The sequence below is a fragment of the Musa acuminata genome, chromosome BXJ2-4, assembly GCF_036884655.1.
Source record: "Musa acuminata AAA Group cultivar baxijiao chromosome BXJ2-4, Cavendish_Baxijiao_AAA, whole genome shotgun sequence".
NCBI lineage: Eukaryota > Viridiplantae > Streptophyta > Magnoliopsida > Zingiberales > Musaceae > Musa > Musa acuminata.
This window is the reverse complement of record NC_088341.1, coordinates 5,463,705-5,525,707: the sequence shown is the minus strand read 5'-3', so window position 1 is coordinate 5,525,707 and position 62,003 is coordinate 5,463,705. Positions and strand designations below refer to the sequence as shown.

The 62,003-nt window shown below is 38.2% G+C and overlaps 7 protein-coding genes and 1 long non-coding RNA gene across 17 annotated transcripts in view; 5 read left to right on the top strand and 3 right to left on the bottom strand.

Annotated features, from left to right (window-relative positions):
- The first annotated feature begins 1,600 nt into the window (after positions 1-1,600).
- On the top strand, positions 1,601-9,775 carry LOC135582412 (uncharacterized). Of its 4 annotated transcripts, none has more exons than XM_065103160.1 (8): positions 1,601-1,825; positions 5,651-5,803; positions 6,299-6,358; positions 6,473-6,544; positions 6,703-6,792; positions 7,319-8,709; positions 9,089-9,241; positions 9,317-9,775. In XM_065103160.1, the coding sequence occupies exons 6-8, from the start codon at positions 8,065-8,067 to the stop codon at positions 9,572-9,574; spliced, it is 1,056 nt and encodes a 351-aa protein (XP_064959232.1). In that variant the 5' UTR covers positions 1,601-1,825; positions 5,651-5,803; positions 6,299-6,358; positions 6,473-6,544; positions 6,703-6,792; positions 7,319-8,064; the 3' UTR covers positions 9,575-9,775. The 4 variants fall into 4 exon arrangements, with proteins under 4 accessions (XP_064959232.1, XP_064959234.1, XP_064959231.1 ...); XM_065103159.1 differs by lacking the exon at positions 1,601-1,825 and adding an exon at positions 1,861-2,766; XM_065103162.1 differs by lacking the exons at positions 9,089-9,241; positions 9,317-9,775 and having other exon boundaries at positions 1,616-1,825; positions 7,319-7,569.
- Positions 9,776-9,923: 148 nt separating this feature from the next.
- LOC108951175 (late embryogenesis abundant protein D-34-like) lies at positions 9,924-11,483 on the top strand. Its single transcript, XM_065103163.1, has one exon. It carries the CDS (start codon positions 10,626-10,628, stop codon positions 11,112-11,114), a length of 489 nt encoding a protein of 162 aa, XP_064959235.1. The 5' UTR covers positions 9,924-10,625; the 3' UTR covers positions 11,115-11,483.
- Positions 11,484-18,445: 6,962 nt separating this feature from the next.
- LOC103980870 (transcription repressor OFP12-like) lies at positions 18,446-19,397 on the top strand. Its single transcript, XM_009397395.3, has one exon. The coding sequence runs from the start codon at positions 18,481-18,483 to the stop codon at positions 19,123-19,125; it is 645 nt and encodes a 214-aa protein (XP_009395670.2). The 5' UTR covers positions 18,446-18,480; the 3' UTR covers positions 19,126-19,397.
- A 6,082-nt stretch (positions 19,398-25,479) lies between these two features.
- LOC135609667 (myosin-12-like) lies at positions 25,480-35,639 on the top strand. 2 transcript variants are annotated; one of them, XM_065103158.1, is made up of 40 exons: positions 25,480-25,643; positions 25,723-25,851; positions 26,561-26,704; positions 26,804-26,949; positions 27,032-27,188; positions 27,310-27,368; positions 27,464-27,623; positions 27,785-27,934; positions 28,015-28,151; positions 28,241-28,387; positions 28,613-28,714; positions 28,816-28,873; positions 28,954-29,055; positions 29,154-29,191; positions 29,425-29,551; positions 29,648-29,818; positions 29,900-30,031; positions 30,136-30,242; positions 30,344-30,404; positions 30,516-30,693; positions 30,770-30,975; positions 31,069-31,188; positions 31,306-31,404; positions 31,488-31,703; positions 31,886-32,025; positions 32,133-32,234; positions 32,340-32,454; positions 32,527-32,574; positions 32,672-32,737; positions 33,082-33,252; positions 33,349-33,504; positions 33,806-34,012; positions 34,099-34,245; positions 34,342-34,412; positions 34,541-34,640; positions 34,763-34,819; positions 34,899-34,955; positions 35,033-35,113; positions 35,284-35,366; positions 35,507-35,639. In XM_065103158.1, the coding sequence occupies exons 1-40, from the start codon at positions 25,641-25,643 to the stop codon at positions 35,637-35,639; spliced, it is 4,683 nt and encodes a 1,560-aa protein (XP_064959230.1). In that variant the 5' UTR covers positions 25,480-25,640. The 2 variants fall into 2 exon arrangements, with proteins under 2 accessions (XP_064959230.1, XP_064959229.1); XM_065103157.1 differs by having other exon boundaries at positions 30,335-30,404.
- On the bottom strand, positions 26,418-35,655 carry LOC135609668 (uncharacterized). Of its 4 annotated transcripts, none has more exons than XR_010485835.1 (7): positions 35,512-35,655; positions 34,539-34,679; positions 32,287-32,395; positions 29,657-30,413; positions 29,131-29,227; positions 27,029-27,245; positions 26,418-26,953 (listed from the first exon to the last, which is right to left on the bottom strand). It is a non-coding gene; the product is annotated as an uncharacterized LOC135609668 (long non-coding RNA). The 4 variants fall into 4 exon arrangements; XR_010485837.1 differs by lacking the exon at positions 34,539-34,679 and having other exon boundaries at positions 26,418-26,719; positions 26,810-26,953; positions 35,512-35,650; XR_010485834.1 differs by having other exon boundaries at positions 34,539-34,676; positions 35,512-35,648.
- A 958-nt stretch (positions 35,656-36,613) lies between these two features.
- LOC135609665 (probable NAD(P)H dehydrogenase (quinone) FQR1-like 2) lies at positions 36,614-39,880 on the bottom strand. Of its 2 annotated transcripts, none has more exons than XM_065103155.1 (4): positions 39,723-39,880; positions 39,461-39,625; positions 38,655-39,367; positions 36,614-37,099 (listed from the first exon to the last, which is right to left on the bottom strand). In XM_065103155.1, the coding sequence occupies exons 3-4, from the start codon at positions 39,194-39,196 to the stop codon at positions 36,874-36,876; spliced, it is 768 nt and encodes a 255-aa protein (XP_064959227.1). In that variant the 5' UTR covers positions 39,197-39,367; positions 39,461-39,625; positions 39,723-39,880; the 3' UTR covers positions 36,614-36,873. The 2 variants fall into 2 exon arrangements, with proteins under 2 accessions (XP_064959227.1, XP_064959228.1); XM_065103156.1 differs by having other exon boundaries at positions 38,655-39,352.
- A 4,045-nt stretch (positions 39,881-43,925) lies between these two features.
- On the bottom strand, positions 43,926-45,587 carry LOC103980865 (phosphoserine aminotransferase 2, chloroplastic). Its single transcript, XM_009397388.3, has one exon. The coding sequence runs from the start codon at positions 45,476-45,478 to the stop codon at positions 44,213-44,215; it is 1,266 nt and encodes a 421-aa protein (XP_009395663.2). The 5' UTR covers positions 45,479-45,587; the 3' UTR covers positions 43,926-44,212.
- Positions 45,588-50,693: 5,106 nt separating this feature from the next.
- LOC135609664 (DExH-box ATP-dependent RNA helicase DExH3-like) overlaps positions 50,694-62,003 on the top strand; it is a 13,528-nt gene continuing 2,218 nt past the window's right edge. The window contains exons 1-16 of one of the 2 annotated variants that reach the window (XM_065103153.1): positions 50,694-51,050; positions 51,436-51,587; positions 51,684-51,771; positions 51,859-52,095; positions 52,765-52,860; positions 53,889-54,077; positions 54,192-54,351; positions 54,460-54,590; positions 55,404-55,574; positions 55,647-55,919; positions 57,465-57,659; positions 58,991-59,194; positions 60,403-60,472; positions 60,624-60,772; positions 61,165-61,473; positions 61,569-61,628. In XM_065103153.1, the coding sequence (XP_064959225.1) occupies positions 50,814-51,050; positions 51,436-51,587; positions 51,684-51,771; positions 51,859-52,095; positions 52,765-52,860; positions 53,889-54,077; positions 54,192-54,351; positions 54,460-54,590; positions 55,404-55,574; positions 55,647-55,919; positions 57,465-57,659; positions 58,991-59,194; positions 60,403-60,472; positions 60,624-60,772; positions 61,165-61,473; positions 61,569-61,628 (2,721 nt within the window). In that variant the 5' untranslated portion in view covers positions 50,694-50,813. The remainder of the gene's footprint in view (positions 51,051-51,435; positions 51,588-51,683; positions 51,772-51,858; positions 52,096-52,764; positions 52,861-53,888; positions 54,078-54,191; positions 54,352-54,459; positions 54,591-55,403; positions 55,575-55,646; positions 55,920-57,464; positions 57,660-58,990; positions 59,195-60,402; positions 60,473-60,623; positions 60,773-61,164; positions 61,474-61,568; positions 61,629-62,003) is intronic. The other variant, XM_065103154.1, reaches the window with a different exon arrangement.

The following is a 62,003-nucleotide window of genomic DNA, read 5'->3' as shown; positions in this document are numbered from 1 at the left end:
TCCGTTCACTGCCATCCCGAAAGGAAGCTTCGAGGTAAAAAGCATGGGTAGTAATGCACGCATCACAAATTGCCCTTCCCTGCTCGCTTTTCCCCCAGAAAAAAACTAGTGATGGTCCGGCCAATATCGATCATCTCGGTGACCCATGCCATCAGCATGTAGGAACATGCTGTCCATCGGCCTTTGATCAAGTTAAAAGCATTCCTTAACAGATAAAAACGAGAGAAGGAAATGAAAAAAAAAGTTGATTTGTTTTAAGACCACGAAAGACAGAAAAATAAGAAGAAATATGAGTTGTTATGACTTAACATATAAAGAGGAAACTATGTACTATCATCTCGTGATGGAGAGGAGAAGGAAGTATTACGGTGCTATCTGCGATTTCTTGGGGGAGGAGAAAGAGGCGGGAGAACAATGACAATATTATCTCCGACTTCTGCAGCTTACTATGGGGGAGCAGAAGGAAGAAGAGAAAGAGAGATAGCATAAGATGAGATAAAAGGTGAGAAAATAATCGCAAGAGGAGGGAAAACAATGATGATGTTATCTCCAGCTTCTGCGGTTTCATGCGGGGTCACTGAGAGATGAGATGAGAAAGAAGAGATAATCGCTCTCCCTTCTCTTCCCTCAACAAGAAGTCGTAGATGGCGTCGTCGCCACTTACTCTCCTCTTCCTTCTCTTACCTCGTAGGATGATAGTGACAAAAGGATGATAGTCACAACGATGCTATCTCTCGTGACACCATTATGCTCGTCCTCTTCCTTTTCTTCCATTGCTTTCCATCGTTATTATCTTTCCTCTTCCTCCTTACATTCTTGAGATTTATCATTACCATCATCAAATTGTCATTATTATTGCTTCAACCTCGATTATCACTATTCGAATTGACATCAACAAAATCAATCACCATCACAATAGCCACACACGACTCCCAATAATACTATAATCCACCAACGTCACAACAATTGACTAAAAAACCTTAGAGCATAACAAAAAAATATAATTGAGACATTAAAATTATATTTTTGCTCATCATTTTTGTATCATTTCTATACATGTTGTATCTTCAATCGGTAAAACTGATAACATTAAAGTAAACAGGATTAAATATTTCACTTTCATATTTAGAGTAATCTTAATATAAATTTTTTAAGTTTAAGAATTGTGATACTAAAGGAGTCTAAGTACATGAGATAATATATAATTATGCTATTATAACTTGACCTTTTGTTGACTATAGTTATAGGTCTGGATCGAGAGTTACGAAATCTGATTTCGTTCTCATCGAATAGACTCCATAGAAAATTAGAAATTAGGCTATGAATTCATCTGTTTTTCCCCTCATCGAGTTAGTAGTTACCATGGTGTTAACCACTGAAAAATGAATTTGTAGTCGTTCTTCTATAACAAAAAGATCACGCAATTGAACATTGAAAGAGAATTCGAAGAGGGGAATCAAAGACTGTTCCAGCAAAGCTTCCTGTCAGGCTTTTTGGCTTCACGAGCCAAGAGAGATTCTTTTGGCGTCGTGTCTCAGGTCAACGCATACTTTTGCTGTCACATGCCCACGCCACCGCACAACCGAGCTAGAAAAGCCCAGCTTTGGTGATCGCCTACAGAGGCTTCTAAGCCACTCCTCGCGCCGCCCCGCGCGTATGGCGACCCACCTGTTTCTCGCATTTCCTTCCTTCTGCTCTCCGCGGTGGTCGCCTCTTACGGCCGGAAAGGCCCAGTCTTTACAGATTACGGGAGCCAACGACACCTGCCGTCGTCATTGCAAGGATTCGTCTTCGATGTGGCCTTTGCTGCTATTAGTTCCTGCTGGTATGCATCTCTACAATTTGAGCGATCAAGAAAAATGATTTTGATTTTCTAGCATTCTTCTTATCCCGATGTGTTCGGTGCTCTCTCGCTTTCTCCATATAACTTGCTTTCGATCACTGCGAATTTGGTGCTCCCTCAGTCTAAGGTACAGCTCATGTATTTCTCCAAAATGAGGAGAAAAAGACAAACCAAAGGCAAGCTAGAGGGCCTATTGGTTGGGCTAAGGCCCGAAGACCGAGTCACCGTGTCTGTTCTCAAGGCGATAAAACCCAACTTTGTCACACCATTAATAAGCGCATATTTATAAAGGAAGGATATGAAGGATATAATTTTAATTAATTAAAGATATTTATTTATTTATTTACCTTGAATCAAAAAAGATTTATGTAGTCGATGAACATTACGAGTTGTTGTCGTTCGATAGAAAATAATTATCGGATCATATGGAGACGACAACAATTGCTCGTAATACACCAGTCATGGAGGGGGTGCGTTTGTAAATTAAGGTGTTTGCCCTCCTCGGTCGCACGCGGCCATGCGTCTGCATGCTGTCTTCGTGGTGGGGTGAAGGATTCGTCAGGTGCCCACCGTGCCGCCGTACCCTAATGTGATGCATCAAAACATGTCGATGGAACTCGTCCTCGGCTAGCGTACCTTTGCCCTCGGGTTTCCTCTCGGCCTCTCTGCCTCCCTCCTCCCTCCTTTGTAACCCATGGATACATCTGCCTTGGTTTATCTGATGTTCCCTCTAATCCTAACTGCAATCGTGTTCCCCAACGCTTGTTGCGGAGGGCATATCTCCGGAGAATTCTTTCCGTCGCCGACCTACTTTTGCTGCTCGCATCGCCGCTCTGATGGCACCTCGGCTTCCGAAGCCCAACCTCCGCAGCTCAAGGTTATCTCTGGCCTCACTAACGCAGCCGGCGATGATCATAGTGGCGGTAAGTGAGCCTCTTCCTAAGTCAATCTGTTGTTTGTGGTCGCAGTCTGGACAATTAAGAGCTATACTTTTGATTCTTTAGCAGTTTTTATCAGGGCATGTTCTGTTTCATTTGTGGTTTACATATTTTCTGTGAAGAGGCGTGTTGCCTCAGATTTTCATGAGAAGATATGGGGTGTATATCGAAGGAATTCTTGTCCTCTGGTCTGTTTGAATGGAGAAAGGGATGAAGGAAGTAGAAGAAGACAGATAAAAGGAAATACAAAAACAGAGAAGAAAGAGATAAAGGATAAGCGAAGGTCTGTTTTAGAGTAATGTTAACTGAGATCTTTAGGAAGTAGAAGAAGACGGACAAAAGGAAATACAAAAACAGAGAAGAAAGAGATAAGGGATAAGCGAAGGTCTGTTTTAGAGTAATGTTAACTGAGATCTTTGCCTGCACAGAATTCAAGTGTCATTTAAATTGCATTATTTGCCACACTTAGATATGTTTATAGTGGAAGAGTCACCATCTCTCAGAGCTGCATCCACAGGTTCAGTTCAAAAAGATGACATATCTCTGATGTTCCATTAAAGTAAAAAAAGTAAAGTGATTGTACCTTATCTTGTTAAAAAAAAATCAATTTTTTTCGTTTTATTTCTTTGATTAAAAGTAATTATTTCTTATCACATTACCTAGATAGAGTCCTTAGGTATGTGGAGACCCCTTGCTCCTCACAGTCCCACTTTCTCATGTCATGGATGAATGTAGGACATATCATGAATGGACATGACTTCCCATGCTCTCATTGATAGCCTCTGTTGCATTTTTCTTCTCTTTCTCTGTTTGTTAGGAATTGCAATCTTGTGTTTCCTACTTACTATTCATTTATGTATTTTATTTTGTTTTCTATTGATGGTGATGGATCGGCATCCACATCATACATCTTCATGTGCACAGAGACAGACAATCCCCGATTTTATCTTGGGATGGTGTTCTTGATCAAAAACGAGGAATACACCTTAGAACAATGAATTGCACCTTCAGATTCATTCTGATCCTTCTCTTACTTTTTCTTATATATTATTTTGTCAAAGACTTCAATCTGAAGATAGTTTGATTACTATTACCTTGACAATTTAAGGCATACTTCTAATTCTGATTAAGTATATGGATTTTGCCATTATTAAGATTTCCCCAATCATTAGTTTTGATATTCTGTATCTGTTGTTAGTCTTTGCTAATATTTCGTAAGCAAAAGCACAATGTGACAAATTTTCAGTCAAAATCATCTAGATAAATTTTATATCTTTAAATGTTCAAGAACAATGATGGAGCATTCACATTGTTCTGAGATAGACACATGCTTGTTCAGAAGAAAAATTTTGATGCAATAGTGTTACTTTGAACAGTATCTAAATCGTAAATTGCTTTTCATTTTGTAGTAACTAACATTCATTGATTTTTAAATCTAGACATAAGTTCTTTCATCGAATTTAAAAATAGTCTCCAACACCAGCTAATCTTAGTAGGAATTTCAAAACACCAGGGCAAAACCATACCATAGTCCAAATGCCACTCTATTGACTTAAATATTGCTTGTTAAGCATAACCTGCAACTCAAACTTGGAAATTTGTATGTTTCTAATGCCAAGGCCATCTTCAATCATGTTAATGGTGACATGATTTTCCTTACATTGTATTCACCTGATGCTAACTGTTGCAAAAAGTAATGAGTAATGACCTTTAAAACATCAAAGAAGAAAAGCATTAATCAAGAGCAAATAAGGGAAAAAGTAGTCACTAAGAAATGCCTATGGAAAATTAAAATTTAAGCATTATTTCTGTATTTTGTGGTTTCTAAATTTAAAAATTCATTTGCTGGTTACCACTCAACTATCAATTGGGAACATAGAAAAGCAGAGGGGTCTTCATTTTGAGATTGCATGCAGGTTTTCAATATCTTTCATTTTATTGCTTCTGATGGGGCTTAATTTTTTTTTATAAATGAATAATAATATAGTCCATACTAAGCAAATAACATCTTCTTTGCACAGAAATCATGGATATAAATCAGTTGTCAAAATTAAAAGAAAAACATTGGAATGTTTAAACTAATGCTCTCATTTCAGAATAGAGAAATCATAATGTTTCAGAATTTTATGTTTATCATAATTTATATCCGTGCTTTTCACCAATGTCTTCTAAAAATATAACATAGAAAAGATTACTGTTAATACCAATTTCACTCATTGTATATGTTGAGTAATGGTCTTTTAATGGGGAAAAGCCTTCTTATTTTTTACCTTTTTACTTAGTTGAACAATCTAAGGTTTCCTTTTATATTAATTTTCCAAACTGAATGGCAAATGTGTATTCCAGGTTTTGATAAGTGACATGGTTGCTTATTCCTTTCCTTCCTGATAGAAGGTTGTCTGAATTTGATTACTTTAAGTATAATGAGATAATTAAGAATAAAATTAAATAAAATTAAAATACTATTTGGAAGAATATTAAGAAGTTGAATTTCAAGTTAAGTGAAAGTTAAATTTATCTAGTTTGAATCTTTATCCTCTAATTTTGATTTCTTAATTACATAGATTTCAATTGACTTCATGATTTCATTAATGTCATACAGTTAAGGAAAGTGTACCAATGAATACAATTTGATAAGGAAAGACAAAGAAAAAGGAATCACAATACAGAGAGAAATATATGGGAAAACTCTGCTTTTGAAAATAACCCTAAATGAGATCTTTACCCATACAAAATTTGAGATTGCCATTTAAATTTCATCAAATATACCAACTAACCTTGTTGCTACTTACCATCTTCTGTTATTTCAAATGAAAATTTAACCTAAACTAAACAAAACAGCATATGACAATTCATCTCTGCTATGTAGGTTACACTGGTCAGACCCCTTCGGCACTGCAGTACTTATGCTGCCACAAGCTGCGAGGCATTAATTGCTGCCTCAGCACTGAGGTTGGAGAAGTCCAATCTCAGCTTATGGTCGCTTCTGGGATTGCCGACACCAATATCAGTCATCCCTACTGTAACCAATCCATCCCTAATCTTACCATTTATTTGGTGTTGCTTCAGTTATGAACTACATTTTCCAATATGTTCTTTTTTAGAAACTGTTTCATGCTTCAACTAGATGTGTGATGATATTTGGTTCTGATAACTAAATGTGGTTTTTGTCTATATTCCTAAAGAAAGTTAGCTAAGCTGTAAATTGTTTGTAATACCCCATAAAAAACAAGCGACTTGTTCTATCAATTTATACCATTTTAGGTTCTCATTAGTCATTACACTTGTTTTCCTGGACCATTGAGAATCTTCTATTGATATTACCAGCACATTTGTAAATGCCTATTCATACATGTCTAGAATGGCAAGGTTACCAAGAAAGCTCTCAAATTTGCATCCACAAGTTGAATTTAAAAGGAATATATGTCTCTGATGTTCCTTTAAAGTGAAAAAAGGAAGTGGTGAATTTATGTAAATACCTAATAATACATGTCTTGCTCTGTATATATGTCTGGAGTGGCAAGGTCACCAGGAGGAGATCTCAATTTTGCAGCCACGAGTTCACTCCAAAAGGAAGGTATGCATCTGATGTTCCTTTGAAATGCAAAAAAATGAAGTGGTGACCTTCAATGCTTTATCGATCTTACCAGCATATTTATAAATACCTAACGGTACATGTCATGTTATGTAGACATGTCTCGAATGGCAAGGTTACCAAGAAGCGCTCTCGAATTTGCAACCAGAAGTTTGGTCGAAGGAAAAGGTATGTCTTCGAAGTTCTAAAAGGTGAAAACATAAAGTGGTGACTTTCCGAGCCTTCTACAATCATGTGGAAATGGTTAAGGCTTTTCACTTTGCTTCAAAAATGGAATATGTTAAAGAATATACTTGTATAATCATAGCCTTTTATTATGTCTTTAGCGGATGAATGTGCTGATTGCCGAGATGGTACAATAGACAATGAATCGGATGTCAAGACACCACCAGCTGACAACCATTCAAAGGACTCACGTAACTCCTAGTTTCCGTTTCTGCTGTCTTTCATTGGTTCTAATATTGGAACAGTAAATTTATTTCATCCATTGATTTCTTGTTAATGTCCCTTTTGCTATGCTATTGCCCAGTTACAATAAATATTTTGCTTTGATCAATGTTCTATCTCATAATCTCAATAAGCTGGTTTGCTTTCTAATAAGTAAAATGTGGCTGTTGATAGCATTTAAAAGATATATAATTCAAGTTATGATTCTATATTTATAGGCTTGTACCATACTAGTAAAGATTGTATCTACTATTGTCAAAATCTAGATCTACAATGTTCATTTGAGAGGAGGGCTTTAGCAAAGGTCAGGGACATATGATTGTCTAGATCTAGCTTCCTCGGTACATCCGGGGCACACAACACAGACTCTGCTTCTTGCTAACATAGATTTTATTTGTAGACAGTTAATTCATGTTTATCTATGCTACAAAATAAAGCCCAATGTACTCACCAGCTTGCACATCTTCTAATTAGCTCAATGTTGATGTTCTGCAGCGAGCTCTGGCGGAGAAGGGAGTCCACCGGCAGCATCTCCCGAAGGTGCATCTGGACCTGCAGCTCCGTAAATTGCAATCTCTCTCAGTGAACATACAATTACTTATAGCTAGTGTATTGAAATATAATGATATATTTGGAGATATTCAATATCTCCCACTTTTATAGGACATTCATACACTCCTGAAGTGAATTTTTAGACACTTGGAAAGCTTTCCTTTTAAGGAGAAATGTAGCCAAGGGTTTAAATATGATATAGAGGTCAGATATTAGAGGGCAAAAATGTTTGTCTGCAATGCATTCTTCTCTCACAGGTTTGAGATGATGGCATATGTACCGCCCTACGGTGACATGAAGGCATGGATTGGCTTAGAGAGAGCATCTTAAGATTTTCTAATAAAATCACATATATCTTCATGCAAAGTCGGTCTTTTTTTCTGTTAATTCTTTATATTTAAATTATACACCTTAAATCCAAAAAATTATATACTAATCTTAAATCCAAAAAATTCGCTTTCTTATACGACCAATTCCAGGTGACAGCTTCAATAGAAGATGTTGGCCGTTTGGTCACGTGACCACTTGTATAGCTACCAAGAAACCCTCGTGCTCGGTTACCGTTGGTGGAATTTAAATTTCAAATACTGCCACCGCGTCCTTCTCCCAATTAAAGAACTCAAGAAGAACAGCGCCCCTCTAGAGAAGAAGAAGAAGAAGAAGAAGAAGAGGAAAGAGCGAGGACACCGATGAAGGCTCTGGTGACGCTAACCCCGGAAACAGCATCGTCGAGGATCCGGCCGGCGGTCTCCGCTGCTCGAGACCGCTCGGAGAGACGCGGCAGCGACAGCAGCTACTTCCCCGGCTGCCGCAAGGACACCAACTGCCACTGCGACATCTGTCTCGCCAGCATCGACGCCACCCGCGACCTCATCCCTTCCGGAGGCTCAATCCTGACGTCCGTCACGAAGCTCTCCGTCTCCAGGCCAACGCCGTCACCGTTCGTTGCCGGGAGCCCTCCGACGTCGCCGGAGACAGGATCCACTGTTACCCCTCCTTCGACGCCGGTTATCGAGTCTTGGACAAGATCTAGGCCGGCAGCGAAGGCGGTCGCCGAGAAGGAGGAATCTTGGGGCCTCAGCTGCCGGGCGGTCAGGATTCTTGTTGGCTTGTTCTTGCTGTGGGCGGCCGACATGGGTTTATCAGCGGTAATTATGAAAGATTTCGGCTCTAAGCTCACGCCGGAGGTGGTATCTCGGGCTGGGGAGGAATGCCGAGTACTCAGAAATGATTTGAAGGGGACATTGCAGCTTTTGCAGCAGAGGATGGAGAAATTGGTAGGAGGAAGAGCTTCTAATTGCAGTTCTGTTGATTCTTTCTGGGAAATGAATCCGGTATTCTCTCATATTCTTGAATCTTGTTTTCTTCTATCTACTTTTACATCTCCTTCTTTCTTGGATATGAATCCCTTGCAAAAAATTCTTACTTTTCATAATTCAGAACTTTGTTCATTAAATTGTCCTCTAAATAATTCAACATACCATAATACTAAAGGATTTAGGTTCCTTTCTTGTGCTCTTTTGATTGAAGTGACAACGCTACACTATTGCAGACTTGTGAAGCTCTGATGGCAAATCACTACTCCAATAAAGCAATGTTACTGTTCTTTTGATGTTTAACATTAGAAGCCTGACGCAGCTCAACACATCCCATTGTTTCTCGTTTAACCTTATTATCGCTGGGTATGTTTTAGTAACAAGATTTTAGTTGCAGGGTGGCAATTTCTTCTTCCAATGGAGATGTGTGGTGTACAAATCAATAGCAGAGGAAGTGAATGTTTGGGGAAGCCCACTACGGACCGCAGGTCTGCTTTCAGCTGGAGCTTCTCCTCGATCACTGACGCTTTTATCGGGCAACATAATTGAGGTACCAAATAATTAGCTTCCCCAGTTTGAGCTTCTTCTTCTTTGTGTTCTGTAGCTAACGTGAATCTACAATCAGTGGTCCGATGGGAAGCTGGTATCCACCACAAGAACAAGCTACAACAGCTCATGGATTTATGAGAAGTGGAGGTCATCGGCAGTACGTCTGGATGCAAACACCTGGGTCTTGGAGTACCAGAGGAATCCTTTGCTTCAGAGACCAAGATTGATTCCAATAGCATGGGAGGTGCTGAGAGCGACAATCGTGAAGAACACGAAGCAGCTCTGGAAGCAGTCATTCTGGCGACCAGAGGAACAGTTGACGCCCCCAACCTAAGAAAATCCCGGTTTGATGCCAACATATCTTTGTTTGTTCTTATACTTGTCTCATCTGTAGTATTGTCATCTTGATTCTGGATTTGTTAGCATGTCGCGCTGACAATAGCCTGAAGCTTCAAAATGTATGAGTATGAGAAAGAACGTATTCATTTACAACCCATGGAAATCACCAAATTCAACGAGTGTCAACTCAGTATTTGATTATTTCCTGTTCGCTGTGCTCGTAAATGAGAAGTAAATAGATATTTCTGCATTGGAATGGTGAGGTCGATCGACAAGAACTCGTCAACTGTCGATGGATCAGAAGATTGGAACCTCTTCGCCGGAGTCCCAACGGCACGACACGTGTTTCTCCACTCCCAGAGCCTCGCCGGATCTCCTGTTCTAGTAGTCCTTACCCCTTTCCCAGAGCAACACGTAACAATGATCCGTCTTGTGTGCTGACCTCCTCCGTTCACTTGCCCTCTATATAAACAGACCACACACAGATGGACGAAAACCCTCACCGAGTTTGTAGCCTCTGATCTGTGTCCTGCAACATGAGCCAAGAACAACAAAGAAGGCCGGACGACCAACCCATAAGGTATGGCGACGTGTTTCCCGTTTCCGGGGAGCTCGCCGGCCAGGCCATCGCCCCCGGGGACGCGGCCATGATGCACGCCTCCGAGAACAAGGCCCGGGGGTGACCCCCAAGGGTGGCCCCGCCTCCGTCATGGAGTCCGCTGCCATGCGCAACAAGCAGCGTGGCCTCATCGGCCACACAACCAGTTCAGCCCCACCCCGGCCAACCAGGGCGTGTCCGTCACCCAGACCGAGATCCCTGGCTGCACCGGCCAACGCCTCGTGACCGAGTTTGTCGCCGGCCAAGTAGGTGCAGATCGCCGTATCTATCTGAAACTATTACAGAGACCATACCTGATCATGTTGGGCGATAGGCTGTGGGTCAGTATGTGGTCAACGCTGGAGCCGGAGATGGCCGCGCAGCAGGCGGCGGCCAAGGTGAGGAAAGGGGCCAAGGACTCGGTGGATTATCGACATGGACGGACAAGATGACCATCGGGGAGGCACTAGAGGCGGCAGCAAGGGCAGCGGGGGACAAACCGGTCGAGATGAGCGACGCCGCGGTGATCGAGGCGGCCGAGTCGGCCGCGACGGGGCTCAAGACTGTCTTGCGAGGCGGCATGGCAGCCGCCGGGCAGAGTGCTGCCATTCTCAACGCCCGTGCGTCTCGTGACGAAGACAAGACGAAGCTGCGCGACGTCCTGCAGGTAGCATCGATCGATCACCCTACCACATATGCGTGTTGTTCCTTGGTGTTGCAGGGACGACTGGCCGATGCTCGAGGCTCAACTTCAACAATATATATATATATATATATATATATATATATATATATATATATATATATATATATATGGAGGGGGAACGCCGAGCGGGTGGTGAGGGCGGAGATGCGGAACAACCCCGAGTTGCGCCGGTGCCCCGGCGGTGTAGCGGATTCCATCGCCGCCGTAGCGCGGTCCAATGAAGAGCCTTGATGCTTTGCGCTCCGTAGCTACTGCCTGCCTCCCTGCGATCTCATTCGTTGCCCAGCGAAATAAGATCATCGTTCTCCACCGAATGGTTTCTCTTATTAGCTGCTGCGACCATTGAAATCGATCAACCAATCGTAAATCTTGGAAATTTCTTTTCCTTCTTGCCGATAATAGGACTCATTTATCCGTCGCTGAATGCCCATTATTTGTCCGCCGCAATAAAAATTTGGGGTTACTGAATCAAATATGGAGTTCATTGGGCAAGCACGGGCCTTAAGTCTCATGAGCTGCGTTAGGGCCTCTTCTCATCGAGATCACACACTTGTCATCCTACTCCATGGCCAACATATGCAAGAACCAAACTTATGTCAACATGAGCCGAAGAGCAGAATATTCCTCGAAATATTTTGTATCTTTATAAATCTAATTTTAACCCTTATGAAAGATCTCGAATTGAATTGAGCATTAGACTGATAATGTCGAACGTGTGGGTGTCGATTGCATTTCTCCATGCAACCAATTGTTAGAATTATTATGAGGGATAAGATCTATATATAGTTCATAACCTTAAGTTGTTTTAAATGAGCCGCATATAGTTTGACTCTTTCATAACTTAGTCAGGTAAGACTAATCTCATTCGTTAATATCTTTATTTTATACATATTTGTTTCCTTTTTAAGTTGCAAGCTACGTTAACTAATTCTTTCATCACTTAATGCTAATCTAATACATTTCTCTTCTTTTAATTCAACTCGAATATTTTTTTTTAACACGGATATCATATCGAAAACTTCACTAAAAGGTAGTACCATTCAAATTATTTTATATAAAAAGAAATAATATAAGGGGATATATCAAGATTATTATTTATCATTGTTGAGTAAAAATTATCGTTGTCGTCATTGTCAGTACGACGTCGCTATGATCCACGTGCGTAAAGCCATTCAAAGTAGACAATACATTCTCCCTAAGTGTCACCTATACAAAATCAAAATCGTGAGAGGTTTCTCGAGCTTGTCTTTCCGATGTTTAAGTTAGTCCTGAGATCAATTTCTCCATATCTAAATTGTGCCTCTTATTTGAAGTTGAGAGTGTGTTTTTATTTCTGATCTTGAAGAGAGTATATTTCATAGGGTTTGCGAGGAGACAATTTGTAATCGACCTTAGTTGTTCTTTCTCGAGAATATTCTTATGAATATTTCAAAGATGAGACAATTTATAACCGATCCAAACTACCCCTTATATTTCTAGGAATATTTCTATGAATATTTCATAGGAAAGACAATTGATAACTAACACAAACTATTCATTGGAATCCTATCCTCTAGGTATCTTTCTCTCATGTGCCTTACATGATGCTTACGTAGCAAGTGATGATGGATTGATTATATATTCCTTATCAATGATTATTGTTTTCTGATTGATAAAATATAAGTCATGTATATGCATTAACATAACTTATTTGGACACCTAATATAGTTAGTAAACTCAAAATCAATTTGTATATAATATTCTTCTATATTTGCGATCTATTATCAACATACGCGATCTATTATCAATTACATATTAAAATATGTACTACGCATTCTGTTATAGGCATATTTATATGAGATTGGTCAGTCATATTGAGACCATAAATTTTTTGGACTTTGGGCCTATTCAACTCGCTTGTTTAATCATCTGTACTTATAACTATATTAAATTGGTTGATCCGATTCAATTACTCTTTTTTCATGTGTACTTATAACTATATTAAATTGGTTCTTTTTTGTCTTTCAAATGCATGCAATGGTTGGTATGGTTTAGTTCCAACTATTATTCTCATTTATTGTTGAGTTTATTTCAAGTTTTTGAGTTACAAAGATTTTAAAAAAAGAAAAATTCTTTTCATATCTATCTAATGTCTATCAAGAAAATGCAATACAAAGATTGAAATAGGATTAAAAAATTGTCCTCATCATAATCTTTATATACCTATCTAACATCTATTTTTGCTATGAGCTCATCTAGCTTATTTTCTTATTATAAGATAATCTCTAATTTAGTTGTTGATAATCATCCACTATTTTCTCTTTTTATCATAGTCGAGATGAATATATATGTGATTCTGATTATAGCTAAAAAAATATGATCATAAAGAAATTTAATCGACTACACCAATCGTATTTTGGTGAGACAAATTAAGCTAACATCGTCGTCCATATTGATTCTCATTATTATTAATCTTAATTTTTATATTGATTTATTTTAAGGAGATCTAATGGAAGATGAATCTTTTCTTTTGAGAAGACCTAAGGGAAGATGAATATTCCTATAGGTGTCTCTTTCCGGATATATCAATCGGTATCGGCTACCGAGGCCTTTTTGCTTCGTTGGAGTGTCCCTAAATCAAGCATTTCCTCTCTAAGAGCATTGTGAATGTTTAGTGTGGATCGTACGAATCTTAGCCATTTGTAGGCTATGTTATTAGATAAAATAACATAGAGTAGTAGACACAATCGTCCATCATCACGCACATTCGTACACCAAAAAAATATTTAATTATACTTTCATGTGCAACAATATGGCCCAAAGAGAGACAACGGTGATTAGAAAATGATTTCTTCCTTTTATATTCCCAGTCATTGTTAGATGGGAAACCCTATAGGATCTTAATAGTCATCTCAAGATTCCTCTTTTTAGTGACTCTTCTAGACATTGTTCCGAAAGGATGAACATGATATGTTATGATCCACATTACAAGCTTATATATATATATATATATATATATATATATATATATATATATATATATATATATATATATTCACTTATTGTCAAATGAATGAGACAAAGAAAAAGAAGTCGAATCAATAATGTCAAATTTATTAGGATTATATGTATTAAGAGAGGACTAATTATATATTACATATTCTACCTGGACCATATTAGTGTTATGATTTTTGTACTTAAAAAATTTATATTGAGATCCTCATAAATCTGAAAATGAAACAAATAACTCTATTTATCATAATGTCGTCAGTTGTATTAACAAAAAATAATACACATGACACTATATGATCGATACAAAAATGATGAGTAAACAAATAATTTTAATGTTTCTTTCATTTCCAATGACTTTATTAAAAAAAAGATAATTTCAACATCCCATATGTTGAACATGTGGTGTCATGTGTTGTGTTTTTCATTAATGCGGTCGATAATGGTAGGATAGATAATGTCTATTTATTTCACTTTTAAAACTATAGGAATCTCAATATAAATTTTTTAAATATATGGACCACAATGTTAATAGAATCTAAGTATAAGGAGTAATATGTAATTAACCTATTAAAATATTATATTATATTGATTAATTTACTGTTGCATTCCCATTTCCTATTGCTGTAATCAAATTAGACCATATGATGAATAACCATAGTAATGGTGATAAGTTAATTTGATATAAACAACTCGATGAGGTCTAACAAAGGAAGCCCGACCAAAAGCATAAAATCGCCTGCATCATCATCAGATATATAGGATTCGAATGAAATAAAAATGTAGTGTTGGGGATATCTATATACTGAAACAAATCTCTTGATCATGTTTGGGAATCGTGTTATTACAGTCTTGGCAAATCGATCAAGCTACCAGCTCCCATCATGCATGCATGAAGAAAACAACTCATATAGTACACGGAATACTACAAAATTGATTGGAATATTGTAGACTTCAATAGTAGTAGTCAATGGAGAAGGTAGATAATGGAGGACACTACACTCTATTTAATCTTACTTATCCTCACCACTTTCTCGTAGTTTTTCATCATTAACATATAATTGACATGATCAAATATTTGTTGTTAATAATAACTACTTATTTATGAAAATTTTATCATGAAAAAATATTTATTGTTATGACAGATCGTCACAAAATATATAGAATAGAGCATGACACAAAAATGATGAGCAGTTTGGTCAAATGACTCTCGTGATGATCAATGAATCATTCTATAAAAAATAAATCAACAACTTTACAAAGAAATTGTGGGTCTATTATTAGTAAGATTCAAATTCGAAAGTGATACCAAATTACCTCCACTAGAATTCAGGGATCCGTTTCCTGATCTCTTAATTTAAGGCGACGACTTCGGTGTTGGAGCTAAGTTTGGTCTGTCAAAACAAGTCAATCTGTACCCGTTTTTACTACTTGTAGAACAAAACAAAAAAGAAATGTACAATTTTGCTATGATTGTTGAATGCTTACCTAATGGATCCAAATTTATATACTGGTCATAGAGGATAAAGAAAAGAGTTATGTTCCTCTCATATTTGCAGCTCTTCGTCCAGTTCCTATCAATCCTCATCCCAATCCTGCAAGTTTGTCTTACATCTCAATCACCTGCCAACATGAGATGAACCCACCCACCATGACTGTGAGGTGATGGACTGTGCATCACCGCACCGGATCAAGAAGAAATCGATTTTACTGTTGGTTGTAATCAAGAGTTTTGTTAGGTATATTTTAATTATCTTTTTCTTGCAGAAATAAAAAGTCTTTCTTGCGAGTGTAAAGAATATAGAATTCTTTTGAACAGGACGCATATCTCTTCCATTCTAGGGTTCGTCATCAAGATGTGAAGAGAGGAGGGAGGGAGGGTGGAGAGAGGAGGTGTCGTTTCCGAACTCCATGTTTGGAAATGGGATCTGAACTGCGGATTCTGAGAGGGATCACAACGTCAGTGCATCATTAATGAACACAACGCAGCGCAACGTGACAATCATCGATAGCCACTGTTGAGGACTGTCGGTCAACCAACAAGCACACTCACTTGTCATTGTCTTCAACTAGCAGATCCCCGAGCGCCTCCTGCAACTAACATGCATGTAACGCTGCAAGCTCGTCCGCGCCTAACACACGTACCACGGCCTAAAACGACCCTTCAGAAAAGTAAGCGAGCAATCCTCCAAAGCCACACTGTCTCCCCTTGCAAATGAGACATGGCGGCAGCAGTAGTTAGACAGCGATAAGACGCGAGCAGCAGGGACCAGGCCAGTCAATACTTCACAGATGCCTTTTGATCCTTATCTGACTGCTCATTTTGTGAGGGAGTAGTGGACAGATGCATACAAGCTCCGAACTGCAGTCACGTACGTAGGAGCAATGGAGCATCAACTTTTGTGAGATGCTACTGCTGCTTCTCCCCCAACGCATACAGTCAAAACTCACGGAGGTTGTCTCTGAGATTACTGTCGCGGTGGGAGACAGAGACTGAGCTCGGTGTTGGCGGTTTGGCCGGTGGGGAGGCTTCTATAACCGACGACCTCTCACTCATTCACTCACCCACCCACCCACTGTTCCTTCTTTTGGAGGAGCTGGAATGGCGAGCTCACGAGCAGCCAAAGCAGGCGAATCTCTCGTCGTACGAAGCTGTGCATTAAGGAAATGGAGCTTCTGTAGAAACCGAAATGATGGTAACGTGGATCAAGTGATCCATCCAACCGCGAATCACGGATCTTGCTCATATTAGATCTGTATATATATTGCACCTTGCGTTTTCACTCTCTGCTACTACTTACTCCAAGCTCATAGGTAGCGTCAGTGTTGGCTTTTCCGGCTCTGATATTTTCTGTTGTCATCATTTTATCCTCTCGTAGGAAGATGTTAAGGTGTTCAGAAACAAAAATTGTCAGAACCTTTGTTGGGAGGAGGTGTTAAGGACGTGAAGGACAGATTCGATAGAGGATTTTTGGGCCAGCGGAGAATGAGCATAGATAGAGCTTAAAATGACGAGAGAATCGATGAGGAAACACACTACAGAAAAGTAAAAACATTTCGGTCCCAGAAACTGCGGTTCCCACTGGGCAAGGATCACGTTTCAGTAAGCTGCCATCAACCATATGAGCCACAGACTTGAAACCTTCCTTTAGACGTACATTTCCACCTCATGCATTACACTACTGTATGAGACGTTAAATTAGTCCATAATCTGTTGGTATTTCTTCGTTCGCATCATCTGATCGATGGATGTCTTCATCTTCCTGTTAAAAGAGTCATATATTAACCACAAAAATTGGATGTGCATGGAGAACTGGTGATTTTTGTGCTTGTGAATGTTTGCTTCAGCGAGAAAAACGTAGAACACTGAGACAAGGATCTATTGTTTTCAGAATTAAGATGTCAACGGTTTGACCGAATCCATCATCCATCAAGTCATGTATCTCGACCGTCAAATTATCATCCAACGGTCAGAAACTTGTTAACAATCCATGTTTTCATGTACTAGATGGAAAACACAGATCCCACCAAGAAAATAACTTTATCTAACAACAGATTCCATCCATCCTCAAGTCATATGAGGTTTGTGCTGTCCTCTAAAAGGCTAATTATCACGTTGAAGCTCACTTGGTGGTACGATGAATCCACTAAAATTAATTTGTCGGGCTTAACCGATGCATTATGATTACAACGTAGGAGTCCACTCATCGAGCATGTTTCTGAGGAAGAGAAACCTTCTAATTGCACAACTCAGTAACCAGGAAAAGGTAGGTCCGGTGTCAATCACGGTTTTCTTGCCTGTGTATATGATGGAATTTAATATTATGATTGATTTAAGAAAACAAAAAAATTGGTACAGTTGTAGAATCATAAATAGCTTTAATTAAATAAATATACCTTCATTACTGTAGACGGAGATGACTGCCCAACTCCCATCCCTCATTCCTTTAACAGTACCAAGATCCACTTGATGGGACTCTGAACTTGCATTTTGAGCTTCTCACAACATACGTGGATCCAAAATGCATCTATAATGGTTGTTTTTATGAGAATATATTGGTGGCTACGTGAAACTACATATAATTTCGTATAGGTTAATTTAGCTAAAATTACTATATAGTTAGATAATTTAGCTAAATATGGTGTGACACTGATGATGAAACAATCGTTTGGAAATCATACCTAACAAAATTGGAGAGAGATCATATCCTACCGAATTTTTACTTTCATAGCATGCGCTGCATCTGAAGCATCTCCATGAAACATGGCAGACATGAAGATGCCGACAATTAATGACTGGATGCAATCTTACTACACACTGCATATATGGCCTCCTCAGATTTGATCTCATCCCGTGCAAAATGTGCCACGAAATTATTCTCTCTCTCTCTCTCTCTGTATTCGTGTAACTCGTGGGACCGTAATCGAGAACTTTTCCTAAGGAACATGATCCGCCGCCCATTTTTTGCTGTAAGTGAATCCCATCCGTCCATCGAATTGGATCGTGTGTTATTTATCTCCGCGGTTCTATAAATATTACGGCGACTCCCACTTCGCTTTACATGGTTCGGTATTTGCTTACATTCCAGGGAGGACAGAGGAAGAAGAGATGTTTGGCGATAGCTTGTACAGTTGCTTCTCCGGCCACCGCCGCCCTTCCCATTCTGCCCCTCTCCCGATTTCCCTGGACGCCCGCGCCGCCGCCGCCACCACCTGCTGCTCATCCTCCTCCTCTTGTGCGTCCTCCGTTGCCTTCAAGAACTTTAATTCCCTGTATGACCCCGGGTCCGACACCGAGACCCTCGCGCTCACCCTCTCTTCCCCCGCCGCCGCCGCCGCCGCCGCCGGCTCCTCCTTCTCATCCTCTTGCGACGCCCCTGACGATGCCGACGCCGGTGGCTCCTGCCCCTCCGAGCGCGACCTCTCCACCGCCATCGCGTCGCGCCGCCTGCTGCCGGCTTCTCCCGGCCTGTCCAACTCCATCGTGGACTCCGCGGCGGTCACCGTAGGGGTGGGCGCGGGGGTGGCCGTGCCCACCTACTCGCCCGACCCGTACTGGGACTTCCGGCGGTCGATGGAGGAGATGGTGGCGGCGCTGGGCCTCGACGCCGGCGCCCACAGCGCCCACCTCCACGATCTCCTCCTCTGCTACCTCGCCCTCAACCGGAAGCACGCCCACAAGTACATCATCAGCGCCTTCGCCGACCTGCTCCTCACCCTCGCCTCCGCCAAAGGCGCCCCCGGCGACGCCTGACTTGGCGAAGCGGATCACGCGGTTTGCAGGCCGTTGTCTTGCGCTCATACCTCTAACGGCGACCTTTTTTTGTTTCTGTTTCCTGTTTCTGTATGTGTTATTTCGCTTATGTTTTCGTTTTTTATAGTATTCACTAATTTTGTGCATATTTTTGACATACAATTTTAAGATCACTACTGTCGATCATGCACGAAATTGACAGCTAATTCTGTAACATGATATTGTACTCCGTGATCCGATGTATTATTTGAGATGGACTTCCATTTTGCTCATCTCTTCTTTTGGGAGCTTAAAGAGTTCCGTGGAATCTTCTTCCAAGGAAGAAAAAGTTGATATGATTGGTGGGGTTAACGGGTGCGGTTGCATTCGTTGTAGTCAGACTGACAGATTAAATGGTGGACAAGAATGATAGATTGGGTGGGTTACGCGTGGACTCAACTGAGAAGGTAGTGGCGGTGGAGTTGAGTTGCGGTGGTGGTAGTGGTGGTGGTGGTGGTGGTGGTGGGCACAGCCAAAGACTGTGTTTAAGTCAATGGGACTAAGTGCACTGCAACCGATGATGATGCTGTGCAGCATATTCTGGCATAAGCAAAATAATAATAATAATAATAATAATAATAATAATAATAATAATAATAATAATAATAATAATAATACATATCAATTAAGTTTTGAAAAATATATTTCATGGAGATAAAGATTAAAAAATATATCTTAATAATTTATTATAAAATCTTAAGTTTGAATCTATCTTTGCCACTCATCTTTAATAATAATAATAATAATAATAATAATTTTTTGATATCCTCATCGAACTAAATGGTTAATACTATTATTTGTTGCAGGTTTTGTATTATTAAAGGACGGCTAATATTTCACATCTTTCGGCCATAAGAGTCTAAATATGTGGGAGAAAAATATAACTGCATTTATTCCAGCATCAATATAATATAATATACATTAGAACATATTTAAGCTCTTGGAATTGTGAATAACCATCACGATTCTTCCTACTGTAGTGTCATTTCAACCCACAAAATTAACGTGGCTGGATCCGTAGAGTCAACTTTACCCCATCAATTATAATATCTAATTTTCTAATATGAGTGATAAAAATATTTTACAATTCATTCGTCAAATATACATACACATGTTGTTACTTTACATAATTTTGATATATAATTTCGTTGACGGTATAATTATTCTTGATGTTTATTATAAGCTTAGTCCATCGCGTATTATAACATAAAAAAAGAACCCTAAATATATTCTTAACAACAGATTTTTTTTTTGACAAAGCAAAATATTCTTAACAATATATATTCTCTGACTAATGCTGTGTCTAGGAACATAATTATATTTTTAATATACAGTTGAAAAAAGGTTTTGAGTGAATGTCCAATTGTGAAATATTTTGAGTGCTGGGTAGATAATAGATGAAAATTATATTTTAAATATACATTGACATAAGTTTTGTTTGCTAAAATTATATCTCAAAAATCAATTGAATATTTTATGATAAATTTATTCTTTTTAATATTTATTCAAAAATAAATAAATAAATAATGTAATCGTATAAAATTTTCATATGGCCTAAATATACAATAAATAAAAACATATTCATATAAATAAATATAAAAAATAATTTTTAAAAATGATAAAATCATATAGTACTTTTAAATTTTAAAAAATTATATTAGCATCTCATAAATAGTAAAATACTAATACTACCTTCACATAGCATTCACATTTAAGTATTTCCAATACCTTAACATAGCAGTCACATTTGAGATGTGCATTAGGCCTTCTAGGCATATTTTGAGTGTGTTTCCAAACAAACCTATATTTGATTGAATCTTTTGAACTCATACTAACTTAAGTATTGAAAGAGTCTTATTAGATATGCACTCCCAATATGGTTTTTATATGATCTTAAATCAAATTCCTTATTTTTTCAATACCTCAATTTGAAACATATTGAAGTAGACATTAACAACTCCAAACCCCCCATGTCAGATAACCACAATATATTTTGATAATTTTAAAATTTTTGATAAAATCATAAGGTACTTTCAAAATTAAAAAAAAATATATTAGTATCCTATAAATAGTGAAATGTTACTACTATCTTAATATAGCATTAGCATTTGAGCACTTCCAATACAATATTTAGGCTAGATGTAATTTAAAAAAAATTATAAAAAATCAATTCACATTTGAGATGTGCATTGGACTTTATATACATATTTTAAATGTGTTCCCAAACATACTCATATTTAATTGAATCATCTGAACTCAAATTAACTTATTGAGATGTATTCCCAATATAATTTTTGTATGACCTCCAATCAAATTTCTTAATTTTTTTAGATTTCAATTTGAAACATAGACATAAGCGACTCCAAACCTCCCACGAATAAAAACAATATATTTAGCTATAAGGTTGCTAATCTTTCCTATATTACATGTTTAATTGGGATTAAAATAATGAGTTATATAATAATATTCTAAAATAATTAATGACAACGAATATGTGGGTTACACTTCATTCATTAATCAGGGATCGATTACTAAAAATGTTAAAAAACGTTTGGCATCACCACTGCCCAACACAGTTTCGAAACCTTCGACTACATGCGATTTCAGAAGACCAAATCCAGACCCTCCCGACAAAATCTAATGGGACGGCGGATGATTCACACTTGGAACAAGAGAAGCTAGTGGAGTTCATTCGGCCAATGGCAATCGAGTCAGAAAAGCATAGTGGAGCGATTTGTTCACGCCCGTAGATTGAGATTAATATTTTCCTATATTTACGATGTGATCTTTTTTGTTCACACGTAAGAGATGGAAGCAACGAGATAATTTGATTCCCTTTATCCAGTTGGAAGCATGTCTCGATTCAATGAGCATTGGAGGAAGTGTTTATTGGAGAAACAAAAAAAAAAGATCGAATTAGAAAATAAAATTACAGCAATTAAGAGTATAAATATCTATCTTATTATCTTTGAAAGAGTATCATCTTTTACATAACGTAAAGACTTCTACTAACTCTAATGGTTTCGAGTTTTTATTGTCTGACATGACCACTACTTGGCTTTGGGGACTTGTCCTGTTGTCCACTCGAAACATAAATGGAATAGACAAGAACAAATTAGTTTTTGCTCACGTCTTCCTGCAGATAGCCAACAAATGGGAGAATCCAGCCTGACATGTTGCAGCTTTTACTGCCTCCCTTTTCTGTCTCGGGTTAAATAGTTTAGTCACTGACCATCTTGCTAGTTTCTTTGCTGTGTAAATTCTCAGTAGACGGAAAGAACCCCACCGGTTTATCTCGACAAGGAAGCATGTGGTGGTGGAGTCCGTATTGCTGCTAAGCTTGAGAGATGGCTTTTTCTCGCTGTCTTTACTTTCCATGGTTATTCAGCGTTTGTTTCCTCACAGTAATTAAATATTCATCCTCTCCAATGTTTTCACGTCGAAGGTGTTTTTCTCCTGACAAGATCGGATAAAATGATTGCTGATGCAGAGGAGCAAAAAGGGATTATCGACTCGGTCCTTAACTAGTGGTGATGACAAGATCGAATAAGCATGACTGCAGCATCACATCCGTGGTGGATCCTACGAAGATAAAATGGTTCTTGACTCGGTCCTTGATTTCCATGGTGTTCACTCGAACTTGATTCTTCGCAAGAACAATATCATCATCTCAGGGTGGAGATGCAGCTAAATCCCAGGATTTAGAGGGCATACAGCGCCAGTCCTTCCATGGTCGACAACCGTGTGCTATTTCGCCTTCGGATCATGTCGGTGCACGCTCTCTCGTCCGCGCCACTGCTGCGAATCCAACTGATGGCTCACTGGTAATGACGGCATTACTGTGTTTCGGTGACCTGCCGATTGTCCCACAGCTTGTGGTAGTTGGACATGGGCCTTCCTGTGTTTAGTGGTAGTGTGATGGAGCCTTCCTCTTCACTCCATCCTCTCCTTTTTGTTGCCATTTCTACTCTCGGCTACTCTCCTCGGGATTGCATTTGCATTCCTAGTTCTTCTCTCTTCGATCTTGTTCGTGCTTCAAAACATGGAAACTATAGACAATAGATGCAGAACACTGAGAGTATGATTGAGCACTGAATTGGCCGTGGGTTGAATGATTCAACAGCTTATAAAATAGCAGCTATTGGGTCCAGCCTAGATTCCTAACTTGTATCAGACTTTTGGTTTGTGATCATGCCGTATCATGTCATCGTGACCCCATTACTTCTTTCAATGACCACCCTGCTTGCCTTGGGCAATACCTGAACCTGTTCTGGGGGAGCTCCTGCTAACTCCTTTGTTTATTACCTCATTTCTGGGGGGAAGAAAAGAGAAATTTTACCTTCTGCTTACATGTTTCATTCTTCCTGCTCTCCCTCATGTATCAGTAAGCATGTGTATATATATAAACACTGGATGCTAGAGAATAAATGGTTGGATTAGGAGAACATGCTCCTTTTGCCATGTAAGAGCAGGTCAAGCACTGCTTTTCTGACCCCTTTATGAAAAGGTAATGCTTTTCACAACTCTAATCCAAAAGCAACAATGAGTCTTTGTTGGCAGTGCATTACAATCTAAGACAACAAGGTAAGGATTCTAATGCCCTGTTTCTGGATGGGAGGCAACCATCATTTCACTTTAGCAATCTTTTCACCAGTTGCTATTGGCAGGGAATTCTTTAATGTGCTCAGAGGATTTCCAGTTAGTGTTGCTTACATAATGAATTGGCTTTATGGAAAGTAAAAGTGTTGCTTACATAAAATTTCTGAGTGCAAGAAAATCGACCCTTCTCCACATTCATTGTTCGAAGTCTTCAATGTGATAGTCCAAAATTGATAGTTGACCTAATTTTCCTATGAGCTGACTGGCCAAAGAAAGGAAAATATGCTGATCAAATTGGAAATAGAGATTTTATGTCGATTTCATGAGATCATCAGTTTTGGTTTAGAGTACTGATGAGATCTAGCTTGCTAGGTGGGGTTCCTCTGACTCAATTGTGGTGATACATTGGTTCCACAACAAGGACTAAACATCATTGGAAATTATTCTAGTTCATGTTAATTGCCAAAGCGTCCTAACACTACATTCACTAGATTTTGCTGTCCAATGAGACATAACATCTAATTTGAGAAAATATTCCTTTTTAGGGTTTCATGAAAGGTAAAGATTATAAATGAAAACTTTTGTGGCACTTCCACATGACACCATCCATAATCATGAAAATTTTATTTTAGGCTTTTGTTTAGTGTTTGAGCACATGCCGTGCACCCAACTCAAGGATGATCTGTATGCGGTCGCAATCTGATAAGCTCAGAATAGATGCAATCTTGAGTTTGCGTTGGTCACTTCTCCCGTTTCTGTTTACTATCTAAGTGATATCATCAGAAATGTTTCTAATTTCGCTATACATTGCCTATTGCTATTGCTCATAATAAAAAAGACTAGTCATGCTTAAGCTTGAATCTAATATATTGAATTGATGTACGATTAATGGAATTGAACCAATCATATTAAATAGAATTATCCAATATCATAACTATATGTAGGGAAAAAGTCCACCGATTCCATAATGTAGATATGAATTCCTCAAAACAACTCGAGAGAATCAATCACACAGCATCCAATTAGAGACCTCAAAATTACCAAACTGCAATAGAATATATTCATTCCTGGGGAAAGCTTGCAGCTTTAGAGTAGGCCCAAACTATTTATTTTATTTATTTTTCTTTTTATTTTGGGTGGGGTTAAGCTGGCGGGGAGCCAGCCAGCCACGCGGAGCCGGCGCCTTACGTAGCACGTGGGCGGGGGATGGGAGACGGTCCGATCCGACGGCCGTGATGTGAAGAGCAGAAAGGTTCGCCGGGGGCCACCACATGTCACAGCCCCAGAAAAGATCTCAGGGGCTAAAGAGGTGGGGCCACCTCATCCTTTAAATGTGGGAAACCTCTCCCTACCTGGAGGCAGATTTGCTCGGCTCGGCTCATAGCTGGCTTTAGTTGGGATCCAGTCTACTTGGATCTCGGATTTCCGTGGCCGTGGCTCACTGCGAATCCAGCAAGCAGCGGTGATAATCCAACCGCCGCCGACAACAAAATCTACTCACGCAACAGGGAATCCAAGTCCAAAACCTCCCACAGCGCGCGAAAACTAAGCCACGACTCCTGCCGCTGCGCCGCCATATCGATCCGCCACGTCAGCCTGCGTCCTGGCCTAGCTGATAGGTTGGCGCTCGACTGTCTCGTTCTCCCCTCAACTTTTCTTGATTTACGACCACATCACCACCCCCACCACCTTCGTTCCCTCCCTGCTTTCCTAACCCCGACCCTCCTCTCCCCCTCGACCATTGCAGTCTCTCCTCTCATTTCCCATTCTCGTTAAAGATATCACACAAGTCTCTCTCTCTCTTTCGCTCTCGTTCTCCTTTCTCTGACGTTAGCGTTTCGTGTTTGAATGATCGATACGTGTATCGGGCTTGAATTATGGTAAGTTGTGGATCATCGAACTCTGTTCTTGGATTGTCTTGGAGTCTGCATCGGCTGATTGCTTGGATCTTTCCGCCAGGGGACTCCGGTCAACATCATCGTCGGGTCTCACGTGTGGGTGGAGGATCCCCAGGCCGCTTGGATCGATGGAGAGGTCACGGCGATCAAAGGCGGCGACGCCACCATTACCACCGCTGATGGGAAAACTGTATGTTTGACGTTCAGTATAATCGGCTGATGGAAGTCCTTTGGTTTTTGGGTCTATGATGGATGTCACGTCGATCTTCTTCTAGTGCATCAGTTCTTCTTTCTCCAAGTCGTTCTTGATTCGTATGACAGAACTAATAATTCTTCAAAGAAAACATTTGAGTTTTACTTGGAATAGTTAATCTAATAAAGCAGAATGATTTCTCTGGCTCTGCTGTTCTTAATGATCAGCAACCAGCTTCCAGTAACATATCAAATCTGAAGAAACTAACGAGCACAAATGCCAGAATATACCTCGATGATGCCAGAACAATGTAGTGGTTCAAAGCTCACAATTGCGACTGATCTTGAACTTCCTTGATTCAAATTATTTTGTCTCACTGTTTGTGAACTGCGTTCTTTGATAAACGATTTTTCAAACTTCGAATTCATCTAGTTTATGATATATTGTGTTTGAAGAGGGGGATATTGTGGTGACTCTGGTGCTTAAGATCTTGCCAGATCACATAGTTTCTTCTGAATTAGTTGCATTTCCGAACAATTGTCACAGTGATGTTCGTTGTGCAATTCAGATACAAATAGCATCATATTCTGCATTTCATATCTGCTTGATGTGTACAAATTCTGATACCAAAATGTGATAGTTTGCTCCACCTTACAGTAATTCAACACTAATCAAAGACAACTATTGTTGTTGATCCTATGCACAGGATGTGGCTAGTCTGTCGAGCATATACCCCAAAGACACAGAGGCTCCTCCAGCTGGGGTGGATGATATGACCAAGTTAGCTTACCTCCATGAACCAGGAGTGCTTCACAACCTCGAGTCCCGCTATGCTCTGAATGAGATATATGTATGTTTCTTCCTCCTAATCAACCTCAAAGCAACATTGTCTCACTAGTTAGAGACAGAGGAACCTGGTACCGAAACAATTTACTAACTTTTTTGACAGACATACACTGGAAATATATTGATAGCTGTGAATCCATTTCGGAGGCTTCCACATCTGTATGATGTCCACATGATGGAACAGTACAAGGGAGCTGCCTTCGGTGAGCTAAGTCCGCATCTTTTCGCCATCGCAGATGCTTGCTACAGGTATCTGCAAGGAGTTTGAGTGCCATTGTCATAATTTACTTTGAAGTTTACTGATATGAAGCTGTCATTGAGTCTATACCAGGGCAATCATAAATGACCAGGGAAGCCAGTCAATCTTGGTTAGTGGCGAGAGTGGAGCTGGTAAAACAGAGACCACAAAGATGCTCATGAGATATTTGGCTTTCATGGGTGGGAGATCATGTACGGAGGGCCGAACAGTAGAGCAACAGGTCCTGGAGGTAAAATGCACTTCCTACTCAGCATTCATGTGATACCCATCATGATAATTTATGTCCCTGAAAAGCATATAAAAACAGAAAACAATGTCAATTTTGATGAATGTAATTCTGTATCATGCAGTCTAATCCAGTGCTTGAGGCATTTGGGAATGCCAAGACAGTAAAAAACAACAACTCAAGGTGATAGTAGGCTTCTGCATTTAATGTTCTGTAATTGCAATCAAACAATTTGACTTGGTTGAGTTCTGATATGATGAAACAAACATTTTTTCCAGTCGGTTCGGTAAGTTTGTCGAGATCCAATTTGATAAGTATGGGAAGATTTCTGGAGCTGCAGTCCGTACATATCTTCTTGAGCGCTCCCGAGTTTGTCAAGTATCTGACCCGGAAAGGAACTACCATTGTTTTTATATGCTGTGTGCTGCACCACCAGAGGTACTTGTATATTGTTGCTTATTTTCCAACTTTTCTTTGGGTAGCTGATCTTAATTGCAAAAACGTTACATGTAGTGTTCTATTTGTCTCAACGGTAAGTTACCAAGAAAGTAATTCTATGATCATCTAAGAAGGTTAGTTCCATTGTTTTCTGCTTTCAGGATGTGAAAAAGTTCAAGGTGGCTGATCCAAGAACATTCCATTACCTAAACCAAACAAACTGTTATGAAGTAGGAAATGTGGATGACGCAAGGGAGTACCTGGAGACCAGAAATGCTATGGATGTTGTTGGAATCAGTCAGGAAGAGCAGGTTAACATCTGAGTTGTGGACTTGGATTGATCAAACAATATTATGATATCTGAATAAGCATAAGATGTCCCAAAATGCAGGAAGCTATCTTTCGTGTAGTAGCTGCAATTCTTCACCTGGGGAACATAAATTTTGACAAAGGGAAAGAAACTGATTCCTCGAAGTTGAAAGATGAGAAATCAGTCCACCATCTTGAAACAGCTGCAGAGTTGCTAATGTGTGACACAAGAATCTTGTGCATAAAAATATTTCTCAATGGTTTTATGTCCCTTCATTTGCATGTGTTAAAGATGATTGTTCTCTCAGGTGTGATGGTAAATCACTTGAGGATTCTCTTTGTAAGCGTGTGATTGTTACACCGGATGGCAACATCACAAAGCCTCTCGATCCAGAGTCTGCTGCACTAAGCCGTGATGCCTTAGCAAAGACAGTATACTCGAGGTTATTTGACTGGTATGACTGAATATGATCCAATGTTCATATATATTTATTCTAGAATTTGCATGCTTAGTTTCAGCTATTTTAGCTTGAGTTGTCTTGCAGACAAACTTGATTATGACAATGATTAATTAAAGACAGTTCGACTCTACATTTCTGGCTGTCAGAGATTTTATTGGTTTTGATTAATCATCAGCAATGCATTTGTGGTGAAAACCATGTTCCATAATATCATTGCAGGATAGTGGACAAGATCAATAGTTCAATTGGCCAGGATCAATCTGCAAAGAACATTATTGGAGTGCTTGATATATATGGTTTTGAAAGCTTCAAGATTAACAGGTAAGCTACCAAATAATTTTCCAGACAAAAGTGCATCAATTATATGATGAAGATTGTTATATCTAACATCAATCTTACCCGGAAATCAAATTGTCCGGCAGTTTTGAGCAACTATGTATCAACTTAACAAATGAGAAATTGCAACAGCATTTCAATCAAGTATGTACAAATTGCATTTCTTCTAATGCTTTGATTAATGAAGACAGCATCGTTATTAATACTAATTATGAAAATTACAGCATGTATTCAAGATGGAGCAAGAAGAGTATACAAGGGAAGAAATTAATTGGAGTTATGTAGAATTTGTGGATAACCAAGATGTCCTAGATCTCATAGAAAAGGTGCATATCAACACAAAATCTATAGTAGCTACTAAATATGTTGCACTAATAGTGAAGAAACAAAATATTGCTTACTGATTCTTATCGTTTGAATGCAGAAACCAGGAGGAATAATTGCGCTACTTGATGAAGCATGGTACATCTGTTTCCTTCTTTTTGTGCAGAGAGTTCTCTGTGCACAAAAAATGTCACCATAAGATGAATATATTATTCTTACATAAAAAATCAAGATGAAATTTATGAGAATATAATTGTTAGGAGTTTAACTCTCTTGTGTAGCAACCAGTAAAAAATATTTCTTTTTCTGTTACAATTTAATGTTTCAGTACATCATATGATGGATATTGATTCAAATAAACTATATTGCAGCATGTTTCCAAAATCGACTCATGAAACATTTGCTCAGAAGATGTACCAAACATACAAAAATCACAAACGTTTTAGCAAGCCAAAACTTGCTCGCACTGCATTCACCATCAACCATTATGCTGGAGATGTAAGGAAAAGAAAAAGATGATAATCATGAGATAAGTAACTCTAAAGATCACTTGTGCTGTGTATGGAACTAAAAGAACAAGTTGGTTACTAACAGGTTACTTACCAAGCTGATCAATTCCTTGACAAGAACAAAGACTATGTCGTTGCAGAACATCAAGCTCTATTAAATGCTTCAAAGTGTCCCTTTGTGGCAAATCTCTTTCTGCCATTAGCTGAGGAAACTTCAAAACAGTCCAAGTTCTCCTCAATAGGTACTCGTTTCAAGGTGTGCAGGTGATATAGATTTGAAATTCATCTGTCCAAGTGTCTTTCAAATTTCTGATAGTTCTGTAGGTGAATTTTGCAGCAACAACTTCAATCACTAATGGAAACTTTGAGCACAACAGAGCCACATTACATCAGATGTGTGAAGCCCAACTCAGTCTTAAAACCAGGCATCTTTGAAAACGTCAATGTACTCAACCAATTGAGATGTGGGGTCAGTAGCACATTTGCACTGGAATTTTATAGTAATTTATAGGAAACTATGTGGATTGAAATGCACCCGTAACATGTCTCACCACTTCTCTGCTCCAAATCTAGGGTGTGTTAGAGGCAATCAGGATCAGCTGTGCCGGCTATCCAACAAAGAGGACATTTGATGAATTCGTTGATCGTTTTGGAATTCTTGAACCAGATCTTATAGATGGGTACAAAACTTCTCCATAAGAAATTGAACTCAGCTTCTCTTAAGTGCATGAAACCATGGATGTTGTGACTGAATATACTGATTTCATACTAGATCATGCAGCTCCGACGAAAAAACAGCATGTGCAGCTATATGTGACAGGATGGGCTTGCAAGGCTATCAGGTGCATTCACTAAATAAACAAGAAACCAAGAAAATTTATTGCATAGGTAGAAAATATCTTAAGAACTATGAGTTATATATTCCAAACACAAGTTGCATATCTTGATGTTAGATTGGAAAGACAAAGGTGTTCCTCAGAGCTGGTCAGATGGCTGAGTTAGATGCCAGACGAATGGAAGTCTTGGCTAATGCTGCAAGACTTATCCAGAGGCTAATACGTACATATCTTGCTCGAAGAGAATTCCTCATACTTCGCAAAGCCTCAATTCAAATGCAAAAGATGTGGAGAGGTTTGTTGCTATGACTGCCTTTGTAGTATAGCAAATTAGTTTAATAGATAACTTGATGTATTTTTATTTACTGCAGCACGTCTTGCACGAAAGCTATATGAAAGCATGAGGAGAGAACATGCCTCAATCCGCATACAGAAATATGCGCGTTCTTATGCGGCTAGAAAATCTTATACAAACCTAAGGTCATCTGCAATAGTCATACAAACAGGACTTCGAGCTATGGCTGCTTGTAATGACTACAGACATAAAAGGAGAACCAGGGCTGCTATTATCATACAAGTAAGTAATTAACTACAGGGCGGGAAATGCTGAATATTTTGTGAAAAGTAATGCGTGAACTGACGAGAAGTCTAATAAACCTATGACCTGCAGACGCAATGGCGTCTATATAAAGCTCTTTCTGCCTACAAACAGCAAAAGAAGGCAACTTTGATACTTCAGTGCCTCTGGAGAGGACGTATTGGGAGAAAGGAACTTCGAAAGTTAAGAATGGTATGCTGCCCTTAGATATTTAATATGTAGTTATCTCATGACAACTTTAATTGTTAAGTTGTGATGCTTAGACTTTTTGAAAATGGAAGCACATATAATGACAACATATGTATATAGGCTGCAAGAGAGACGGGAGCACTCAAAGAGGCCAAGGACAAGCTAGAAAAGAAAGTCGAAGAACTCACTTGGAGATTAGAAGTTGAAAAACATACGAGGGTATGCAATCATCTTAAGTAGACATTATCTGCAGCATACTCATATAATAATAGAATGAAGGATATTTCTACCTTATTATATAGATTGACCTAGAAGAAGCCAAACAGCAAGAGATTGCAAAGTTACAAACTGCATTACAAGAAATGCAGGAGAAGCTTGATGAAGCCCATGAAGCAATCATCAGAGAAAAAGAGGTTGCTAGAGTAGCAATTGAACAAGCACCACCAGTCATTAAAGAGGTTCCGGTAACAGACAACACCAAGCTAGACTTGTTGACAAGTCGCAATAAAGAACTAGAGGTAAATAACACATCAAGTTTCCGTATTGCTACTCAAATAACCTAATCTAGATATACCTGAATGAACTTGAAGGAATGAAACAAAGCAATGCTTTAGGTCATCTGAGTTGAAGCATGTCACATTCTGACAAGTAGCACAGAACATGTTCTCTTGTTAGCAATAAATTGTTTGATCTTTTACAGGATGAATTAAGTATATTCAAGACTAAGGCTGAGGAATTCGAGGGAAGATATACTGAGGTCCAACAACAGGTGGAAGAACTACTAAAAGACACAGAGGAGTCCAACTCAAAACTAAATCAACTGCAAGAGATGATAGAGAGGTAAAACATGAGAGTATCTTCTCGTCCTGCTGTTTGGATCAACAGAAATGCACCAAAATCAAAATGCAGTTTGCAGGATGTGACTAATTAGCTACATGATCATGCAGACTTGAAACAAATTTGTCTGGCCTAGAATCTGAAAACAAGGTTCTAAGGCAGCAAGCTTTAATTGCTTCAACAAATGAAGACTTCTCAGAACAAATTAAAAGGTACATCTGAAATGGGAAAACACATGCCTTAGCTTAGGCACTGAAGTTTTACCTCTAAAATGTATTCCTAATGAGCTTGACTTATGTATTGCAATTATCCTCCAGCCTTGAAAACAAGATCAGCACATTGGAGTCAGAGAATCGGTTGCTCCGTGATCAGCCTGTGGTAGTTTATCAACCATCAGTCACTTCTGAACTAATTAAACCACAGCCAATCAAGGTATACTAATCAGCATTCTATGCAAAATTTTAGTAATTGGTTCAAATTGTAAGTAATGATTTAATGATGCAGAACCTTGAGAATGGACATACAGATGGAGAACCTAATTTAAGCAAAAAGGTTTGTCAGATATCTACTGAAGTATTTCATGATTATAAAGGTAATAAACTGGAATCTAAAGCAGAAATTTCACCAAATGACATACTTCAACTTGCAGGAACCAGAAGCCACACCCCTTGCACCAGATTTAAGCAAACAGAAGTCTCTAACTGATCGACGACAAGTATGTAATAGAAATCTAAATTTAGCATGACAGCGATGACAGTTAAACTTGTAGATGTAACAGTAATTTACTTAAAGGAAGCATATAGGAGGCATAGATACGAACGATGTGTTATGGCCCTATACAAAACAAGGGCACGTGCTTCGCGCAAGAACAATTCTGTGTGGTCCTTATTGTACTACACTGTGTGTTTTGTTCCAGTAGTTGAGAGGTACCATAGGACATATGGAGTGCCTAAATCCTTAATAATTTCATTTCAGCCATATCTAAAAGGAACCATGCTTTCTCAGATATTACTCTTTTTCCATTCTCTGATTACATGATTTACTGCTTTATACTTACAGGAAAATCATGATGCACTTGTCAAATGTCTCATGGAATATAAGAGGTTTGACAAGAAGAGACCTGCAGCAGCATGTATTGTCTACCAATCATTGCTTCAATGGCACTCATTTGAAGCAGAGAAGACAAACATTTTCGATCGGATCATTCAAACAATCAGGTCGTCCATTGAGGTTGTGATCTGACTTAATCATTTGGAACTCCCACAAAATTTCTTCTCCTTACAGACAAGGAACTCTTTTATGTGACTATTTTTTTTCTATGCACAGAACCAGGAGAATGTTGGTGAACTTGCATATTGGCTTTCAACAACATCTACCCTTCTATTTCTTTTACAAAGGACTCTTAAAGCAAGCAATGCATCAAATACAGGATCACACCGCAGTCGAGCAACAGCAGTCACATTGTTCAGTAGATTGGCATGGGTAAGAAAATTGATACAGAAGTTAGATATGTTTCTGAGAACCACAGTAATGAACATAGTGTGCAATTGACTCTTTGGCTATTCAGTCACAATTGGTGTTATTATCTAACACTACCAGCACTTAATCTTAAGCCTGCCCAAATAAGGAATTGGTAGATTTGGAAATATCATATTTCCATTTTTCTTTTAAATTGACTGAAGATAGACCTATTCTCAAAAGATATCTGATAAAACATCAGTAGTTTTTATGTGATTCCTTACCATTTTCAATGTTTATATTGTTGGTCAAAATATAATTTCAGAGCACCCGTTCATCTTCATCTGGAATGGGCATTTCGAGTGGCTACAGTGGAATGGTAGGCAAGTCTGAAGACCAATCCAGGATGGAAGCTAAGTATCCAGCGATACTTTTTAAGCAACAACTAACAGCCTATGTTGAGAAAATTTATGGAATGATACGAGACAGTCTGAAAAAAGAGATCAGTCCATTCTTAACTTTGTGCATACAGGTTTGCCCCAGGAGCAGGTGCATAATAGTGATCAGTATCATCTAGTGTCTGCTGTTAAATGAAGTTGTAAAAATCCTTATCTGCAGGCGCCAAGGTCTGCCAGAGCTAGATCAATTCGAGGATCATCTAAGAGCATTCTTTCCGGTATTGTAGCAAAGCAAGCATCAAGCATTCACTGGCAAAGCATTGTCAAAAGTATGGATTGTTTATTGAATACATTCTGTGAAAACTATGTAAGCTGGCCTTTCACCTTTTTTAAACACTTCATCAAGGGGTTAAAACTATAAGATATGCACTATTTCATAATATTTTCAACATAATTGTCACAGGTGCCTTCTATGATAATAAGGAAGACTTTCAGCCAAGTGTTTGCATTCATCAATGTACAATTATTTAATAGGTACCATTCCCCATCTTCTCTATTATGCATTATTTACGGTGGCTAGATGAACAGGTTTGAGTACTGTGGTTTGACAAAAATAGATCAAGATTTGCATCTCATATGAACATAATGTAACTGACGTACAGCTTGCTGCTCCGCCGAGAATGCTGTTCATTTAGCAATGCAGAATTTGTCAAGGCTGGCTTGCAGGAGTTGGAACAATGGTGCTCCAAAACAACAGACCAGGTCAGTCAGTATGACAAGCATCAAGCAGAGTCACTGCTGCTGCCACAAATGCACAAAAGAACAAATAAACAGTGGTAGATGGGAATTCTAATACAGTGCTAATAGCAACTATCTACTTGCAGTTTGCTGGGACCTCATGGGATGAGCTCCAACATATAAGACAGGCAGTCGGATTCTTGGTAAGTGTGATATCATAACCATTGTCAACTACCGATAGTAAATACCAGACAGGTAACCAAAACACACTGTTTTATGCAGGTTTTGCACCAGAAACCCAACAAATCCTTGGTGGAGATCACGAATGAGATCTGCCCGGTAAGTCGGAAGCAAAATCCTGGGGACAAAAACTATTGGTTTTCACAATATAATAAGATCAATTGCGTTCGTTCCAGGTATTGAGTGTTCCTCAAATCTATCGGATTGGAACTATGTTTTGGGATGACAAGTATGGTACACATGGTGTATCTCAGGATGTGAGTATAATCATCCCACTTCCTTCTCATTATAAATATCTCCTCTTGCACCCTTCGAAAACAAACGAAAAAAAAATTAAACCTGTTGATACCTCTTCGACCAACTCAAGCTCGCAGGCAAACATAATATTTTTCCTATATAATCAACCTATTTAATCTTTTGATTTCAGGTCATTGCCAACATGAGAACTATGATGACCGACGACTCCATCACCATGCCAAACAATTCCTTCTTGTTGGATGATGACTCGAGGTAAGAGCAGCATAATCCCTTTATGTTCAACACAATAGAAAGAGAAAAAGACAGCCTTTAGATGGTGGTATCATGGACTAGACATCGATTGATTCAACTTGTATCTAAAATTGAAACGAAAGTTACAACTACGATGGCAGCATACCATTCTCTCTGGACGACATATCGCGATCAGGGCTCGACATCAGCCTCACCGACTTGGAGGAGCCGCCGCCGCCGCTTCTCCGGGAGAACCCTGAGTTCCTCTTCCTGTTGCAGCAGCACCAAGGTTGAGGAATTTACCTTTTCTTTCTTCTTTTATTTTTTCCAGCAAAAGAAGAAAAGGAATGCAGAATGCGCAGTTATGTGGTGCAAGCAATTCTTTTTGAGTGTTAAAAAATGTGTCCCTTTTTCTTTTCATTTTGGATATTTTTATTTTAATATTTTCTTGTTTTGGAAAACCTTCACATATTCTTTTTTCCCTTTTTTTTAAAGATGTGTTGTGGGGAGATGGATTTGTTGAAGTTTCACTTTAAAAACTACAAATTATGCTAAATAGAGAGAGAGAGAGAGAGAGAGAGAGAGAGAGAGAGAGAGAGAGAGAGAGAGAGAGAGAGCACTGAAAAGAATTTTTTTATCCAAATAAGAATGATGCAAAATTTGGGATTATAAGTTCTATGTTGTAGTTTTTTCACAGGATTATATGTTGTGTTCTCTAAAACTTTAATTAGTTTGTAAATATTTCCAGTCTCTTGTGATGATCTCCTTGGCAGAACTCTTTATCAATCAAATGTTGTCTTACTTTTTTCCTTTATTTAATTAAGGCGAGCATGACAAATCAACATCAATTTGAAATTTTGATTACTAATAAAAAGAAGAAAAAAAGGATGACTCTTTCTTCTTGTTTACATATAATAACAAGAAGTTATAATATTCCAATTATTTGGAGTGGATCCTTTACACCAATTAACTCTATAAAAATAATATGCTCAATCTGAAAATATTATTAGTTTTCAGTGCAAAGAGTTGAAAAAGGAGGAGTTCCTCATCTGCTACAATTTCCATGTCATTTTCAGATTCACTTTTGTATATCATATTAAAGTACAACAATTAAATCAACTCTGGGAGCTTAAGCTCAGAGATGATGCAATGGCCAATGGTGCCATAAGGATCTCATATGGACCAAACTAAACAAGAGAGAGACACATTTGTCCTAACAGCAACTGAAGACTCTGCAACACAACCAAATCCAGAATCTGGACATACCGAAAAAAAATAGACTGTGAATACAGCAACTCAAATGTCAAATTATCATTCCGAGGACAGAACTATCATACACTCATCACTTCAGATATACACTACCAACAAAAAAAAAGGACCAAGGAAATGCACAACCAAGATTGGACAAATTTAGGGTGAGAGATGAAAAAAATGCAGCAATGAGGGTTTGGAGAAAAAGGAATTAGCCAGAAGATACACATGAATTCATTACTGAGACAATTAGTTTGCTCATGAGCATGATTAATCATTAGTGTGCCAACCTCTTGACTACATTAGCCATATACTTTCCCTGGTGCTCAGCAAGAGCAAGCTCCATATCACCAGGTTCTCTTGTGCCATCACCCGCGAAAACTCCAGCACCATATGGGGAACCACCTCTAATCTCATCCATCTTGAACATCCCAGCTCCAAATGTGTATCCAATGGGAACAAAGATCATTCCATGGTGCACTAGTTGGGTAATGGCAGTCCAGCTGCAACACAAAAAAATAACAAAACCGAATTAACAGCATCAACTTGTTTATCAATGAAAAATTTTAATGAGCTCCTGAAGTTTGGCAATGCTCAAGATTGTGATAACCTGGAGAATCACATAAGAAACAGAAAAGAACCTGCACTACCAAATGTCACAAAGTTGCCAGTCACTGCAGCTTCAAGGTTTCATGAATTTTTAAAAGAGAATGCGCAGAGATTGCCTGCTCCATATGATGTGGGAATTGCATACACAAACGTGCATCCTTTTAGAAGCTGCTAAAGTTAACAGTTTCAATACTGACATGGTTGTGTCACACTAGTGACGTTTATAAGAGATTGTAACATCGAAGGACAATGAATATCCTTAAAATATTAAGCAAATCTTAACTTGTCTGTTCCTTACCATTAACTTGATGTGTTGCTGCCACTTCAATTTATCTAAGTGTAATACCAAAAAATTGAGAATTTATCAATGCTCTCTTGAAATTTGCTGATGCATTTCATGAAGAAGGATGGTACAACCTAAAGCCAAGAAGATCTCATGATTGTAAAGGAGAAAGTAGGTTTCCAAAAAAAATCTGTCCATCTTATTTTTGGTTAATCTATTAAATGAAAATGATCAATAGAATTGGAAAGGAAAATGATCTTTTTCTTCCAAAAGAAAGAAGGTAAAAGGAAGGTACCATTTTGGTCGAGTACTAAAAACTAAGCATAAAATCTTATTAGCATATAACAAAATGATGCTTATTTACGTATGAAAGAATGAAGTATGCACAAGGCCAACCATGAGCCTTGCAGACATGGCGACTCATAGCATTCATCATAGAAGAATGATTGAACATGCTAGCAAGTGCCATTCATTCTGTCAACCTCTCTTATTCTTTCTTACCTTCCCTTAAACTTCTGTTCAATGGAACAAAGGCTAATGACATCAACACTTGGAAAAAGAAAAGATACTGTGTATGAATGGGTTTTCCATTCTTTCTTACCTTACTTACAACTGTTCTATAATGGATAACAGGCTAATAAGATCAACACTTCGAACATGAAACAATAATGTGTATGAATGGGGTCTTAGACAAAGGTACCAGATGAAATCAAACGATGACAAAACACGAGAATAAAAGATAAAGAAACACTTTGGTTATTGTTCTTTTTATTTCATTTGATTCACTGAGAGGCAAAAACAAAAATATGAGTAGGAACATACAAACAAGATGATGCTTTATGAACATAAACAGTAAAGATATCAAAGAAGTGCATATTTTTTATCTGCAGTACATTAACGACGATGACAACAATAACAAGCAAACCATTTTTAAATCTGATATTCCAAGCTATTTTTCATTTGTTCCCAATTGGGTCTTATTTTTCCTACCTCTATTGTGACACCTTTTGTACTTGATCCGTTCCAGTTATGCAAAACTAAAAGATAAATTGACCTTTTTTCCTAGATAATGAAGATGTTGTTCTTAATACTCTGATCTCTTAGTTACACGAAAATGAGAAGGAAAGGCATATGAATCAGAATATTAATGGCAGAAAGACTCTTACGCAGTAGTTTCCTGCCCTCCCCCTTGAGTCCCGGTGCTCACGAAAAACCCGGCCGGCTTTCCAGCGAGCTTCTGCTCCCTCCAGAGCTGCCCTGTGGAATCAAAGAACGCCTTCATCTGCGCGGCCATGCTCCCGAACCTCGTCGGGAACCCAAACAGTATCCCATCTGCCTCAACCAGTTCCGCAGCGGAAATCTCGGGAATCGCCGGGTCCTTCGGCGGAGCCTTCATCTGCTCCAGGACCTCCGGTGGAAGTGTCTCAGGGACGCGGTACAGGACACCTTCGACACCTTCGATGCCGTCCACCCCAATCTTCATCCGCCTCGCCAGGCCCTCGATGTGTCCGTACATGGAGTAGAACACGATGAAGACCTTGAGCTTGAGGTTGGCCGGTGGCCGCGCAATGGCTTCGACGAACTCGGCGCTGCTTCGGCTCCTCTCCTCGGTCGGAACGGGAACATCCGTCGGGACGGCGGCCGCACTATTGGAGACCACCGCCGGCTGCCGCTTCTTGCTTGGAACACAACCTCCCCCTTTCCCCATTGCGCTCTTATCTCTCGCCAGTAGTTGTAGAACAGTGGTGATCAGAACAGAACACTTCCAAGGAGCTCAGATCTCTGTAGAAAAGGCCTGGTGGATCGAGAATTGTGTTCCGCGCCTGTCGTCCATTTCCCAAGGCGCCTTTGCTCTCTTAATTTCCTTCAAATTGATCCCCTAAAAGCCAATTTAGCTTAAATTCAACCGAGAATTTGTCTGGCGATCGATTTAGAACCTCAAATCTTATCAGAAAAGAGAAAAATTACACACAAGAGAGTTCAATTCGCACGGGGTAGCGGTTTTCTGAATCAATTCGATCCAACAATTGGACAACGGCCAAGAACAGATCTTTAGCGCAACTGGAAGGCGATCTCTCCGATTTAAATCGATTCTCACCCAGTATAAACACCGGGATCCAATCGCGCTCCTCCTTATCTGGACCAAAAAAAGATAAAATATATAAAAATTGACGATTTTTCCAAATCACACCAACATCGAATTATAGTTAAACCTCCTATCTCGAAGTTCTCACCTTGAGAAGAAAACCACGATAGTGTCTCTTGCAATCGCCTCTGGGATCTGATTGGCCTCGGAGTTCGCCCCAGGAATAAGGATCCCGCCGGGAATGAATTATTCTCGAGCTCCTTGCCAGGCTGTCATCCGTCATGTCTCGACGGCCACAGACGACTGGATCAGCTGTCCGCGAATTGACAGCGGAGCGCCATACTGTAGCCACTGGTTTCGTGTTACGTCGTGCGGCGTCCAAGAGTTGATTCCGTGGATACGGCTGTCGTGACGTCAGAATCTTGTGGGTCCCGCTCAGCATAATCATTTTATTTCAAATATATCAGTTGTATTTTTATATGAATAATTAGAATAAATGAACAGATACAAACTAATGAAGAATAATATAATTTTCTAATTAATAAAGTCAAATATAAACCCTTGAGATAAATTGATATTCTATCCACTTGGATATGAAGTATTTTTTTGACCTTCTCTTAACCCTAGCAATTAAGAATATATTTTTAATAAAAATAAATGATGAATATGAGATTCAAATTTAAGATCTTATAATAAACTGTTAAAATTTTGTACTCTTAACTTTGGCAAATAGATCAAATACATCATCACCTAATCAAAATTTAACAAGAATATATTCTTATATAATTTTATATAAACAATAAAAATATTTTTTTTTACTCACAAGTAGAGGCTTCATTCCCTTTGTTTTCCTTAAAAATGTTAACATATAATACTCATTTTCCGATATTTGAGGCTTTTATTGTCAACCAAAACCATAAACACATGTAAGAAAACACAATTGGAGTGTACTGACCAGAAACGATGAAGCATAACCACAAACACAGGAAACAGTGAAGCATCAACTTTTGCAGGTTGCAGCACTATGAAACCAAACTCCCGTTATGTACAGGTACAGTAAACCTTCACCAAGGAAAGAAAAAACATTCCAAGAACAAACTTGAACACATCATAGGTTAAGAGTCTTTTCAGGTAACTATAATCTTGTCAGACAAATGAACATGCTACTTTGTTCCAGGATCCACTACGGCAAGTATCATGCCTGTTAACCACAATTGAAGATTTCATTCTGGAATGTGAAGTATAATTATAATATTTTTGGGTAGAATTATGTGATGTGAAGTTATTATATAACAAGCTGTAGTGATGGATTTGTAATTTGGATTCATGGATGTAGAAGAGAAATATTTTCTGACGAATTGCTGATTTAACTTAAGTATTTAACTATAATCTCTCTCTCTCTCTCTCTCTCTCTCTATATATATATATATATATATATATATATATATATATATATATATATATATATATATATATATATATATATATATATATATATATATATATATATATATCAAGGTTCATAATTTTGTATCATACTGAAGTTTCAAACTTATTTTGGCACAGTATAATATAACTATATCGAGCGGTACATTTTGGTATATTGCTTAGTATATATATATATATATATATATATATATATAGTGTCTGCCGTACCGAAGCGTACCGGCCATATCGGGCGGTACGTACCGGTCCGCCAGGTACTCGGTACGCGGATCATCCTGTACCGCTACAGTGCTACAGTGCTACACTATAGCATTGCTACAGTATCGGTACACCGGTACCGTACCGAACCCGGGTCGAAACTCCGGTACGGTACGGTATGGCGGACCTTGTATATATATATATATATATATATATATATATATATATATATATATATATATATATATATATATATATATATATATATATATATATATATATATATATGTCACCTTGATACTCCCCGCGCTCTGCTCGTGTGAGGAGGAGGTTTCATTCTCCCCGCGGGAAAAAAAAAAACAAAGAAAGGCGACGTCACTCGATTTCTGCCCACGTGGGGAGAAGAAACTGTTTCTTTCTCCCTACGTGAAAAAAAAAAGAGAAAAGCGACGTTGCCCGATTTTCCCATGAAAAAAAAAAGGAGAAAGGCGACGTCACCCCGGTTTCCCCACGTGAAAAAAAAGAGAGAAAGGCGACGTCACCCGATTTCCCCATGCGAAAAAAAAAAGGAGAAAGGTGACGTCGCCTCGGTTTCTGCCCGCGTGGGGAGAAAAAATCGTTTCTTCTCTTCGCACAAAAAAAAAAAAAAAGTAATGTCACTCGGTTTCTGCTCGCATGGAGGGTTCCTTCTCCCTACGCAAAAAAGTAAAAAAAAAGAAACACCTTGTTCCTTCTACCTGCATGGGAAGAAGAAATCGCTTCTCCCCGCGACATCACCGAGGCTTCTTCTCTCCCCGTGCGAATGAGGAGAAGTCGTCGGGGCCTCGTCGCCTCAGACAAGGCGACGTCCAACAAGGGAGGGTATCAACGAATCGAGATCGTCGAGGGAGAGCGATGCTGGATCTTCAAGTTTTCTCTTTTCTTCTCCCTCTTCTCTTTCTTCTCTCTCTGCTAATACAGATATCGATTTAGGGTGATAATGGAGCAGAAACAATCTCAATCAACGCCACCGCTCGGTAGCGAGCGGTCAGCATACCGATCTGTTGACGAACCGGTACGTACCATCTGAAATTAAAATCATTGATATATATATATATATATATATATATATATATATATATATATATATATATATATATATATATATATATATATATATATATATATATATATATAATCTTTGGGAAGAATTCATAAACAAAATGAATGGAGAAAGGCATACTCTATTAACTATTAATCCAGCAGAATTATAAATGAAAGAAGTGCCCTAAAAAAGAGAAGTTAAATACCTGAAATATTTTCTGCTGCAATTTTAAGACAAGAAGCCTCAAGTTCCATAGCATGACAGTGATCAGTCACTGCGAGAGTGCTGGCCACCGAATTGACAGATATTTCTTTAAATAAATGAGCCTCATACACAAGTTGAAGCCTTCTCAAGCCATATTTGTCAGCTGTATCTAACAGTGTGGTGCCAGTGTGTCTGATATAGAACATTCAAGAACATATGATATAACAAGATCTGCCATCTTGCACAAGAGTGTCTCTGCAAAGAAAAATATAGCACTGCCTAGTCGGGAGGAAACAAACAAGCCATGAGTTACATAAGCAGAAGTATGGTTCAGATATCTCCAACTTATTTGTCCAAAATACATCCATAAACTAGAAAAAGAAACTCATTCAGAGGGATACTACGGGCAAGCACTGGAGGGGGACATCATTTATATGAGTGGATTCCATGTTTAACAGACCATACCACCTGATGCAGATCAAATACTTCCAACAAAAATAACCCTCTTGCAACTAATAAAGCAGAACTATAATATCATGAATGAGTACACAATGTCAAGAGAGAAAACAAGAACAAAACAATTAAGCTTTCTATCCTTCAAGCAATTAAAAAGGAAAAAGTTATATATCAATGGTCATCCTGATTAAATCCAAAATGATAGGCAGGAACCTGCATTGGTCAAAAAGATAGAAGTAAGACCATTTGTCTCAAAGACAAGATTTCAGCAATTGAGCTCTAGAATCTCATTGACAAACAGATTTAGCACCAGAACAAAAGAGAAGCAGAAGCATACATTGACCATCTTACATGCCAAAGTTTTTCTTTCCTTTTGGGTCAGGGCATCCACAAGGACATCTATAGATGTTGCAGATAAACAAGATGAGCCACTAGGATTAGTGATGTAAGGAAAGGTAGAGGGTGACAAGAAAAACTGCAGAATCAGTGAGACAAGCGGCTTTTTCAGAAAATCCCAAGGTGCAGACTGCAATGAACAGCAACATCTAGTAATGTAGAAACTGCATTATTCATCAATCTACACAAAACGAACTCTATGCTTCATACTAGCAACTTTTAACTCAAACCTAGAATAAATAAAGTACAATGCAATTCTTATGCTAGATAATGATTAAGATTCAGATAAAGAGGTGATAATTAATGCATCACATTATCGGCAAAAATTTGAATTAAAAATGCAATTATTTAGAAAAGCTCATAGTTGCATATAATGGAAGCAATTTGCAAATGCAATGCTACAAAACCTCCAAACTAAAAATATAGTTCCTGCAAGGATAAATCCAACTAGTACAGGCAGACAATTTTGATTGAATCTCTCCACAGCATTCAAGTCTGAACAATGTAGTAAGCCCATGCAACATACCTTGAGGTTAAAATCAGAAAACAGCACAAGGTGCTCCCATATGAACAAAATCAGCAGGCAGAAATATCACCTGATTTCACAAACAAGCAATTTCCACACAAAAACTCCAGTACCATTAGGACTGAGTAGATGAGTCATGATATGCAGCTGCCTAAAGTATCTATATTTTATCCAAATCCATAACTGATTAAATGCCATTATTTCTAGAACTTGACCAGAAGAAAAATGACAAAACCAAACTAAGATTTGAGCTTGATGCATCTGAAAACAGCCAACAAACAGCAGAAAAAAGCCTCATTCACGACAATAAGGTTTTAAGGCATCCAGTTCAAAGGTGCCTGGCTTGGAAATCCTTCATGAAAGCAACAAGCTTCTCCACTCCTGCCAACGGCATTGCATTGTATATGGAAGCCCGAACACCACCCACTGAGCGATGACCCTTGAGTTGAATCATCCCTTCTTTGGCAGCCTCCTCGATGAATTTCTTCTCAAGATCTGTCTTCTCAAGTGTAAACGGCACGTTCATCAGTGATCTAACTGATTTCTCAACCGGGCACACATAGAACCCGTCACTCCCATCAATAGCATCATAGAGAATTCCTGCCTTCTTGGCGTTCTTCTTCTCCACCTCTACCAAGCCACCCTGCTCCAGCAAGTCCGCAAACACAAGTCCACAAATGTAGATCGTGAAGCATGGGGGAGTGTTGTAGAGGGAAGCGCTATCGGCATGGATTTTGTAGTCCAGCATCACGGGTGTGATCGGTTGGGCGTTGCCAATAAGATCTTTTCGGACTATCACGATCGTGACACCGGACGGACCGACGTTCTTCTGCGCGCCAGCATAGATCACGCCGAACTTCGATACGTCAACGGGCTTCGAGCAGAAATTGGATGACATATCGGCCACCAAGATTGCATCTTTATTGCTTGGCGTGGGGTAGTTCTTGAACTCCACCCCGTGGATCGTCTCGTTGGCGCAAATGTGCAGGTACTTGGCGTTGGGGTTCTGCTCGAGGCCTTCAAAAGGCGGGATCTTGGTGTATTTGTCAGATTTACCAGACCAGATGAGATTAGGCTTGCAGAACTTCTGGGCTTCTTTGAAGGCCTTGTCGCCCCACGATCCGGTGACGATGTAGTCCGCAGCATCTTCGGGTGCGCAGAGGTTGAGGGGAACGGCGGCAAACTGGGTCGTGGCGCCGCCCTGGAGGAAGAGGACGGCGTAGTCGTCAGGGACGGCGAGGAGGCGGCGGAGGTCGGACTCAGCGTTCTTGATGACGGCATCGAACTCCTTGCCGCGGTGGCTCATCTCCATAATACTCATGCCGGAGCCATGGTAGTTGTACAGCTCCGACTGGGCCTTCAGGATCACGGACTCCGGAAGGGTGGCCGGTCCCGCGGCGAAGTTAAAGATGCGGCCCTGATCCTTGGTGACGGAGACGGAGGCGGGAGCAGGGTGGACGGCGGTGCAGGAGACGGTGGACAGGCGGGGTCTTGGTCGGAGGTGCTGCTTGGAGGGGATGTAAGAGAGGGTTTTGAGAGAGGGATAAAGGGGGTGTTGGAGGAGGAAAGATTGAGGAGTAGAGGCAGCAGCCATTGGAAGAGAGTGAGAAGAGAGGTAAGGATCGGTGGGAGAGGAGAGGAAGACGAGCAAAAGAAGGAACTTTTTCGGATCTAGCAATCGAAGTGGACTTTGGTTGATATAGGGAAACGGGGGAAGGAGGTAGCGGCAAGGGGGAGGGATTCCGAGTTGGAAATGTTCGTCGCCTTTTCCAAGATGACCAAAATGTCCTTCCTTATTTCTCCATTCTCAAATTATAATGTTTCACATCTGTATTTATTTTTTTTCCTTTTTTATTGTTTATTTTAGCACATCTAATTATTATAAATTAGAAAATTAGGTTTATTTGAGTATAGAATATAAGATAAATATTTCGATTGTTATATTGGAAGAGTTGATCGACACACATCATGTAAGAAAACTGGCAGAACATGATAGAATATAAGTGAGTTGTGTTTATTGTGTATAAACTTGGATTTATATACAAGTGATAAAGAACTAAATTGCATTTAAAGATAATAAAAAGAATAATTATAAATATATTATTAATAAATGTAGATCACATTAATCCAATGATTATTTCCTTCTTTTTTAAATTATTATTTCTTTTTCAATGTACGTTTTCTTTTATAAATGAATCGATCAAGTGATCGTTTACAATTTTTTTTTTATTGTGGATCACAATATTCACAATATCGATAAGCATGGAATAACGAATAAAAGCACAAGAATTGGTAGAACAAATATCCAGAAAAAAACTATTTTTTTAATGATTGGATTGATTTGCTTCCCGAATGAACACCAAGCTTTTATCTACTTGATAATCGTAGTACCATCTTCTTTCTTCTGAATGCAACCCAAGTTCTCTTCATGGCTACGTTTGGGAATTGGCAGAAGTAGACAAACACGCCTTTGATGAGAAGAAAGAAGACGGGAAAAGGAAAGATCAGGTTCCAGTTGACAACACAGTGAGTGGCACAACCACTGCTGGTGGATCTGAGTAGTTGTAATGATCCAAGTGATGTTAAGTAGGGACATGTCCACCCACAGATTTTTCTGACGTATGAATCAACAAAGGAGAAAAGGATACGTTATTTTATGTCAAACACTTTGCAACCTTTCCCCTAAAGTCCGCCATTTTCTCCACCCGATCCGAGTGACAGGGATGCTTCACCAGAAAAGAGAGAGTAGATGGTAGATGTCCTTCCATCTTGACTTGTTAGATGCCACAGATGTGCCATTGACGAACTCTGGTCGCTGAGCTGAGACAAAGGAGGACAACAAAATCTGTCGAACACTTGATCAACTGCAAAGAAGCAAAGAGAAGAATGAAAATATCAAGAATAGTCACCCAAAACAAGGTATCCATTTCACCAAACCCACTTTTCTGTGGGTAGGTCATGCTATTTGCACAGCTTTGTTGTGTACAGCCATCAACTTTGGTTCTCAGCTCTTAATGTGTTCCAAGGTTGACAAAAATAAATATAGTATCCACGTCCTGAGTGGGGCTTCTTCAGTCATGTTCGTGATATCGATGCATGAAAGTTTTCAGTAAAATTAGAAGAAAAATCGAATCGTATATAAACATCATGAAATCTAGAATTGATTTTGAACGAAAAAAAAAAGATAGATAATACTTGCAAAACTTGATCTATTAATCGGAAGAACATCCTTTCTTGATTTTTTTTAGAATTTATCAAGAAATGAGGTATTTTTTTTAGAATTTATCAAGAAATCGGAAGAACATCCTCTAATTTTTTTTGCTTTCCCTTTATGAATGAGAAGGTTCTCTCGGGAGGACCTTGGTTTCTGAAAGGCGAAGCATTATCTTTATTTCCTGAGAGACAAGAATTTCAACCCTTAGGTTTAATTTTTTAAATTATTTATTAAATTCTATAAATAGCCTTAGTGATTGAAAAGTCCCAAACGATAAATGATATCATGATAACTAATTTTTATGAAAAAATTATTATATCTTAATGGATTTTTCTAAGTCATTGTCGTAAGATTTTTTTGGATAAGATTTTTCAAACTACTGCTTATCAGAATATCCTTAATCTTTGTTTTAATTATGGTATAGTGGATCACCATTTAGAGTATTGTGATTCACATAAGCATGTTGTTTTCTCGAAATCGCATAGTGATGATATACATAAGGTTTCTAAACCGATATCTAGAGAAGGAGATGATACTTTATACAAGCCTTGGATCAAGGTTCGAAAGAGTAACCGGGTCAGATTGGAGTAGGTCAACCTTGAAGGGCACCTTAGGTCCTTGTCCAAGCCCAATAGGGAGTGTAACTATCATGGGTCGATCCCTAATAATTGCTTTATCTCTAGTTCGGTTGATCATGTTAATGAGTTCACTCAAAGTAGGAGCTGATCCTTTGGCTAACAAAAATAACAAACATACTCATCTTAAGTGGGCCATTATGAAACAAAAGGTAAAGGAAGGCTTTAATGGTAAGTAGGTTACCTCTTCTTTTAGACATATGGGAGGTATGGTAGACGAAGAGAGCTTTAGCACATCTCTATCTCCCTTCGGTAAGGTATTTTCTACCCTTAAGGATAATGTACAATTGTATAGCTTTGGCACCTTTTCGAGTGATCCAAAGGGCATAAACCTAGGGATCTCTACCCTATGGTTTATGTTATGAAAGAGTAACATTCACTTCCAAACATAAGATAAGGAATAATGCACAAAGGTGATTTAAGGCCCCCACCCCATTTACTAAGGAAGTTGGGTTAAACTTTGAGGAATTAGTGGTGTAGGTGATGGAGGCATTTTATTCAGCAGAAATAGACTTAGGTGATAGATATTTTCTTTTGAAAGAGGATGACTTAGAATAGGCTAGAGAAACCATATCAGAAGACCCGATGTATAGGAATTTAAGGAATCCTAAATCCATATTTCATTACTTTGAAATAAAAAAAATAAAAAGAAGAAGACCTTTGTGTTTCTCTATTTAAAAGTCCATTAGACTCGATCCCAAATGTTACTTTTTCATGACCATTCTTTTTAATGCTGTTCTTAACATATAATTAGGAGGGCACAATAGAGGGAGGAACAAAGTCATTTAAGATTAATAATTAAGACTCTCTCTAATGGTGCTACTAGAAACATACTTTAATAAAGATAAAAGTTTTAACTCCATAAGAAGGCTTGAATGTTTATGAGAAGGAGTCATATACGTTAGTCATTGGTATATACGTTAGTCATCGGTAGATATAGTAGAATATTTGTTATTTAGAGAAAGGATCACTTGTTGGCTAAAAAATCTATAAGAATCAACAAGTATATGTCTATAATTGAGGAGTATAATAAAAACTCTTGGCTTTTTACTGCTCTTTATGTTAGTAATCATGCTTATATTCATCACTCCCTCATGAATCGATTATTTAGTATTAGTTTTGACTTTATTTCATAGATTGTTTGTGGTAACTTAAACTATATCATTTTTCGTATGAGAAATTAAGAGGCAAACCTTTTCAGTTGAATCACTCAGTGCTTAACTTTTATAATTTTTTGTTTAAGTTCGGGTTGATTGGCTTAGGGTTTTATGGCAATCGGTTTATCTAGACTAATAAAAATATTAGGTGATCTTTGCTAAGTTTGATAGAGCCCTAATAAATGATTACTGGTTTTCTTTGTTTCTAAATGTTTTTATTCGACATCATCCAAAAGTTTTATTCGACCATGCTCAATATAAATCCCACCCCAAATGCTCCTCATAAGCCACTTATTTTCAGATATGAGGCATTAGACTATGAAGGTATTTCTTAGATTGTTATTGAGACTACAACTTATTCTCCTATTATCTCTAATCTCTTAGTCCACATCCACTCAATGTTTGACAGTATGAGCAGAAAGATTGCTGCTTAGAGTAAGCTTGGACCTCTTGAAAGTAATATCAAGAATACTGTTGATGAAATTGCTATCTTTAAAAATAAAGAAAACTTAAGTCCACTACTATCAAACAATGATTATGTCAACCTTTTTATGCTTAACAGGAAGCTTATGACCCTTTAGAGATACTTGAAATAATGGTCTAGAGTTAAAACTCAATGGATGAACGAGATTGATAATAATACTAAATTTTTTCATAAAATGGTTAGTCACGGGATTAAGAAAAATAATATTCAATTTATCCTTCTTTAATATGATCTTTGATCTTTGATGTTAAAGAAATATTACATGAATTTGTTAGCTAGTATCATGTATTATGGAATGACTCGGTGTGTGATCAATCCTCTTTTACTTGCTTAGTTGTACTTGGCATCTTTTATTTGTTCTCTCTTCTACGGGAATATACTAGAATCCGATGGATTTATGATTGAATTCTTTTATTATTTTTAGAAAATTCTCAACCCCTATATATTTGTTGTATTTAAAAGTTTTTATAATTCTATCATTATTCCTCCAGAATAATTTTTTTCTAATATTTATTCCTAAAATCATTAGCCCTAAAAGGATATATGATTTGAGATATTGTCTTTTTTTTATATTATCTATAAGATTTTTACTATGGTACTATCACTTAAACTGATTCCTATTCTATAATCAACTATAGTCCATCTGTTTTCATCAGAGGTCATAACATTCATGATAATATAATTATTACTAATAAGGTTGTCCACACCATATTTAAATTTAGAAGCAAAAAACTCTCTTATTGATAATTATACTAAGAATAACCTACTATTTATATTTGGTAAAAAAAACCTACTACTAATATACACATACATTTATGAGCCCTCCCGTTAAAAAAAAAATCAAAATAAATAGTCGAATAGTTGACTTCAAGATATAAGCATCAAAGGAGCCTAAGATTGTTCATCTACTGCAGTCAAAACAGTCTTTAATTTCCCCAATCCTTCATTTTCAAACCAAACTCTCAAAGTAAATGACTCCACGCTAATTCTAGGCTTCAACAATTCATCAAATTACAGTCTCCAAATTCACCATCATCAATCACTACAGTTTACTCCATCAATAAACCAATGATAAAACTCCTGAAAAAACGTTATATACTCCATAATATTTCCTCGTCCACTCAGATTTGCCCACACAATATCTTAATCGAGACAGGGTTTAGCTTTCTTTCTCCTGATCTCTGCCGCGGGGCCCACGGTCCAGTTACACTGCCATGCCATAGAAGTTTTGCCTGCGATGGAAAGAGTGAACCGTGGCTCACGCCGCACTGCTAAGCCGTACCCAACGGCGCACCGCTAAATTCCGTCTCTTGTTCACTTCCCCGTCAAAATAAAGAAGAACCCTAGCGGGAAGTCCCCACCTTTCAATCTCTACGACGACTGTTCCCCGGCGTCGGCGACCTGGAAGCGCAAGGGTTGGGTCACCATGCCCCCATAGCATGATGCGTCGCGGATTAGGGTTCGGCTTAGCGTCGCTTCTTAGACCCGAGAGGTTCGCGGCAACGTCATTGGGTCGAAAGGTCGGAGCCTTGTCTTTCCTCTCGCGGCGTTCGACCTCCTCGACTGGTGGAGATGTTAATGCTGGATGCTGCTATCGGTGGCAGCGCGGCTTCTGCGGCTACGCCGTGGAACAGTTCTCCGACGACGAGTATGAGTGCGAATTCGAGAGCCACAAGGTATGGATTGTGGTTTGTTCCACAAGTTCTTTTGCTTGCTAAGTCGTGTGTGCTTTAGTTAAGTTAAGGTCCATTAAATATTGAATTTTGGATTTAATAGCTCTTGGAATTGTTCTATGAAGTGGAAAATTGGTCGATTCACTTTCCAGAGAGTACTTTATGTTTCAGAGTATCAAAATGACCATAATCGAGGTTGCTCACTTTCCTGGACTTTTGATAGACTCCGGGCGTTTACGAAATGTATTTAAGCTGTCAGGATGTCAACTGATCTTCTTGTTTAGTTAAATTACTAATGGAAACTTTGAACTTTCGAATTCAAAAGCTTAGTTGTTTCTCGAGCCCTTTTTCTGTTATTTTAGTAATCAGGACGATAATTTGTCTGCAGCCTTCTTCAGAGGCCAACATTGATGAATGGAGATGGAAACTTAGTTTGCTCTTACGTGGCACTGAAGAGCAAGAGATTATTTCCAGGGACAAAAGAGACCGACGTGATTATGAACAAATATCAAATCTTGCAAAACGAATGGGTCTCTACAGGTGACAACCGCTGCACATCCTTCAGTTGTGTCCTAAAGCAAATTATTGCTTGCCAGCATATTGTTATCCTTAATATGCATTTTATTATTTGCACAGTGAGCTTTATGGAAAAGTGGTGGTTGCCAGCAAGGTTCCTCTGCCTAATTATAGACCTGATCTTGATGATAAGCGGCCACAAAGAGAAGTATGTAGTGTGTCAAAGGTTAATAATTTTATTTGTTGTTTCTGAACCAGCAAGTTCACTGTTCTGGAGTGAGTGCTTGTGTTACAGGTGATGATCCCTCTTAGCTTGCAGAGGAGGGTTGAAGGTTTACTGCAAGAACACCTTGATAGGGTGCTATTAGCATCCAACATTGTCAATGATGAATTGGGACGTAGTTCTTCCAGCAAGGATGTGGAAGATGTAGATGTTGATGAAAACCAGGATTCCTTGGTTGACAGTTCAGTCATGGAAAAGATACTTCAGAGAAAGAGCATACGAATGAGGAACTTGCAAAGAACTTGGCAGGTTGATCTTAATGCTTGGTGGTGTGCTGGTCTTCACTAGTAGCAGAGGCACAGTTTTACCTTTGCATTTATGACATAATCTGAAATATGGTGATCTCGTATGGTTGAAACAAGGGTTTTTGTCACCCGTACATTTTTTTTGGAATCAGTATCATATAGGAAGCCAATTATGGTGTTCTAAAAGTATTTAATGAATTGATTTATGAAGTTAACCCTGTTGTTCTTAGGAAAGTCTTAACATGAAATGAATAAGTAAATATCATGGAAGGAGAGAAGGTCGCTTTAACTTTATTTTCTTATAAGTTGTGGGCCCTACATTTGGAAATACAAGTCGAACCATTATTTGTCAGGTTGGCAAATCCTTCCGAACAGTTATAAAATGATGGCTTGGAATTCCAGTTCATATTAAATGTTTTATTCCACAAATGGGGATTAAACCCCAGAGGTTAGAATTCCTAAAAATAACGATTTCTAAACAAAGTTGTTGGGAAACCAGGTGGTCTATATTGGGTGTGAAGTTGTGATACCAGAAACCTACATTAGATCTTTTTTTTTTCTTCTCTAAATTAAGATAGTGTGTTTGCAAGTAAGCTAAATCTTTTTTCTTTCTTGTTCCGAGAATTTAGTTTATATATATAAGAAAAAATGGTATAACCTTTATGTTAAACAGGACTCACCGGAGGGTGTGAAGATGCTGAATTTTAGAAACTCACTTCCAGCATACAAGGAGAAGGACGGACTCCTCTCTGCTATTGCACGCAATCAGGTCTTACTTTAAGCCAAGATACCTTTTAGAGTGTTTTTCATGAAAATATGTCGCATTTCATATTTAAATATCATGCCTGTTTGATTGCTACAAGTTGCATTGTGGAAGAGAACTATCTTCAAGTTGAAGGGTTTATTTTAGCATTACTAGGACAAGGAACTTTCATTTAAATGGAAAAAAGATAGTCCATTTGCAGCCAGGGTGCCAAGTATTTGAATCACTGGAATATTCTCTTTGCTTATGAGGATAAGACTGTACATTGACCTCATTGGTGGAAACCATGTACAGGTTTTGTCCTTCTTTGAGCTGTTACTGGAGTTCAATTATGCACAATGAGACCTTTATTTTTCTTGTTTACAAACTCATTTTGGTAACACTTTTGACAGTGGCAGTTTATGGTTCAGCACTAACCAATTAGGCTTTGAGGTAGAAAAGGAAACTAACTTAACATTGTTATATTTTACCCCATCACGTGGAGAAAATTGAATTTTCTGACATGGGGATGTTGATATGAAGAAGTATTTATGATAAATTGGAGGTAGTACTAGTTGAAGAAAGATGGTAAACATTTGTTTATTATGCTGTCCATATGGGCTGAAGTGGACATGGATAGACGATTTTTCAACTAAAGTTGGATGTGCTGCAAAGTGTGGATATGATCAACCCGAGGATGATTTTTATTTACTGTTTATTTCATGATTTTTTTATATACATTGAATTTTTTTTCTGTAGTTGATTGGCGGCCATTAATTTTCCTTGACTTTCAAAGTTTTCCATTATTTTAAGGCATGCCAAGCTTTTCTGTTTCTGGAGATTTTCATAACAATAAGAGTAGATTCAAGTACTTGTGTTACATATTATGTATAACTGGTTTCTGCTGAGATGACTAGACAATTATGTTGTACCATTTTGTTTAACCCTTTTATGTCTGAAAACATTGTCTAGATTTTCATGTTTATACTTCTCAGTTTGTGACTGCTTGATTTGTTTGGTAGTCTTTTGCTACTTACCATCTATGTCCTCATCAGGTCATAGTAATTTCTGGGGAAACTGGATGTGGTAAAACAACTCAACTTCCTCAGTATGTTCTAGAATCTGAGATAGAATCTGGGCGTGGGGCATTTTGCAACATCATTTGTACACAACCGCGAAGAATATCTGCTATGGCTGTTGCTGAAAGAGTTTCAGCAGAAAGAGGAGAAAATCTTGGTGAAACAGTAAGTTTTTGCATATTCATGTTCTCCAGTTGGTTGTATACAACTAGTTTAAATATGCTTACTAGGAAATTTTCTGTACAATCTTTTGTTCTAGACATTACCCTTTTGTGGTAGGTTGGTTACAAAGTTCGATTAGAGGGAATGAAGGGAAAGAATACACATCTCCTCTTTTGTACCAGTGGAATTCTGCTAAGAAGATTGCTTGGAGACCGAAATTTGAATGGTGTAACTCATGTTTTTGTTGATGAAATTCATGAACGAGGCATGAATGAAGGTGCATGGCATTTATAATACAAACAGATTTGCCTCCCTTTTTTGCAAGAATTATTTGAGCCCAGCTTACTGCTTGTAAAGATTGCATATATGCCTCTGTGATGTGCAGATTTCTTGTTGATTGTGTTAAAGGACCTTCTTCCACGTCGCCGTGATTTGAGATTAATTTTGATGAGTGCAACTTTGAATGCTGAATTGTTTTCAAACTACTTTGGAGGAGCTCCAACAATCCATATTCCAGTATGCTAATGTCTAGTACATACTTTAGTACTCTTTGAACATCTACCTGTCTCTTTATCTTTCTATATTATTTATTTTTTTCATTTACCATGAACTCCTTACTGTTTGAAAATTCTTGTGATTCCTTAGAAAGAGTTGTGATTTATATTTACAAAACTTCTTAACTTACAGGAATTTTGTTGAAGATGGATCAGATTCTATTATCAGGAACCCACTCTTCACTAAATAAATGTTATCTAGATTGGTTAAAAGTGCACTTTTTTTATAAGGAAAATTCTGTTTATGATCCTGCAAATGTTGAAAATTTGTTCCTTGATAAATTGAATATAACTGGTATATTGCTTTAAAACTCAGAAACTATCATAGATACCACACTCAGCGGTATTTTTGATAGTTTGCTATGTGTCAAAAACTATCAAATATACCCCCATCTATGATTGTTTTTGAGTTTCAGGGTGATCTGCATAATACTTAACTGTTCAACTAGTATCTAAATTCTAGACGTTTATATGCTATCTGCTGGAATTATAGATCCTATATCTTTTACTTTCTATATTGTCATGCATAATATTTCTTCTGAACCTCACCTTTTTTATGGTATGTATCAGAAAAGCTATATCTAACCACCTTTATCTCTGTGCTCTTAGCATGCCTGACTCAAAATTCCATAGATTAGCTTTTTGTAGATTCCAATTTGAGACCATTCATTAACATCATTTTCATCAACATTATGTCTACAATTTGTTCTGAGCCTTGATTGAAAGTTGAGTGCTTGTGAAGCTATGATAAAAGAAAATCTTCTGTTGGCTTCAGGGGTTCACATATCCTGTAAGGGCGCAGTTTCTTGAAGATATACTTGAGAAAACTGGATACAAACTGACTTCTTTTAACCAAATTGATGACTATGGCCAAGAGAAACTTTGGAAGACTCAGAGGCAGCTAATGCCACGTAAAAGAAAAAATCAGATTACTGCACTCGTTGAGGTACTAGTATGCATGGCAGAATCTGATGAATAAGTGACATTTTTTTTATATGTTGCTGCTTTTCCGATGCAGGATGCTCTTCAAAATTCAAGTTTTGAGGGATACAGTTCCAGAGCACGTGATTCTTTGGCCTCCTGGACACCTGATTGCATAGGTTTTAATCTTATTGAGGCTATTCTGTGTCATATATGTCGTAAGGAACGACCAGGTGCTGTCCTTGTATTTATGACTGGTTGGGATGACATTAGTTGCTTGAGGGATCAGCTGAGGGCTCATCCTCTCTTAGGAGATCCAAACAGGGTTTTGGTACTTACATGTCATGGTTCTATGGCTACTTCTGAGCAGGTAATTTTTCAATGGTGAAGATTCCATCATTTTGTTTTTTCAATTGCATCTTATGCTACTTTTTAGTAGTCTTCAATTGCTAATTGTAAATGAGAAATTCTTATTTTTGTCATGGCTGAACTCCTACTTTCGTCATTATTGGTCATTCTCATAGATTTGAAGGGTAATAATTTTTATGATCTGCATTGAAACATATAAAAACATACATTACTGGAAATCACATTCCATAATCTTCCAGTGTTGGTTATAAAGCTATTTAGTTTGGGTATTTCACATAGTTTTGGGCGCTAGTCATTTAGGAAACTAGAACTTGAATGCCACTGTATGCTGGTAAAATCAACAGTGAATATCATTTTCATTGGTATGTCTCAGAACTTTGTTCATACTTCATATACACTTGTTCCATATTGTGGAATGTTAACTATAGGTGTCATCGCCCAGGTCTGGTTCCCATTAATATAAGATTGGATCTACGGAGCAACTCAAAGTTGAAAAATACTTGACGGAAATTTTGACCAAGTTATATAATTAGCTATGTAGCTTATGTTGAGTCTCTCAGGTTGGTTCCAAACTCTCCTGAGTCTGGGTTACTAGTGGAACTTGAGTAATTATACAGATAGTAAATTTCAACTTAAATAACAAGGCTTTGATTTAGTGGTTAAGTTCCTAATGGAAAAGTTTGTAGGGTCAAATCTCACCGATTATGCTTCTTTAATATTGGACATTGTTACTGCTGTTGTTGGGCCCTGTAGGTCTACCTAGAATTAGAATAATTGTTGTTATTGCAAAAAACATTGATAGAATTATTGTTGTTATTGGACATTGTTACTGCTGATGTTGAGTCCTGTAGGTCTTCCTAGAATTAGAATAATTGCTATTATTGCAAAAAACATTGATAAGATGATGCTAATGTCCCTCTTTGATCAAGTATGATGGTATATACATAATGCTAATGACCATTAGGCATTAGTTTTTGTAATGCTATATTTATTTGTTAAAACATCTGTACCTACTTAAGTTGTGCTGGTTGCAGTTATTTCAACCATATTTGAGTTTTTATTAGATTTTCATACCATGTCATTTATTTAAGCCTTTTAAATTTACCTGCTCAAGCCAAAGTTTATTAACCCTCTTTCTTGAGACTTGAGAGTACAACCCAATATCCTTTCAGATGTGAAACAAGCTGCGGGAGAAAAAGAAATCTATAAAAATTAGAAGGGGTGATGAAGGAATGTGTTATTAGATTGTAATATTGCAAAGTATGCTTCTCTGGTTGAAGAATCATAGGCCTATTGGGTAGCATGATTTACTTGTTATTGGCCCCTCTCGAAAGATCATGATGTGCATCTATTGGCCTGAGGGACTAAATTAATTGTCCAATGCAAAGCTTATAACTTCATGTTGATGAAATATTTTGGTATTCTAATTGTTCTCCCAATAATAAAAATATATGTCGGATAAGAAAACTCTGTCGTTCATAGTCATTCAATTTGATGCTGCACTTTTCTCTTTTGCAGTCACTTACTGTCCATTGGTAATATGCAGAAACTCATATTTGAAAATCCACCACCTAATATACGAAAGATAGTCCTTGCGACAAACATGGCTGAAGCAAGTATTACAATCAATGATATTGTGTTTGTTGTTGACTGTGGTAAAGCAAAAGAGACCACCTATGATGCACTGAATAATACGCCTTGCTTGCTGCCATCCTGGATCTCTAAAGCTTCTGCCCGCCAAGTAAGATATTTCCCTCAAACTTTCTTGTTTTTGTTGGTGATTCATCTGTTGATTTTCTTTTGAATTTTGAAATAAGAATGATTGTCATTTTCATTGCTTATTCATATGCAAATTATATTTTCTTCTCTATCTTTGAATAACTTTATTTAGTGGGATATCCATAAGACAGTTGATTTGGCATTATGTGGGACTCCACATCCACCTGCAACAATCTGCATGTGATAATTGTATCCATGAGTTTGACACCAGACCCTTCTATTGCAAAACAGGTCAAAGGAATAAAATTGAAGGACGTTGACATTAACAGTGGACTTATTTGATTTATGAGGCTTCTATTCTTGCCTACATAAAAACTTATGTATCCTATATAATTAAAGTCTTATATGTACCCAATTTTTATCCTTTTCTGTCACAGGTGACGGCCTGTAAATTTAGAAATATGTGTAAATGCAATTTCATTTCACCTACATGCTGCCATCCATCAATTTAAATAGCTGACAAAACCGAAGGTTGATTCTTAATCCTATAAGAAGTGGTGATGCTGTCTCAATGGATGGTTAATGAAGTACTCCATAGTCCATACATCTAAACACAAGAAGGAATTTTTTAATGGTACTAAACAGAAGCATCTGAATACACCATGGTGACAGTTATGGTGCAAAAAAGAGGGCATTCTTCTCTATGCCTTGCACCAAGAAAAGAACTACTATTACATGATCCTCACGGTAAACCACTTTTAGGTGTAGATAATTCCATCAACTATGATCATTAACCCGTTATATCCATGACTACTGTGCTTGTTGGGCAATGTGCAGCATAAATCCGTCAGGAAAAAGCAACAGTTTGATCACTTATATTTATCTTAATTCTCTTGTTTGAATCAATTTCATATACTGCCTTATGTTGAATTTCGTAGTTGTAGCTTGGAGAAGATAGAACTTGAATTTCTTGACATTTTCTTTTATAGTATATGACTCTAACCATTTGATTGTTTAATTATGTAATAAAGAATACCTGATAAATAAGAGCAAATCGAGGTTATATATTCAACTGATGAAAATGTGTGGCTGCATGTTTTGTGAATGATATTGTTATCAAAAGCTACATCTTTAACAACAATATCTGTAAGAGGGTCAAATCACTCAAATATTTTGGCAACTTAGAATTTTATCAGATGATGCCATCCTTGACTTCCTACCAAAGGAGACATCCTTGATCTGCTCAAAACTGCATAAATTCATTATACTTTTAATCTTTTGGTTGATTGTTTGTCTCTTTGTCTCTCCATCTTGTTTGCTAATTCTTTTATTTTCTCTATGATGAGATTGCAGAGGCGGGGTAGAGCTGGTCGTGTGCAGCCTGGGGAGTGCTACCATCTCTATCCTAGATGTGTATATGATGCCTTCGCAGAATATCAGCTTCCTGAGCTTTTAAGAACTCCATTGAACTCCTTATGTTTGCAAATAAAAAGTTTGCAGGTTGGTAGCATTGGGGAGTTCTTATCTGCTGCCTTGCAGCCACCAGAACCACTCACTGTAAGTGATGCAAAAGCTCACTTATAAGATCACTAGTTCCTAAACAATTTTCTCTTCTTCAGAACATTCATGCATAATCTTGTATAATATGGAAAAGATATTTTTTGAGGAAGAGGTATTTGGTATATGATCCCTTGTTACTTGGTTATAGGAAATTAAGAAGTTATGTATAATTGGATTAATGTAACAAAATCAGAATGACATGAGCTTTAGAAGTAAATGTTTAAACCCAAGGAATTCAATTCTGGGTACCAGTCCTGTGCTGGTCCCTGATGGTACTCTGCCACTGGCGGCTGCAACATGCCGATAACAACCACTAAGTCCACTATGTCTTTGCATCTTTTCATGTACCGCCCAGTAGTTGTACAAACACTTTGTGAGTCATTCCGTTGGTCGACATTCCTGCATGGCTGAAATTGGCCAACTAACCTCACAGCCTATACTATGACAGGGAAATTTCTAGGGCTGAATTTCAGTGTGGAACAACAGTTTCAGGACCATGGAACCTCCTGGGTGACACATGGCTGGATGGGATATCAGAGTGGTCTGGGAGGGGTAGTTGACAGTCTTTAGTGGGTCCTCTTGTCGAGAAGGCTTCAAGTGAATTGGGCACGGCTGATGAAACTTTCAAATGTCCTTTTTTGTGCCTAAGAAAGTTCTTTGCTTGTCCTTTGCTTGTTTGGTTCCTGTCCGGAGTGACGACAATTTTTTTACAGTAGTTTGTTTCTTGAGATATCTAATCAACTTGAGTTTTCCTTTTTAGCTTGTTCTCAACAAGATTGTGTTTTATAGCATCAAAACATGTTTTTTTCTGTAAATTATGGTTTTATTGATGTGGTTAATATGTTTGTTCTCCGAATGGTGAAGGCATGAGCTGGTTGTGCCTGTGGTTTCAAATATCGATTGTGCTTGTATATTCTGACTGTTATTTACCAATCTGAGGAAGGATTGGTACTGGACCATATAGCTCAATGCTAATCAGCATTTGTTTTCCCTATTTTATTAATGAAAGAAAGCAATATAAGTCGGTGTTACTGAACCGATCCAACAATGTGTCAGATGTAGTGTTGGACTGGTGTTTAAGAAATCATGGTTTCACCTGCTGTCCATCCTATCATTGGCCACCAGCAAAAATCCTTCTTTCCCATATTAGCTGGTTTCTGGCAGTTCAGTGCACTGCTTGGAGTTGAATTTCTTGATATATGCAGGTCCAAAATGCTGTTGAATTTCTGAAGATGATTGGAGCACTAGATGAACAGGAAAATCTTACGAATCTTGGTATGATGTTGAATTAATATGAAACCTGAGGTGTCCTCCCCAGCTTATATATATTTCTACTTTGTCTCCCATATGCAGGGTTTTATATTTTGTTGCATCATGGAGTATTCTGGATTTTATGTTTCTTAAACTTTGACTTTGCACTGTGTAGGTCGATATCTATCAGTGCTTCCGGTTGATCCAAAGCTAGGAAAGATGCTTATCATGGGTGCTGTCTTTCGTTGCCTTGATCCAGTTCTTACGGTAGTGTCTGGATTAAGTGTCAGAGACCCTTTTCTCTTACCGCAGGACAAGAAGGATGTAAGTCCGTATCTTTATTCGTCAAAATCCAAAAAGAAGAATATGTAATACATTGGGTTTCACATGTGTTAGTGTTCTTCATAAAGTGTAATTACTTTTTGGAATTTCCTGGTTGTTGTCATGTAGAGACTGTAGCTAATATAACCTCCTCTGCACTTTCACAAAACCCTTCTGATATTCTGAACATTTTCTGTCATCCTGAAACATTTGGATTGGTTTGTTGCTTTTAATTTTTTTATCCTCATTTAGTCATCTAACTATTGACATCCGTGCGACATTTTATCACTATATTTGTACTCTACAGCTTATTGTAATTAGAGAGATGCATCTTGAATCATTGTACTGTTAGAATGAAATATATGATTAACGTTCAGTTTGTATCTCCTGTTCAGTTGGCAGGAACTGCAAAATCAAGATTCTCAGCTAAGGACTACAGTGATCATATGGCTCTTGTCCGTGCATATGAGGGATGGAAAGATGCAGAGAGAGAAGGTTCTGCATATGAGTACTGCTGGAGGAACTTCCTTTCAGCCCAAACTCTTCAGGCTATCCATTCACTTAGGAAGCAATTTAGTTTTATTCTAAAAGATTCTGGTCTTTTAGATGCTGACTCCAGCATCAATAACAGCTTAAGCCATAATCAGCCACTGGTTCGTGCTATCATATGCTCCGGACTCTTTCCTGGGATAGCATCAGTTGTGGTAAAGGGCTGATCATATTTCTTTCTGTAATTGCTTGTACAATTTTTCCTTCTTATGTATGCACTTCATTTTTCATTTGTGTTATGCTTGTGTAGCACAGAGAGAAGTCTCTGTCTTTCAAAACGATGGATGATGGCCAGGTCCTACTTTATGCTGTAAGTGCAGACTTGTAAATTGATTTTTTTTTCTGTCTTTAATAGTCATTTCATTTATCATATTATAGGGGAAAAATATGGCAATGATTGCTACATTTTGTCTGTCCTTTTGAGTATATAGATACTGCATCCAATTTTACTTTTTAGAAACTAGAAGGCAAGAGATTCATTGGAACTATAGAAATTAACATTACTGCAGGTTGCTGTATGATGCATGCATATATAATTTCTAGGATGAAAGCTGTGAACCATGGAAATCGATTTGAAATCTGGACATTACAAGATATTATAAGATCTTGCACAAACTCTTGAATGGACAGATATGATGATAAGAAACTCTTGATTGGACAGATTTGATGATGATGAACTTTTGAA

Excerpts from the sequence above, each read along its gene's own strand:
- LOC135582412 (XM_065103160.1), top strand. The coding sequence starts at position 8,065 with ATGAAGGCTCTGGTGACGCTAACCCCGGAAACAGCATCGTCGAGGATC. Across the intron at positions 8,710-9,088 it reads CTTTCTGGGAAATGAATCCG|GGTGGCAATTTCTTCTTCCA; the intron begins GTATTCTCTCAT and ends TTTTAGTTGCAG. Across the intron at positions 9,242-9,316 it reads TATCGGGCAACATAATTGAG|TGGTCCGATGGGAAGCTGGT; the intron begins GTACCAAATAAT and ends ATCTACAATCAG.
- LOC108951175 (XM_065103163.1), top strand. The coding sequence starts at position 10,626 with ATGACCATCGGGGAGGCACTAGAGGCGGCAGCAAGGGCAGCGGGGGAC.
- LOC103980870 (XM_009397395.3), top strand. The coding sequence starts at position 18,481 with ATGTTTGGCGATAGCTTGTACAGTTGCTTCTCCGGCCACCGCCGCCCT.
- LOC135609667 (XM_065103157.1), top strand. Across the intron at positions 28,715-28,815 it reads GAAAGCTTCAAGATTAACAG|TTTTGAGCAACTATGTATCA; the intron begins GTAAGCTACCAA and ends ATTGTCCGGCAG. Across the intron at positions 34,641-34,762 it reads GCTCCAAAACAACAGACCAG|TTTGCTGGGACCTCATGGGA; the intron begins GTCAGTCAGTAT and ends ATCTACTTGCAG.
- LOC135609665 (XM_065103155.1), bottom strand. The coding sequence starts at position 39,196 with ATGGGGAAAGGGGGAGGTTGTGTTCCAAGCAAGAAGCGGCAGCCGGCG. Across the intron at positions 37,100-38,654 it reads GGAGGGCAGGAAACTACTGC|CTGGACTGCCATTACCCAAC; the intron begins GTAAGAGTCTTT and ends TTTGTGTTGCAG.
- LOC103980865 (XM_009397388.3), bottom strand. The coding sequence starts at position 45,478 with ATGGCTGCTGCCTCTACTCCTCAATCTTTCCTCCTCCAACACCCCCTT.